A 72089-nucleotide genomic window follows, 5' to 3' on the forward strand; every position below is an offset into this window, starting at 1 on the left:
AATCAAAATTGTGCTCTCCGTCCGTCCGTCTTCGTCTAATCTGTCTGCCATTTTTGTCTACTCTGTCCGCCTTAAAAAATCAAATCGCCAATTTCGTCTACTCTGTCCGCCATTTTCGTCCAATATTCTTGAAAGGTATTGTGTTCTTCTTCGATTCTCTCTTTTCATTCTTCTATTTTTCTAATATTTCATGGATCATCTGTCATTTAGTATTGGGATTACTCAAATAATCACTTCAAACTCTAAACAAATCTATATTTTTGAAGATCCGAAATCGGTTGAAAACAAGTCTAAGAGCTTGCATAATTGGTTTGCATTGTGTTGTTACAATTATGTATCAAGCACAATTTATGTCTCATGTATCATGTTAAAGTTTGTCGTTTATATAAAGTATCAAATAGACAGACTTATAACTATAGTTACACGTATGTATCAAGTACAACTTTGCATTTTTTGTATCATGTTAGTATCAAGTAGACAGACTTATAACTGTAGTTACACTTATGTATCAAGTACAACTTTGCATTTTTTGTATCATGTTAGGCTATAAAGTGTCTGTTAAGTATCATTTTGACTGACATATGATATGTTGTTAGAATTATGTATTAAGTTTATTTTTGCATTTTATGTATCATATTAACAACTTTGCATTTTTTGTATCATGTTAGTATCAAGTAGACAGACTTATAATTGTAGTTACCTTTATGTATCAAGTACAACTTTGCATTTTTTGTATCATGTTAGGCTATAAAGTGTCTGTTAAGTATCATTTTGACTGACTTATGATATGTTGTTAGAACAGATTGGGCAGCATTGGCTGCATATAAAGACAAGAAAACTGGAGAACTTTTGGGTCCACAACATTCGTTTAATGTGGAGTTTGCTCAAGACAACATGCAACAAAAATGTGATAGCGTGTGAGTATTGTTTATTATTTTATTTTATTTTTTGTATCTATTCATCCTTATAATTATTCTTATTGTTTTTGTAGTGATTGCGGACTATTCGTAGTTGTATATGCAGAATTCTGAGTGACAAAATCAACATGTCATGTAATAGTTTTAAGAGTAGCTATCTTCGCAAAAGATATGCGATTCTTTTATTGAAGTATGGTCTCGACAAGATGAATGTTGGATATGTTAGCAACAGTGATGACCCTTCAAGAATGAAGAATGTATTAAACCCATCATCTGAAGATGAAATTGTTAATGTAGGCTAGTTAGTTTTCAATGTTTGATTTTTTTTTATTTTTTGGAGTTAAACAAGATGTTTGAAGTATTTATTAACATAACAACACATATTGTTAAATTATGAAAGTGTTTTGATTTTTAAAATTATTTATTCTATTACTTTAATTTTATTTTTATTACCGTTATGAATTCAGGAATTATGTATACTGTTATTGGGACATGAATGTCATTATTGTATCAAAACTATAATAATAATTACATTAATGTAATTATTGTCATAAAAAACACTTATTATATATACGTAAATATATTGCATGATACAAAAAAAGAAAATTATATACGTAATTATATTTTGGATATGATACATGAAATATCAAAATATATAATATCACAAACAGTGATACTAGTTATTACACTAGATACACGCCAGTTTTTTTTTAAAAAAAATTAATATCTTTTGTACAAATAAGATATATTCAGTACTATGATTTATATATATTAAGAACAATTATTTGTCCTTCAAAATATGAAATTTTTTTAAGTATCTACACACATGATACTATATTACTAAATTAAATTAAATTAGAACTGACAATAATTTGGGTGAAATATCCGCAATTAATATTGATTAAAGTAAGTTTGAACAAAGATTATAAAATAAAGTATTTGATATATAAATATAATATAAAATTTAAATAGTGTTTAACAAAAAAAAAGAATTAGTCTGCCAAAAAAAAAGGGAAGATCACTAATGAAAAATTATAATTTAATTTAGAGTTTTATATTGGATAAAACTGATTTTGAAACATATTAAAAGTAGGAATTAATTCAAATTTCAGTTTTTAATCCCCAAATCACTCAACAAACGGATAAAATAGCATAATATAAAATGCATCCGACTGTTTTATTATGTATCAGAAACTTCTTTAAAATAAGGAATTTTTTGTAAATTAAAAAAAAATAGGGATAGAAGGTAATTTATGTTTTACACTATGTGATTTACATAATTTTTACTTATATTTATATATGAATTCTCCAAAAATGTGAAACAAGTCAAAACCAAAAACGTTAATTGGATATATGACTTGGTCCAATAATGTCACTTCGCTTAATATTCTTTTGTAAAATTATAAAATTATTTTTATTTTTGGGTTGGGAGGGGAAGGGAACAACTAGTCAGAATAGTCCGTAATTTTTCAATATTAAAACTTGAAATCAAATTGTCAATTAAAGTAATTTGTGCTTATTAGAGTATCACTAATCTAGTTTAATCAAATTAAAAGCACTATAAGGGGAATCTTCAACCACAGTATTATCATTGCATGTGTTGGTTGACGTTGGGACAAAGAAATTATAAAAATGTATCATTCATAGCTTAGAATGTCTACTAATTAGCATCCAAAATTAAAATTCAGGTCTGACCTAAAGCCTAACTATTTTCTCAATAAATTCAAGAATAAAATTGAACCATTTTTAGTGAAATTAGTTTGTCAAATATAATAGTGAACACATTTTTTTAAACCAAAAACTTAATAACAAATAAAAGAAAATGAATCATTTTAAATAATTCAAAAATATATATTAACCCCCCCCCTCCCCCTCCCCCCCCCCCTTTTTTTTTACTAATAAGTATTACTATTGAAAATTGAAGCATATATATTACTTAGAAGAAAGAAATATTTTTATTTTTATATTTTAGCCATTATTAATAAATTGCATGATTCAGCAGCACATGACCATTAGGTCTTGGTAAGGCAAACTTTTGTCTTGACCTACAGATTGATAATTTGACAAATGAAATTTTGTCTAACAGTGCACATACACTGAAAAGTTTTGATGTAATTTTATAGCTTATGTAGAGACATATATTTGTTTTAGAAAATTATAATTTCAAATTTTTCGTTAGGTATTTCACGTAATTCTATTGAGTTAGATATATGTCGAACATGAATATATCTCCTAAAAGTCACGGTAAGATATTTGGCAAACAGACCCAATCTTGATTGGGTGACAAAAGCATAGAAAAAAGTTGAATTTTAGTTGACTGATGTGATGTGTCAAATAAATAATTAATCGTATTAAAATTTCTAAATTTTAAATAGAAATATTAGACTAAGATTTTGATAATACATGGATTATTATAGTTCATGTATTAAAAATTAAATTAACTAATAATATACATTAATTTGGCCTTGTATTAAAAGTAAATTATTCATGCAATAAAAATGTGTCAAGAGTGTTTAAAAATATATTAGGCTTGTTTAATAAGAAATTGACACAATATGTTATAAATGTATTATTCATCAACAAAACTTGTATTATATGTATTTCTGAACCAACCCATTCTCTGCAATATGTATTATAAGTGTCAAGAGAAACAGAAAATATTTTCGATAAATATTTTCTTTCCCGTAATTAATCTGCTAATTTTTCAACTCCACCTTGCCAAATCTCACCCATCGTCGTGTGTGTGTTTTGTTGTTTATCAAATTGGTTACGCCTTACCAACATGGGTTGTGGTGCAATGATAGGAATTTAGAGGTTTCGGGTTCGAGCAATGAATATGGAGAAAATCTTGTTGGGAGGCCACCCCCAAATAGGCCATCCAAATTTAGTCAGACCCCCAATGTAGATTTCGAATACCGGATGAGAAACACGAAAAAATTGGTTAGAATGGACAAATATTGAGTAGAGAAACTTTTTGTTTTGACAACATATTTATGTATGACAAGCATAGATTTCTACTATCTCTAGATATTGAAGTAGAAAGGCATTTAGGCTTTTAATAGACTACCTAAAAACTATTATAATTGGTGGATTATATTCGTTGTTTGTGGACATGGTCCTAACTGTCTAAATCAAAATGGGTTGGTCCAGTAAGTATATATGTACACGAACTCAACATACATTAATTGTGAAAAGGAGACTAAATGAGGAAAAAATCAACTATATACATTCCTTCTTCTATCACATTCACTCCATTCCTCAATCCAATGCGAAAATTTTTGTGTTATAAAATATGATTTTTTTACTCATTTTTTTAATCAAAAGATGTACGGTGGATCTCATTAAAATAGTGAGAAACTTCTTAATTATTCCATGTGAAAACATTACTATTTTTAATGTATCCGAGCTACATATTATGTATCAAAAATACATATTATGTATCCGGCTTATATTATAGAGTATCCGAGCTACATATTAAAGTATCCAAATTGTGTTACTTCTCGTTTCGTTATCGATTTTATTTGTTACTATATCTGAATGTTTTATCATTTTTCCATGTTACAAAATGAATGGGGGGCATATGGAAGATCAAGAATCTGGGCCAGGCCCAGGCTGTTGGATTCTTCAAAATGGGCTGTTGACAGCTTAAACGGGCCATGAAATCCAGTTCTTCATCTACTAAGTAGGGCCCAAAATGATGTGTACCAAACAACGCATCTGAATTTAGGCCCACATGCAGGTATGAGAATATGTACCGCAAAAATTTCTATCACATATCTTATTATTTGATCGTCTCCATTTAATTTGTATTCGTTTTTTAAGAACTTACTTAATATTATGTAACTTCAAATAATTTAACTTTGTATTCATTATATTTTGACTGGTATATGTATTAAGTATAATTACTTGATACAAAATATTTGTTCGATTTTTTATTTAAGATTTTGAGATTACTATATAATACATGGGAGACATGAATGCAACAAAATAAATGAGAAACGATGGTAGATATACATATTAATTTTAAGTTATGTGTTGTGGTCCTTATATTCTCAGCCAAGAGATCCACATATATAATAATGCCCACCGATTTAATTTAATAATTAAAGTGAAAGAGACCCATAATGAACTCTTATCCCACACAAATAATATCACTTGTTTGTTCACTTTGGGGGCATTGATGGCTCAATGTTTCATCTTGACAGACCAAATTTGAAAATACATGTATATATATATATATATATATATATATATGCATGCCCAACTCCCCATATTTGTTTTGTCATTTTGTACAACTATTTGACGAAACCTATGAGGTACATATAAGAGTTCAAAGTCAAAACGGTATTTTTCCCCTAAAATAGACATAAACAATATATATAAAAAAATTACACCTAAAGGACAAAATGCTTTCGGGGAGCGATGTCTTTTGAACAAGGATTAAAAATCGCTACTGAAATAGCGACTTTATTAAAAATAAATAAAATTGAAATTGCTGCATGAGCAGCAACTTTTTTTCAATTCTTTTTAAAAAAAACTGAAATCGCTGCTTGCGCGACGATTTTCCTCAATATGTTTTCTTTTTAATTGTGCCTGTAGTGTTGGCAATTTACAGTTCTCATGGATCGACAAGGTGACAAAATACAATGAAATTCATTACAAAGGAGGGGAAAACCATGTTGTTAAGGGTCCAGCCCATTGATGGGTGGCCCATATATTTTGGGCTTTGTTGACTTCTTCTAGAAGTCTTGGGCAGCTGATGTTGGGGCTGAGTTTTTTGTTTTGGAAGAGAAAAAAGAAATAGAGAGAGGGTTTGAGAGAGAAAAGGGTTGCTGGTTTTTTTGGACAGCGAGACAAAATTTCAGATTGCAAGAGATCCGACCGTTGGATCGTTCTGAAATTTTCATAGCTGGTTCACAACACATAGCACTACATCTTGACCGTTCAGATCGTCAATCGGAGTTCTTGATCGTCTGTTATCGCAGCTGGCGTAACCTGCATTTTTTTGGTGATATTTCTCAATTTCTCTTCTCTTTTGTGTTGGCTCTTATGTATGTTGTTGTTGGTGGGCTGTGACATCCTTGTAGACTGATTTGGGTGTTTTTACCCTCAATTTGCATAATAAGAGAAGAAGAAGGGTGGACTCCTTCAAGTCCCGTGGTTTTTATCCTTCATACCGAAGGGGTTTTCCACGTATAAATCTTGTGTGTCACTTGCGTATTTATAATTCATATTTGCTTGTGATTCAATTGATGTGTTGCTGATTTGAGCTTGGTTAATATAGTGGTGAATTTCTTTTGGTAAATTGGTGAAGTATATTTGGTTGATTGTCTTGAAGTCGATCCTTGTAGGTGTTGTATCCTACTTGTGTTGTTTTGTGACTCCCCTCACAATTTATTTGAACTTTTCTTTTATAAATCAATAAGCAAAAATTAAAAAAAGAATTGAGGAAAATAGCTGACAGCGATTATAATTTCTCAAAACAAAATAAAATGTTTGAAGAGATTTCAGTTTTTCAAAAAGAAAAGTTTGAGGTAAAACACTATATGGACAGGGATTTCAGTATATTTTTTTTAAAAAAAAAATTCTTTTGGCAAAATTGCAGTTCCAACAACGATTTTAATCGACACGTTAACAGTTGTTAGTTTTGTTCGAAAGATATCGCTCTCTGAAAAGCAATTTTACTTTTTGGTTTAATTTTTTTAATGATATACGGTTTATATTTGTTTGAGGGGAAAAGTTACCGTTTTGACTTCGGATTCGTACGTATAACATATAGTTAAATCACATAATCCCATTTAAATTATTTTATACATGTATAATAGATGTTAAATCATCTTATTCAGATCCACACTTCATATATTATTGTTCTTACTTATACAGAACGAAAAATGGTAAAGAAAAACACTCTTGAATTATTCGAAATAGTTTATATTTACTCTTAAATTGTATCTGGCTCAAAACTATCCTTTCTGTCAATTTATTGGGTCACAAGTGCTTTTCTTATTAACAGAAGTTGTTAAATGTCACATTGCACGCCAATAGAGCTTCACTGCCATATAGACTAAAAGAAAAAAGGGTTTCACGCCAATATATGATAGTGGAACCCTATTGGTGTACAATGTGGCATCCACATGATATTCAACAACTTTCATTAATAAGATGAGAATTTTTAATTCAATAATTTGATGAAAAGAGTAATTTTGAACATTGAAATATAACTTAAAGGGTAAATATAATCTATTGATTAAAAAAGCTAGAATATATTTTCAATTGCTAATTAAGTTTTGTAAAAATGACATAAACAAGCTCCCTTTATAAAAATAGCAAAAATAAGTTACATTGACATTTCACATTAATTGTGTTTCTCTCTGCTCTTTCAATACACACATTTCATCTTTTACCCTTTATGCCTACTCCAAACTCTAGCTCACATGATATACAATCACCTTTTTTAAAAAAAAAATATTTTACAAGTCTGGAACATGATCCAAAACTAGTTAATTTCCACTTTCTTTGACAAGTACTGTCACTTCAAACTTTTCTTAAGAATAATGACATTTAGAAATCGTGTGGCCACAAGAAAATACTCGAAAAAAAAGCTATATTGTATATGGAAGAACACAAGATAAATATTTGTATCATCACTATTGATGTTGCTCTTATCTCATTGAGCTCTATTCACCACCACTACTTTGAGTTCATATTTGACTCACTTGAGATCATGCAACGATTGTTCAATTATCAAAGGCATATCTGTTGGGAGCCATAATTACCAGAAAATGAAAGCTTATCTGATTATTCTATCCGTCTCATTTTACAATTAGGCGATTAAAATATGAGAATTAAAACACTTAATTTTTTAGATTTTTAATAACTACATTATGAGTCAACGCAAAATTGAAGGCATCTATTTAGAAAAGCTGATCAAAATCAGCCAACAATGTTTAAAATGAACAAATTATGAGTGTTTCAATGATTCAATAGGAAAATGACACAGTTGAAATACCTATAGAAAAAAACCTAACAAGTTTAGAGATCTATTTATGAGTTCGACCTTATAAAAGATACTACTACCTCAGATAATTTTGCCAATATCATTTCTACCATACAAAAAACAGGCCCTAAGTTGATGGGCTTTCTAGCCTATATCTTTTAGAGGTTCCAATGTATAGCTTCAGTTTGGGCTCAGCTTCGACAAACCCAATTTTCATCTATTCGACTGATCGCGTAAAATTAAGGGATAATTGTATAGAATAACAAATTAATAATGTAAAATAAATACAGTAGCTATCGTTTGATTTATTTATGTTCCTTAGCAAACAGTTTGATTTATTTGTGTTCCTTAGCAAACTATTTGCCAGTGTCGCTTGCCTCTCTCGCTTTATACAATATAATTGTATAAATTGTGTTTCTGTTTGTATAAAGCGAGAGAAAATTGTATATATACATGCAAATAAACATATCTCCGTCCTATAAACTTATAATTATACAATACAAATATTTCCCTGCCCAAGTCTCTTTTGTCGTTCTCTCTTTTTCGTTTTATACAATTCGATTATAATTTCTCTCTTTCTCGTTTCATACAATTCGATTCAACTATATATTTCCTGCCCAAGTCTATTTTGCCTTTTTCTCTTTCTCGTTTTATACATATTCAAATTGTATATAATTTCTCTCTTTCTCGTTTTATACAATTCGATTCAATTGTGTACAAATCTAAAGATGAAACAACGAATTATACAACTGCTTCTTTGTAAATATATATATAGCGAAATGGGCACAACTTTCAGTTGTATATGTATAGCGAATTATACATTTATATATTTGCTATGGAACGCAATTATGCAAACTTTGCTATAGCATACAAATTTAAATTTTATGTTTGCTATATGTGAAAGTTGCCTTAAAATTAACGAGATCCATTATTTATATCATAGTGATGGAATAAGTTATTTCATATACATGATAAAATAAATTATACCAAAATAACTATTCCAGAATAATAATTCTGAAATAACTTGTTCCCAACCACACTACTTTGCTAACTTTGGATTTCAAAATATCTTTTAGCTTATCAAAATTTGTGAAATTTTTAATAGAGTACCCACCTTCAAAAGTTATTATTTGTTTTATTTAATGTTATAAAAACAAATCCACTTGGGGTGTTAAGAAAGTTAGTGGTGTATCCCTTGGACGGTGTCAAAGGCATATCTCATGATAACAAGTGTAGATATTGATGATTTGATATATTGCTTAGAAAAGAGAAGAATATATATTCAGTTATTGTGATTCCTCAGATTCAGGGGAAAAAAAATCTTTTCAGAATAATTCTCAAGATGGCAACAACATGATGGTCTTATTTTTCACATAAAATTACAACTTCACAAACATATTTTAATGTAGAAAACATAATTAATAAAAGTAGAGGTATATAGATAGTTGTATGAAAGGTAGAGGTAAGTACGTTCAAAAATCAAGATAACGTGATTTTAGTTAGAAAAGCGTGAAAGATATAAATTAGAATAGAAAATTAATACGTGAGATAGCCTGTTATTTTGTTATTTGAGATTATATTAGTAATCTTAGTATTATCCTCGTAGATTTTTATCCTTCAATTTATATTGTAATATATTATTTTTTATAGCTCGATTATTGTATTATTATAGTTTTCATTCTACTAAAATCTATTATTTTTTTTACTTAATTTTAATATAAAGTAAAAAGATATTATTAATTCTATGCGTACAAAGTGACAAAAAAAATAATATTACACTAGTAATATAAAATTCCCTGGAATTAGGGTCAAATTTCGCAATCAATGACGTACCTAGAAATACTAGAAGCTAGAATAAGTGCACGGTTACATGACTGACACAAAAATAGAGAGAAATTAATAACGAAAACGATATTCCCTATCGATTCACTTTATGTGGCTACAAATTGCAACTGTAGGCTACATTCTTTTAATAATATCCATATATTATTTTATATTAAGATCTCAATCGCTTCCTAATAAAAATAATTTTGATATCAAAGTAAAATTCGAATCCAAATTCTCACATGGTAGCTTTCTTTTCTCCTTCCCAATTCTCTCCCCCACACTACCCTACTGCCCATTACTCACCCCAACTGTCAACTTGTCATTATATTGGTAATAGTACTAATGACAGAGTCAGAAAATTTATTATTACATATAATTTTTATTATATGCATATAATTTTAAATATATATGAAAATGTAATTTTTCGATTACTTATAGCCCCACCCCTAAATAGTAGTACTATTCCTATTTATCGCTTTAATTTTAAAGATAAAAAACTATTAAATAATATAATTTTATTTTAACAGCAATATTAACATATATACACGAAAACTTTATCATTAAGATTGTCGAAGAAGAAAAGTTATTTCAAAAAAATAGGAATTTACTTTTAGTAAAATCTGAAAATTCAAATTGAGTAATGCTTATCTTAATTGTGATTTGTAAGTTTTGGGGATAAACATAGATAATCATACTCATTACTATTTGTTAACTGTGTATTAGTGCTTATCTTAATTGAGCAGAATTTGACGGTCCTGATTTTGGTCCCACAGATTCCAAAAAGGCATCTTAACCGTTAATTCTATTTTAAGTCTTGATCACAGGACCACATGGGCAGCTGAGCTTGTACAATTCTTGTCCCCCAAATATATTAATCACTTGCCTCAATACTGCAACTCTTCCACCCGACAACTTAGCTCGTCTTGTCCCTTTTTTTTTTTCCAATATCTTATACAAATTAAATTATTTTATAAATATATTTTTTGTATTATCTTATTTCATATTTAATAAAATATTAATATTATAATTAATATCTTTATCTCTATCTTGCGTACCAACGGGTGGACCCTCTATATACAGCTCTCTTATTTCACTTTCTCCTTATATATTACAGCAAGCTACCATTTAGCATCTTCAAACCAATCTTGGAGAAGAAAAATCATCAGTTTTGGAGAAGGAAACTTGAATTGCAATCCAATTTTGTGAAAAAGAAAAATGGAGTGTGTTTTGGCTCATGAGAAAGATTTGAATCTCAAGGCAACAGAGCTTAGATTGGGTTTACCAGGGAGGACAGATGAAGAATCTGACAAAGAAATTGTATTTCATTTCAAGAATAACAAGAGGGCTTTGCCTGAGGATGAAGATTGTGAATCAAACTCCATTTCAGATCCCAAAACTCCACCTGTTGCCAAGTAAGTGTGTTGATGTTTTTCCCTTTTAAAAATCATGGAAGAATTTTCTATTAGGTTATGGATAGTAAAGGATTAAACCTTTGAAAATGATAAAATGGTTTTGCAGGACACAAATAGTAGGGTGGCCACCAGTAAGAGCTAACAGGAAAAATAGCTTTCCATCAAAGAAAGCAGAAGCTGAATGTGGGATGTATGTGAAAGTTAGTATGGATGGAGCCCCTTATCTTAGAAAAATTGATCTGAAATTGTACAAGGGTTATCCAGAACTGTTGAAGGCATTAGAGAAAATGTTCAAGCTGAGTATCGGTGAATATTCAGAAAGGGAAGGGTATAAAGGGTCTGAATTTGCTCCTGCTTATGAAGATAAAGATGGTGACTTGATGCTTGTTGGAGATGTTCCTTTTGAGTAAGTTACTGAATCTTGAATCTTTATTATTTAGGAATCACCATTTTTTTTTTTTGGATTTTTCTAATTTGGGGTTCTATTTCAGAATGTTCTTATCATCATGTAAGAGGCTAAGGATAATGAAAGGATCAGAAGCAAGAGGATTAGGATGTGGAGTTTGAGAAGAAGAATAATAACAAGATTATGAATTCTTCTCTGTTTTAAACAGGAAAAAAAAAGGGGTCTTTTTGAGCTTGGGTTGTCGAATTGCAAAGAAGCTGGAAATTTGTTTTACACTGATTGGGAAGTGCAAAACAGAAGAAAGAGCAGTTTTTGTTTTGAAGGGGTTGAAAAAAATGAAACTCTTATTCCTATATGTTGTGCAGGCTTTTAGAAACCATGGTGGTTTTTATAGATCCTGCAGTGTGTTAAATAGCATATGAAGTATGAAGAATGTATTTGCTCTGAAAGCAATTGTATAGACACAGTATTCTCAAATGTAATGAGTTTTTTTCCTTTGTACTACTTTTAATCTACGGGTTTTAACACATCTCTTTATTGTTCTCAAATGGGATAATTATCTAAAGTTCTATGCACTTCATTTGTTTCTTCTAACATTACCATAAATCAACACATTCATCAACAACTTATTTAGTATGGAAAAAAATAAACTCAAACAAGGCTAGCAATAATATCATCATCAGATTCAGATCCATACATGTACAATTTGACAATAGGGGTATTTGCTACCTTTGGAAGCATAGTTTACAGTAGTTGATGTTGCTAGAACAATCAAAGGTCTATTTTTATGGTATAGTCTCAAATCAAAGCATCAAGATATTCACTTCATTATTACTATTTCATTGGTTTCAATTTTTTTTTGTTTTACTTTCCTATTTAGTTCTTTGTTCAATTTGTTTGTCTTATTTACTTTTCTAGTTCATTTGATATTTTCCTCCATTCTTTAATTTTAACTTTTCACATAAAAGGACATTTTGATACATTCACATATCTTTAGTTCAAAATTTAGAAATCTAATACACTTTCTTAAACTTCATGTAAAGTAACTATCAGAAAAATAAATTAAAATCGAGATTAATAACTATCGGAAAGAAAGCACAAGTGGGGAAAGCTTGCCTCTGTTTCCAGATGTATTATGATGGATTGTTTTGTAAAATATTTTAAAAGCTATTTAGGCAAATTAATTGAGGTGGAGAAATCATTTGAAGCTAAGTATTTAATAAGACCATAAGAGGGAAATTCTGCAGTATTTGGTCAAAAGTGTTTAATAAGTACTAATAGATACATTGGCTAGGGATTTAGTATAATTACAATTCCATGAGAAGTAATTAAGATGAGAGAGATAAATAAACATGGTCAAAGGTCTGAATTAGTCAAGTACAGGTGCAACGAATGCATTAATTAAGCAAACACTAATTTAAAGTCCACCATTAATGAACATGCCATTCTTGCAAATAGCCTTATTCACACATGGATAAGTAAAATAATGAAAGATTCCCATTCCAATGTATGTATAATTAATTAGCCTTGAGTTTTGGTAATCTAACTTTATCATTGCTGCTTAGTCCTTTGATTAATTTTTTTTTGTCATTTGATAATTATGTTTGTGGGTTGGGGTTTTAGAGATTAAAGTATCCTTAATCATCATACTAGCTGCTAGTTGGTGGACACAAGACATGATTTATCGAATTATTAAAGGTTTTTCTTTTTTTTGAGAAGATTATTTGTGCTTTACTAGTGTAATTATTTAATTTTGTAACAACTTTAAGGCTTAAAAAATAAGTTAGCTTGGAGCCTTGTGCTACCTATATTAAGCAAAAAGAAAGTTAGCTGAAAAGGGGAGATGAGCTGATCATTATTATTGCTGATTATAATATTGATTTTTATATCTCTGATCTTATCATTCCCTAATTATCTAAATGCCCTAATACTTCTGGTTTTAATTGTAAAGTCATTATTCACACTTGACCAAAATAATTCGTAAGGGTAACTAGATCTAATTATTTTTTACGTTTTACTAATTCACATCAATCTTCTTTATAAAACATATATCCTAAAGATATGAAATGACTTACTAAGTTGCACTATATGTTTAATCACTTCTATGTTTAGCATCCTAAAACCAGATATACATGACTAAACTCTTCAAGATTCTAGCAACTGTTCTTCTCTCATTGCTCGATGTCGAAACACTGACATGAAAACCATTAGTTTTGAGTTTTTTCATTCCATTGGAATGAAGAGCTACGTGTGTGTGGGAAGCCTTTTTTTCAGGTGAAAGTCACATTATTATTTTGGAAAAGTTTTGTGGAACTTCTGGTATAAGGAGTTTCTAGCAAACGAAAGAGCTCAACAATGGCACCAATGACCAACCAAACAGGCTAATGTCGTTTAGTTTTTACAATGAACGAATAAGTAATGTCTTACACCTTCTACTAAGCATTACACATTCTTAACTTCCAAGAGCAAGTATCATATCACACCCCATGAAATCTAGCAAGGCCGGAGCTCCCTAAGAACATAATGAATTTTGGTTTTCTTTGTTTCTTTAGCTTTAAGTATATCATGTAAAGTAATTTTATATCGTTTTCTTTATTTTTTAAATACAAAATATGTTTGTCGTTCCCATACAGATCTCTTTCAACAATTTAGTTTTTGTACAGAAACCATATTCTAAAAAAGAGAAAAGTTAACAAAATTCCCCTCCCCCTTGGCTTGGTGACCGATTCTTATTCTTATTTTTTCTCCAGATATCTTCCTCAACTTTCACTCAGTTAGGTTTAAGTTCACCAAAAAGATATAGGCAACTTATAACAGCGACAAAGGAAACTAGTATACAATATTCCTCAGATTTCAGAAGCAAGAAATTTTCAAGGTTGACTATGGGTGTAAGAATTAAACTTTTGACATACATATACGCCTGTTTCAATAATATTTTATTAAGTGCCAGGTTATAAATCCTAAACATTTTCATCATTTAAGTTAAGGACGTTAATGCTGAAATTCTACATTTGGGAGAAGTACCTCGGTATGTTGTGGCAGAGATCACTCAAAACAGTTCCTCATCCATTTCAGTATCACTTGAAAGAGATAGATAAGAGGGGTACCGTGTCGAAATTGGATGCAGATCTGTATCTTTGGTATATCCTGAAAGCTTCATATCTTCATTTAGTAGACTCAATATGAAGCATATCCTGTCTACTTCCACATGTGACACATCTCCCATTACAAACTCGTGCACTGCAGAATCCAACTCAATCCAGCTAGACCCCCGGTTTTTTTTCACATGATGCTCTCTGATCAGTGCCCTTACTCTAGCTACATCATGCCATCTTCCTGCAGCAGCATAAATATTGGACAGGAGAATGTAATTTCCAGAATTATCAGGCTCAATCTTGAATAACTCAGACGCTGCAACTTCAGCCATCTGGACATTGCGGTGAACATTGCAAGCTGCAAGCATTGCACCCCAAACGGCTGAGGTGGGAGCCACATGCATACTCAATATCATCTCATGAGCCTCTTCAAAGAACCCACCACGACCAAGGATATCTACCATGCATGCATAATGTTTTTCTGAGGGCTGAATTCTGAATTCTTCAGTCATTTGTTTAAAGTACCTCCTCCCTTCATCAATAAGTCCTCCATGGTTGCAAGCAGTCAAAACTGCGAGGAAAGTTACTTCATCAGGCTCTATATTCTCTCTTTGCATATCCTCAAATAAATGTAACGCTTTTTCAACTAAGCCATGATTAGCAAACGCAGCAATCATTGTACTATAACAATAAAAATCTTTTTTATCTGCCATTTCAAATACTTGCGAGGCTTTCTCAATATTTCCACATTTTGCATAGAGGTCTACCAAACTGTTAACAACACGTGTATCAGAAAAATATCTGGATCCTACATCACCACTCATAACTGACTCAACTGCATCTACTATCCCTAATTGAGAGCAAGCTGAGATTATACTCAAAATAAAAGTCTCATCCACTTCAAGATTTTGCTTTTTGAAGTTTCTGAACAGTTCCAAAGCAGCAGAAGGCTTCCCGTTCTTAGCATAACCACTAATCATGGTTGACCATGTAACAAGATTTTTCTCAGGCATTTCATCAAATAAACACCTTGCTTCATGGAATTTCCCAGACTTAACATAACCATCTATCATCATAGTCCATGACACCACATTCCTATAGGGCATTTGTTCAAAGTAGTCCCTTGCTCTTTCTAACTCGGTCACCTTACAGTACCCTGATATCATCAAATTCCATGTTCCAGTGTCACGAACAGGCATTGCCTGAAACAGCGAATTTGCTGTCTGCATATCACCAACATCTGTATAACCTGAAATCATCACATTCCAAGCAGCCATATCCTTAGTAGGCATAGTGTCGAAAAGATTCCTAGCTTCCTCCATATCTCCCTTCCTAGCATAGCCACATATCACACTAGTCCAAGAAACAACATTTTTCTCATCCATGCTATCAAACAACTCTCTTGCAATTTCGAGTTTATCATTAGTCACATACCCCGATAGCATTGAATTCCAAGAAACAACATCCTTTTCCTCCATGCCATCAAATACTCGTCTGGCACAATCAACTTCCCCACATCTCATGAAACAGTCAATCACTGAATTTTGCACAAGTAAATCAAAACCAAACCCACATTTCCATATAATCCCTAACATCCCCTCACTATGTCTCGACCATTTCAGCCGTCCTAATGCCTTAAGTATAGATGATATAGTGAAATTCAAAGGCGTAACATCGCCAATATGCATATCGAGGAAGAGAGAAAAAGCTTGAGTATGCTGAGAATTTTCAACATACCCATGAATCATTGAAGTCCAAAGAAAAGGGTTTCGTTCAGGAATTTCATCAAACACCTTGCGAGCATAGTTTGTGGCGCCGAAACGAGTGTAAAGACGAATGATTTTGTTCAGAACAAGGTCAGATGAGGCAATGGATCCACATACTAATAAATGTGCATGGACTGATTTTAAGCTGTGTAGAGTTTTGCAAGTTTGGAGAAGACGGGAAACAGCTTGATTCATTGCATTTCATGGCGCCAATGGCCAAGGAATTCAAATTAGGGGCTAAATGGTCATGTGAATTCCAGCTTCTTCTCAAATGGGCTGGGCTGATTAATGTCACAAGTTATTTGGGTTTTAGGGCTTTCCTAGATTGACAAGCCAAATTCTTACCCAATTGGCGATGGATAACTAATGCAAGCATGCAATTGCTAATGCAAACATTACTAATAAATTTTCTTTTACACAGTTTGTTGTTTCCTTTTTATATCTATTATTTCTTTTTTTCTACACTATTTTCATCTTGAGATAAGGGTCTATCGAAAGTGGAAACAGACACTCTATCCTCCGTATACATCACTTTATGATAAAGAGACAATATTGACCGCTCCGTTGGCTTTCTCAATTCATTTTTGAGTAAAAATTCAAGCAGGTGGAAGACATTGGAAAGGGTTTTACATACTTGTGAGTAGTTTGAACATTTGGATATGTTCTGATTGACAAATTGCCGGAAAAATGAACAGTAGGAAGCTTCCAATAACACATGTTTGTATCTAGTTCCGATCCTCTTAAGAGCATATCTCTATGATCCTACACTAGAGTGATGGTGGAAAATGAGTTGATTTGATCAGATTTGAACTAAATGAAAATGAATTGGATTGTGATCCATTCATACGAATATGAGGTTGTCACAGTTAGTTTTGAGCTGAAACTCAGGTATAAGTTATCAACAATTCTAAAATTGCAGCACTATAGAACCAGAAAACCTGTGATCCAGAGTACTCTAAAAATGGTGTCCACTTGACACTGATTCATATATTACAACATGAAATTGGGCAAACTACAACCAAATTGGCTGGAGAAAATAACAGACCAAGGAACAAATTCGCTGCCTAGTTTTCGCAATATTTAAATGTACACAAATTGATTCCTCCCCCGATCTTGATCACCAAAAAATTGGTCTTGCCCAACTTCATTGCAACACTTAATAGCTTAGCTAACTTAGTATACTGTATGATACACCTTGCTAGACATTTTTTAAGTCATTCCAACGTTCTTGCAGGATACCAGCTCTATGTATATAACTGTATGAGTCCTAATAACCATTTAAGAATCATGATTGAACACTTGCCACAAGTACCATCTTCTGGTCCTCACTCAAATCGTCATACATACTTAAATTTCCAGGACCTTGAAGCTTGAACCCCTTCCAAATCACGACCAAGTCCTTAAATCGACAGCAAACTGGAAAAGGCTATAATCCATTACAGGTTGCCACCAGTCATCTTTTTGGTTTAGAAGAGGGACTTTCTTCTTGGGGCACACGAGCTGGGCTGTTGTCATGATCATTATGAGGACCCGATAGGGAAACTTCAGGATTGGGGTTTGAGTTCAGCAAAAGTGAATGGCCCTGAACTTCAGTTGGCTTCCTTTGGCTTGAATTTTCATCCTCACTACTTGAATCCACCGGAGACATGAATGATATGCCAAACCTTTGCTCATAGGTTAGACCAGGACAGAGTCCCTGTAATAAAAACAAATCTTCCTCAGCATACAAGTGACAAATGAATCTTCCAGTACATTGGAAATCTCACTACTTTTTTTATTTGGGTGGGTGGGGGTGGGGGGCAAAAGAAGCAGGAACATCACTAGCCATGGTATCCATATAAAATAGATTTTGTATCTTTCGTTTAGAATTTACACATTTAGATCAATAGAATTACTCACCCTTCTTTTACAAATTTTAGAACTCCAGCAAGAAAGGAACCATAAGACCTTGAGCTTAAGATGACAAGGAAAACAGTTACTACAGATGGTATGTTATTGATGCGTTTGTTGGGAATCAACATTCCACACGCGAGAATTAATAGGGCAGATAATAATTAGTATCTGAATTATTTTGTTAGTCGAATTAAACTTCCCTGAGTGGATTAGGACTTGATATTTCTGTTTTATAGGACTTGATATTTCTAATTTGTTAGGACTCTTGCTGCTGTAAACCTCTATTTTAGAGAGTTGACGTTATTAATCAAACAAGTTGGATTTTATCAAGTCATAGAGATTAACAACTTTCTCAAACAAGAATCCAGGTCCACAGTCCCCTGAATGAATTGCTAAATTCAGCAATCACAGGCAGGTCAAGGAGCAAGAACAAGGACTTAGACCTGAGTGTTGCGCCTGCTCATATGCAGGTCAAGGAGCAGAACAAGGGCTTAGACCTGAGTGTTGGGGCTGAATTTCCGGTTAATCGTCAGTGATTCAATCCAAAACTACGGAACTTAACATGGTAATTTGGGTAGGTGAGAAATACATCCAAGCTCCCTACCACTAAACAACATTGGGAATTTAGTTCAACCTGGAATTTACTGTGAGCTTGTTTCATTTAGTGCATAGTATAGGGGTATGCCAATGTATTTATTCTGCATATCTGAAAATAGTGCTAATTATAAAAAGGAATATGAGCTACCTATAACTAGAGAGATTGGCAGTCAACAGGAATTTGCTAGTTTCATCTTAAGCCTCCAAAGAATCTAAGCATCTACACAAATGGTACTTTCTGTTTACACCAAAAGTACAAATCAGACAAAAGAGAAGCTTTGCCACGTCACACTAAACTCTCGAGCCCTTCAAAATATATGAAGTCAAGTATGTAAAGTTGACTTGCTCAATTATGAAGTATGTCAAGCAGAATTAGAAGTTTTGCCAAAAAGGAAGGACTTTAAATGTATCAAATCTTTCCATAAAGATGAAAAGGAATTAAGAAGGCAGTCAATAAATAAAGTCAAGGAAGAAGATTCCAGTGCAAATTATGAAGCAAGATCAAAGGACTGAAGATCGTTAAAGCAAACATGTACAATGATTCAAAGATTACCAAATCGATGCAAAATGAGAAGTTTAAAGCTAATCTTTTTTCTAAATATGAAGAGATGTATCCTTTCTCGGACATATGAAAAAGGAAAGTGTGCCACATAATATGGATAGAGGGAGTATTAGAATGAATTTGATGCAATATTAAGAAACTCCAGTTTGCAAAATTTTCAACTTGATGACAAAGCTGTACAAAATTTGGTATCCTATCAAGGAAATGACCGTGCCTGGCAACTTGGATCTCACAAAAAGACCTAAGACTTGCTTCCCACTTTTCACCTGGCTGTCATGCTTAATTAGCTAAGCTAAATCAAACAAGGGGAATCTCATGTGTAGCAAATTCTCAACCATTGAACCAATATTTTAATGGAATTAGTTGATGAAAACCTTTACCATTAAATTTCTGACCTTCAAACCAGAGACAGGTGAAGAACTTTGATAACTGGAGCGCGATAAGAAACTGGAATCTGCATGTCGTGTTTGAGAGCCACTGGAATTAGTTTGTGCACTCACGGCTGAATGAGTTTTGAGTCTCAAATTGCTGTTCCTACAATATGCTCCGAAGTATGAACAATGCTCACGTACTAAGGATATTTGAGGAGTTACAGGCAATAAATGGCCTTCTGTGCTGAAGACATACCTTTAAAGAAAGAATAACAAAAACCACCAAATATTATGAGTAAAAGCATCTCTGTTGGGAAAGGATGACGGTGAATAAAAAATAGAGGAGAATGGGAAGCACAAAAACTTTAAAGAAATGCTAGATAATGAATACGAAGGATGGTATAGGAGTTTTACTTGTACGGTCCATTCTCAACCAGGTTATCTGGACCAGCAGCTAAATCAAAAAGAAGCCACAAATATTTAACCTGAAAAAAAGAGTGAAAAATTAATTAGATCGATAGATGGACAGATAGATAGAAACATAGATTTATTATAGATGATTGTCAATAATAATCATGCATTTGTTCAGGTCAATGAAGACAACACTTCAACCAGAGAGCAGTCTCAAATACAATACACATTACTTTTGTGTCTTTTTTCATAGATAAAATAAAAGTAATAAGACATAAACACCAGAAGGTTACTTCTCTTGTACTAAGATCAGATGATAAGATCAGCCTCACTAACATCAATAGCACACGTCTTTACTCATCAAACAGTGAGTACTTTAATGATAGGAAAGGAATAACAGATGTTTTAATGATAGCAGGGAAAACATATTTCATGTTAAATCTAAATGTTTGAAAAGTCTATATTTATGGTGTAGGAAGAATATTGTACAGGATATAAACTCTATGTTAAATCTTTTACATTCCTTCAACATGTAGAAGGAAATCTTCAAGTTTGTAATCTTTCTTTTACATTCTTGATACTTTTGAATGAAATCTATTACCTTTTACATCAAAACAGTGAGTAGTTAACAGAAGATAAGCATACATGCACACAACAGAGAAAGAAAAAACAAATCAGTCTAAACATGATAACAATTTAGCTAGTCTATGTAAGATAAGAAAACTATATACAGAAATAATAGTGGATTATTTGTTAGGACGTGGAACATGTTTACAATCAAAAGGAAAACTTAAGCACCTCAATCTAGTATTTGAAGTCAAATGAAACTGCTTTAGATGACTAACAACAAACATTACTAGTACAGTATTAGGTCGAATAAGAGTACTGGATATGGTATCATATTAATTGTGCGCCAACCTGATTTTGCTGTCCCTCGATGACTTTTCATTTAGGATCAATGTAGAAATAACAAGAGAAATGATAATTGCCTTAATTATGTCACTAAGTTAGACGCCTGTAAGATGGCCAACCTAACCCTACTTTAAGCATCAATGCCACCTAAGTACTTCACGAGGTTTCACAACAATATTTTGCAGGTTTTGGTGTCAAAATTGCAGGGTGTAAAGATAAGGTTTATAGGGTTAGGAGGCAGTAGAAGGCCTGGAGAATCTGAGAAGCTCGAGGGGCTACTAGTTTTCGTCAAATTGGCTGAATCCTGCTGCAAAAGGACCATAGATGATTGACACACAAATTCAAAGTAAAACGTTTGTGCACTAATAGAAGGACTAAAATTGAAATTAAGAAAAAATTCAAGAACGAATGAAAATTTTATTTTCTTTTACTTTTTAACTCCACCTATGTGACCTTGCTCACATTTGTAGGTCCCAAACCCAGATAAAGGAGGAGGGTTGGAGTAGGCTGCAAGCCAACATAAAACTTATCATTTCATGATAAATCCTCAGATAAATGAGGAAACATGGTCGGTGAGGTTTCATATAGCCAACTCTAACTTGTAGAAACTGAGGAACAGTAGTTGTTTTTTCTGTACTTAAACTTTTTCCAGTGTTTTATGTCTTCATATACCCAGGAGTAGAGAGTACCCAAAGGATAGTATATTTTCATGTAGGTCTCATAATCGTATCATATCATCTGGACGAAACTCAGAAATAAACTGATATACCACAGATAGAACATGGCCAAATAAAACCGATCCTTGTTCCTTACAGTTTCTGCCAAGAAGAAGCTCTCCATGTGATCTTCTTGTTTGTGAAATTCAACATCAGATATATGACAATATCCACAAGTGCATCGCGCACCATATTGCAAGCTAGCAAGAATTTCCCTTCCGGCATCAAGATACCTACATCAAATTATTTAAAAAGAAAATTAAGGCTCTAAATCTTAGTCTGTGTGTGTTGATTAAATTGCTGCCCATGAAGTGACAGCATCCCATGAAGAAAGAAAGAGAGTTTTAAATCCTTGACCGAAGTTTCAGGCCGTATTTAATGACCATGCAGCTTACTCAGACAGTGCATAGTCATTAATCGTTCTCTCATCCTTTCTGGAATCTCCTTTTTATTTTTGGAGAACTGGAAGCAAATTAATTTTGACAAGCATGTGACAGTATTTATGGTCATAACATTTAATTATACACAGTTGGATTGAGATGATTTAAATGAAGAAAGATGGTCGGTTCATATAGCCAACCCTAAATTGTGTATGGCGGAGACGTAGTTGGTAACAAGTTAAGTTTACCTTGCTTAGGAAATGATAAATTGAGCACAGCTAAGACATGCTTCACATGAATAACTCAACTGTTAGGAAACATTCAACTATACTAATGGAACAAGGAATGTTCATAGTTCTTTATTAACTTCAAACGCATTGTTGCAGACAGTTTGCCGCTACTTGCACTTGATATCTACAATGTAAAACCTGAGAAATTAAGCCCACTTCTTGACATACCCACTGACTTAGTGAGGTTACTTAAGCTTGCTTCATGACATATCATCTGGGAGCAAAGAATAAGAATGAGGGTATCTTGAATGGTTAGAGAGGTTTGAGAAGAAGCTAGCGCTTAAAAAGAGATGATACATAACTCTGGGAGGGGGACTCACACTCACGAATGCTGTCCAAGAACGTCTGCTGACATATGAGAGAAGGCTTGATAAGTGAAGGAGAAACTTTTGGTGAGAGGGGGGCAATGATAAAACAACTTCCCTACAGTGTAGCAAAGTGATACAGCAAGCAGGATGGACTGGGTAATAAGAAACTTGGTCTAATAACAACAGCCTGCTGCTTAAATGGATGATATAACTTGGAATCAGTAGATTTAACAAGTAATCAACGTTTGATATTAGTGTAGAAGGTTCTGGTGTTCAAAGCCTGTGATAAAAACATGAGGGGGAGTTGAAAAATATCGAAAGCTAAGGGAGCAATTTACCACGCATTAGCTTCTTTATTGGCAATGTGAAAAAGTTGAAAAACATGATACTTTCGATGGACAACATTCCTTGAATTATGAGTTTTTGATTTATGTAGTTTTGCATGGAGAAGACAGAACAGAATTGCACTTCGCTGGTCTCAACATGAATGGAATTGTCATTCAGAAGTCATTTTGAAGGCTGGGATATAAAAGAGATGTTTCAGCTGCCAATAAAGCTGGAAGGAGACAGAATCTATCTGGAACCAGACAAGCTGATATGGAAGGACAATAATAGTGGAGTGTATTCTGTTAAGTCAGGCTATAGTAGATTAACTTCATCAGTAAACGGCAAAAGATAATGGTCACACGAAGATCATTTGGAAGACCAGGGTCCCTCGAAAGTGCCAGTTTTTGTTGTATTGCAACACCTGAAGCCTGCTCAACTCATTCTAATCTCCAGAAAAGTGGCATAGCCATCCGTAGTGAATTTTTCATGTGTAACATTGCCAGATAGCCTAGCAGCAGTAGAGTATGGTTTGATACTGTTTTGGGGTATGCTGGGTTATCCCAAGAACCATCAAGGAGGCCATGATAAGCTGAACAGAAAGGCAGGTGAAAGGAAGATAAAAGGGTTTGAATGACTACATCAGCCTGGCCTTTCAGTCCTTAGGAAGGAAGGTGAAAGGAAGATAAAAGGATTTGAATGACAATATTGATGCCTACACTTTTGGTCCTTCGGACAGACAGGAAATCAGAGATCAGCTATGCTTCAAGGATAAAGCAGAACCATAGATTGAAATATAGATGTTTGAGCTCTTTTGGCTTTTTCGTGTAGCATGTTGGATATATACGTGAGACGGGGGTCTATCAGAAATAACCTATCTACCTTCACAAGATAGGCGGAAGGCTGCATACACACCATCCTTCCCAAACCTCACTTGTGGGATTACACTGGATATGATGTTGTTGTTATGCTGGATGTATATGACATAGACACTTAACTTGACTTCCCCGACTCCTTTCCTTTTGTGGGACCTTGAGTTTGTACTGTGCCTCTATTTGTATCTTGGGTGCCTCGGATATGTAAAAACAAATTCTAATTGTAAAGTTACTTCATACACATCCAGACTCAAGATGCAGGCAATAACAAATTGTCACAACTACTTTGGCAAAATCAAAGATAACAGACACCAGCCTGCATATTTGGTCCTTTCAACAGAAAGATGAAATTAGAGATCAGAGATGCTTTGAAGACAAAGCAGAACCATAAATTGAAATACAGATGTTTGAACTCTTTTGGCTTCATGCTGGATGTATACGGCACAGACACTTTACTTGATTGACCCAACTCCCCTTCCTTCTGTGGGAGCTTGACTTTTTGCTATGTATCTATTTGGACATCTTTGGTGCCTCAGGTAAGTAGTAAAATCTTAATTTGTGAGGTTACTTCCATACACATTCAGATTGAACATATAGGCTATAACAAATTGTCACAAATACATTGGTGAAATCAAAGATCAAAGATCTGTAACTCTACAAGGGCTGCCTATAGGAGATTAGGAATACTTATTTATACGGAATATTTGTCTGGGTTTTTCTGGAATAAGAAGAAACAAATAATAGGTGATGAGCATGCTTCTGTGGACTAACATATGTTAATCTCATGCAAGAAAGGTAACTCGGATATCCAATTGCACATGCCAAGAATTTTAGCCTTCACATGATATAATCTATTAAAAAGGAAGTGCAAATCAGCCAATGAGTTATTATGAGTTCAATTAGCTAAAGAAAAAGGTAGGCATAAGAAAAATAATTCAAGAGATAACAAGCAGACCTAGGATCTCTGGTAGCTTTGTACAGCCAATAGGTGCTCTCAATCAATTCAGGACGCAGAGGATAGCTTTTCTGGCCTTGCTACAATGTAAGCAAACAACAATATGAAATTTAAGTAAGATAGTAACAATACAGAAAATAAACCACTCCAAAAAAGACCTCGCAACAAAAATCAGGTGCTCAGTCGGCACAAGGAGAGACAACAGAAGGAACAAGCTCAATGAAAAGAGAGATCAAGGAAATGGAAAAAAGACTGTTAGCCTAACTGCTTATATTTCACAGCAATGCGAAATGATCTATCCCTAAAACGACCCAACCATTTCCAACCTTAAACATGGCTAACTTTATCTGAAAATTACTTGCTAAAATAATGATAAAGTGTCCTACAGAATGGTCCAACAGAAAAAACATTGTATGAGACAAAGGCAACAAAGACATCTCGATAAAGTTGGGCAAATAAAACTTTTTGATGCATGAAACAAAGGCATCTCGATAAAGTTTTTCTTTTCTTCTATTTTTGAGAATGATCAAAGGTATCTTGATAAAGTTGGGCAAATAATACCTTTTAACGTTATATGTTTCCCCGCAATGCGGGCTGGCTAAGTTGGGCAACCGAACCATACAAAGGAAGGTTTTCTTTTAAGTGCATATAAGGTCAAACCATTATAATTTCATGCTAAAAGGCACCGCCTAAATCTGTCAGTTTACATACAGTAGGGCATCAATCAAAGAACTAGCACATAAACGAACTTCAGGTATCAAAAGAATTTAGACAACAGCAAAATAGTACTTGAACACTGAGCGTAGCTAGATTGAAACCCTCTGGGGTAAAACCATATCTTTTCCAGACGCTGAAGAAGGCAGCATGTGTTCTAATGGCAGGCTCGATATCCCCTGCCAGAACCTTTCAACAAATACATACACAATAGTTAGTTCTGTCTAGAATTAATATTGAAGTAAAAAAGTTGGTTTTCTAACTGAAAGAAATCGTTTGCTTGGGTGTGAAATAACTATATAAGCAAATCACCTGAAGACCTGGCCAGAATGCCTGTAAGCTGTTAAATAAAGGCCAGACAAGGGCAGCAGAATTCATATTTACCTCTACATACCTACATATTGAAAAAAAATTACTTTACTTCTTGAGAAGAACAGAAAATTAAACCTTGGTGCAGGGTGAGACAAGACTCTAAATTGTAGAATACCAACTTGTAAGAGGGTACAAGGAATATATTGTCTTGAATTCGTTATTGACTAAACAAGGAGGCTTCCCTATGCCTTAGTCTATGTTTCAGTAAAGTGGGTTGTAATTTTCTATTTCTGTCTAAAATAATGGAAGTAATTGTTCTTTTACAATTAAGTAGAGACCGTTCTAAACTATCCTATGAAATATGCTACAAGACATATTCATACTCAAATTAAACGAATCTAGACAAGTTGTGAATCGATATACTTCCTATAAATAATTATATTAGTTGTCTTGAATTTCAGCAGCAATGCAATATAGACACAGGGTTTCTTTCTGTAGTGAATTCAAGCCTTAAAAGGAAGATTACTTGCCAAGGATCACTAAAGAGATAGTTCATAGCAGCCTTGTAAGCTTCCTGGAAGATGAAAAGATATTCTTCATCACCAAACAGCAAATAAGCCTGAATTAAAAATGTGAATGAGTAGGTTAGGATAAAGAAAACCAGAATATATATACAAATCATATATATAGGACTTCAGACAGTGTGAAAAGAAAAGAAGCAATTAAACTAATTGCCCATTTCAATCCAAGCAGAACTTTCCATTATTAATTATAAACCAACAAAAAAGTTTTTGAAACAAAGGTACTCGGTTAGAATCTAAAGATGATAGTAACAGTATTATCTGATCTCATCAACCATGTCATAGCCAAATTTCCTAGAGGTAGATGTCAGAAAATAACCATCCTATCAACATCATTTTTTTTCCTCTCCACCATCCCCCTCCACCTCCCAGGGAAGTGCAAGGGGGTCCTTCCTTAATACAGCTTCCCATCTGCCCAATAGTAAAATACATGCAACTCTAGTTATCTGCCAACATAATCTGTAATTATTTCATTTTTTTTGAAACTAATAATCTAAAATTGCTCATTGTTTTCCACCTTCAGATTTTTTTTTAATAAGAGAATGAAACTAGTGTTGAACTAGGTCCAAAGAATGAGCACTATCATTGAGTTCAACGTAAACGGTAAATACAGGTAAGATATGGACTAGTAACTAAGAGCCCGCTTGGGGTGCGCCACAGGTAAAACCCCCGCTTTTATGCAATAACTCGCAAACCACATAGGAAAGGTAACCCGCACTAGGAAAGCCTGGTGCGACGAGCTGGACCCAGAAGGCAAACCTCTTGCTTCGCTGGCAAGGGGTTTCGAATTTGAGACCTCCAACATGGAAGTCCCAAGCTCAAACCACTGGGCCATCCCGTAGGGTATTTCTTTTCTTACTTTTCCAAGACACAATTTCCCCCAAGTAGAACACAATATGCAGAAGTGGATAGCTGACCCTGCACAATCTGCATCTGAATATCCAATAATTTTCTCATGTCCTCGTAAAGAAGCCCTTTTCCAAGGAGAATTCAAGAACTGACTTAGGAGACTTGCTGAGAAGGTAATATCAATTCGAGTCACTGTGAGATAATTCAACTTTCCTAAGAGCCTTCTATATCTTCCTGGATTGCTAAGAGGTTCCTCTGACCTGCTAGGAGCTTAACATTTGAATCCATTGGAGAATCAATAGGCCTACAATCTATCACCCCTGTCTCTTCAAGAATATTAAGTGCATACTTCCTCTTGAAATGACAATATCTGATTTGGATTAAGCAGACTCAATGCCCAAGAAATACCTCAATCGACCAAGATCCTTAGTCTGAAAGTGCTGGAAAAGGTGATGTTTCAATTTGGTAATTTCCTCATCATCATTGCCTGTGATAACTATGCATCAACATACACAAACCTTGAGCAGAGTGACAATAGAACACAATGATCAACTTCACTTCGTACCATGCCAAACTCCTGAATTACCAAAGCTAAACTTTTCAAACCATGCTCAAGGAGACTGCTTCAGCCCATAAAATGCTCGCCGTAGTGTGCACACCATGTTTACTAGACTCCACTTGAGCAACAAAACTGGGTGGTTGCTCCATATATACCTCATCTTCGAGATCTCTATGAAGAAAGACATTTTTAATATCCAACTGGTAGAGAGGCCAATGACAAACCGCAGCCATGGATAAAAAGAGATGGGACTGAAGCAATCTTGGCCACAGGAGAGAAAGTATCACCATAGTCAAGACCAAAAATCTGTGTATAACCCTTGGCCACTAGTTAAGCTTTTAGGCAATTAATCTGTCCATCAGGCCCAACCTTCACTGTATATACCCACCGACAACCAACTGTAGATTTATCTGGAGGTGGAGGAACAAGCTCCCAAGTACCACTAGAGTGTAAGGCAGACATCTCTAGGCAGATTTCTCTTTGATCCTAGCTTGTTGCCAGCTTGGATGGGAAAGAGCTTCACATGTAGTCCTAGGAATAGACACAGATGATACAAAGGCAGAATGGACCAGTGACAAACAATGATAGCTCAAACAAGTAGAGATAGGATGAGGTTTCGAATAGAGCGATTACCTCCTCCAGTCGCAATGCAAGGACTGTGTAGACAAGTCCTCAACATGCAAGGATTCTGGCGGAGGGCGTGAATTATCTGGGCGCAGACGACGATGGGCTAATAGTGGTGGAGGTGAACAGGAGGTAGATGGAGTCATAGGAAATAATATGGAAGAATAAACTATGGCGGGATCCCCAAAAGATGGAAGTGATATGACCTCAGAAATGTCTAATTGTTAAGCAAAAGAGAATGTAAAGTAGGTCTGACCTTCAAAAACCCTAACATCAGTTGACATAAAGTATTGCTGAAGGTCAAGTGAGAAGCATCGATATCCCTTTTGTACCCTTGAATAACCGAGAAAGACACATTTAAGAGCATGAGGAGCGAATTTGTCTTTACCTGGAGTGAGTATATGTACAAAGCATGTACTCTCAAAGACGCATGGTGGAAGAGAGAATAAGGTTGACTTGGGAAACAAAACAGAGTGAGGTTCCTCATTAGGAATAGCAGAAGAAGGCATACGGTTAATCAGATAGCAAGAGGTGAGCACTGCGTCCCCCCAAAATCGCAATGGAACATTTGCTTGTATGAGAAGAGTGCATGCAGTCTCAACAATATGCCTATTTTTCATTCTGCAATCCCATTTTCTTGTGTAGTGTAAGGACGAGATATCTCATGAAGAATTTCATGGGAAGACATAAATTGTTTAAATTGAGATGATAAATATTCACGTGCATTATCACTACGAACAATGTGAATAGAAACACCAAATTGGTTTTTTGTTTCAGCATAAAAAGTTTGAAATATGGAAAATAATTCAGAATGATCTTTCATTAAGAACATCGAAGTGCACCTTCAGTAATCATCAATGAAAGTAACAAAATACTTAAAACCCAATGTAGAATTGTCTCTTCTAGGACCCCAAATGTCAGAATGAACTAAATGACAAAGAGATTTTGCACGATTATCAGGACTACGTGGAAAAGTAGCTTGTGTGTGCATGGAATAACTAAATCCTGCCTAACTAAACTATGCATAACTAATCCCAACATTACTAATACTTGCATAACTAAACCTTCCATTACAATACCAACACAACTCTAACCAACAATCGAACGACCCCCTATTCTTTTACTTATTTTGTTTCACATACAAAGTAATTATTCTATACAGTTGAGTATTTACCTTTAGGAGATATTCATAGAAAGAGTCTATACTCGTCCCTATCCCAGCATCCTGCAAAGAAATGAAGATTTGATATTGCTAGACTACAAAGGGAAAAGCAAAAGAAACGCAGGAATCAATCTGAATAAACAAAGTTGCAGTGCTAAAAAGAAAATGGAAGTTCCCCAGTCCTAAGTGGAGATGCAATGACTAAAGAAGCCAAGTGGCAGTGTGTAGTTGAAAACCGTTTCTTTAAGATATTCAGCTCTGAGTCAATCATAACCGTGCAAATGTCTAGGTTCTAATAATCTTACTAACAACAGGACTAGTCATGAGACCTAATGCCAAAACATTAATGAGAAGTTACGAAATCTAAATATTTGAGCAAATAAAGGATGTTTACACTTTCTGTTTGATGATTATTCATAATATTCTTGTCACTTCATCAAAAGAGAGGAAAAAGACGATCCCATGAGAATTATACAGAATAACACTATTTAAGAGAAGTACTATAGTTATGCATAAGAAATAGCTAGTAAGTTACAGGAGTCAAAAATGAAAGTAGATATTCTTAACATAGTTGTAGTTCAAACACCTCAATATTTCAGACACCATATCATTAAATTCAAAAGAGTTCAGATGTTCCTGATTTTCTCCTCTATTATATTTTTGGATTTTGTAGACAAAAAGACTAAACTGAAAGACCATTTTTTTTCTTTCAAGACTATGTGGAAGCAAGGAGCGATTTCGAGCAAGAAAAGGTGTTTGTCCAGCCTAGAAACGGCAATTTCAGCCCATATTTATAAAATTCAGCCCATTAACCCTCATTAATGAATTTGATCACTCATAATTTAGTTGGGTAAATATGACCTCCAGTCTATTTTTAACCCAAAAAAATATGGACAAAAATAAGAACTCACTTTTCTAATACCCACAATCAGAGTGACGGAAAGAAACTTTTACGTCCTATTTTGCAGCATTGCTTTGTTATATACACTCAAGGAGGAAAAAGGGGAACTTGCATCTCAATAAAAAGGAGATATTAAAGGAGTGGAAGGCTATCGGGCCGGCCCAACTATAGATGCAGAGATGCAAAAGCTTTCTGAAGGAGACCCCAATGCTAAGTTGTCTCAGAAGCCATTATTGCCTTCCCAAACACAAGAAGATTCTCTAGACGAGCGCGAGGGAGACACAGATGACAAAGCCAAATGCATGCGACCTCTATCTCTACTCTCTCTTCCCCCTTTCCTCTCTGATTTCTCTATTGGGTGTTCTCAAGATTCAGGTTTCTAGTCCCCAATTAGTAGCAACACTTTGTCACTACCCTGGTACGTAAAAGTTTGAAAGAGAAACAGATATTTCACTCCCGGCAGTTATTAAAACCTCTCATTGGACCGAGATAGTGATGACTAGAGCTTATAAAACCTTTGGGGTCAATTCAGTGGGGTTTGAGCACGAAATCTTTGACATGAAACTGCAAATGGAACAAAAGAGGAAGCTGCAGTTGAAGCAATCAAAGGGGAAAGAGCAACACAAGAAAAGATCAATGGGAAAGGGTGAAGTTGCGGCTGAGAAGCTGCAGCACAATTAATTATGAGAATGGGCAGGGGCAGGTTCCACAAGGCTTTCTCTGAATGAAAGCAAAAATTATAACCTGAAATATAGAGGGCTTAATGATATAAGCAATAGAAGCACCATCAAGCTACCTATTCAAAAATGGAAGCCTGATATTTTGTGTTTACACGAAACGTAAGCAGAGTGTTGTTCTGTGGCAATAGCAAGGCACATTTGGGGATCAAGATGGGTCGAAAGGATTGAAATGAAAGCAAGTAATACCACGGGTGGCACTATTATTTTGTTGGACAAAAGACAATGGAAATGCTTAAACTCTTACCAGGGGCAGCATACACATTCAGCTATATGGGAGGACTGGCAGGTGGATTTTAGATTCTGCTTCTCTGGGGTGTATGGGCCTCATGCAAGTCTGGAAAGGCTATATCTATGGGATAAGTGTTGGGTCATAGGTCGTGACTGTAATGTATGTAGATTTGAACTTGAGAGGTACAATTGTATCAGGAGATCAAAGTCCATGAAAGACTTCTCCGAATTTATTCAAGATATGGGTCTTATTGATCTCCCCTTACATGGTGCAACTTATACATGGACTAGGGGAGAGGACTTTCTGCAGGCTTCCAAAATTGATAAATTCTTAATTTTCCCTGAATGGAATGAATTCTTTGGAATTGTGAAGCAGGTGGCTTTACCAAGGGCTCTTTTTGACCACAGGTCTTACCCGTATAGAGTGGTGATTGAACTTCTGATCCTTCCTACTTTACCTTGTTAAATGGGCCAAAGTTGAATGGAGGATCTCTGGATAACTAAAACGGTCACTAGCACTTGCGGATCAAGCCATTGTAGAAGAGTTATTCAGTCTCATAGCCCCCATTCAGACTAGTGCAGTCAACATATAGGCAGGGTCAGACTTATCAGACTTATCTGGAGAAATAGCATGGATGAGTTCTATTCAGCTAAAGTAGGCTACCTATAATAAAGCTCCAAGAAGACCATAATTGATCAATGGCATAGAAATTAATCAGGAGAACTAAGTTGTCACCTAAATTTATTTTCTTTCAGTTGGATTACTCTAAAAGATCCTTGCTTGACTTGGGATAACCTCATCGTGTCCTGAAAGTCGCACGTTGCTTTCTACCACATTGATCCAAACGAAGTTTTACCATAACATTCCTCTAAGAATCGTATGGAATTGAGGAGGAAATTCCAAATAGTCAATAGATGCTATATGTGCTTATGAAACTCAGAATCTATTAATGACCTGTTTTTTTCATTGCAAAGTTGCAAATATGGAACATGTTCTTCTCACTTTTTTTACTCACTTGGGCCATGCCAAGCTCACTGGGAGGGGCTTTTGTGTGTTGGAGTCCTTTCAAAGTAGGGAAGTCCATCAAGAAGATCTGATCTTTGGTTCCACCCTGTATTTTGTGGTGCTTATGGATAGAGGAACAAAAGATGTTCTGATGGCACCCCATCTCCTATCCCTACCCTTAAGCATAATGTTTGATTACTCTTTTTGGTTGGGTTGATCTCTCTCCTGTACTTACTGTGGATTCTTGTCAGGAACTTATCAACTCCATAGATCTCCGATGTTAGATGTTTAATAGCTTTTTTTGCCTTGCTGGGAGCTGATGTTTTCTGTCTTTTGTAATCTGTGCATCTGCTTAATGCTTTGTTAATGATATTTTTCTTATTTCATCAACCAAAAAAAAATTATTAGACTTGACAATTGAATTTTGTTCGGTATGGAACATAATTGAACAACTATTCTAAAAAAAATCTTTTGCTTTCTTTTCCCAAAAAAACAAACAAACAGATCATAGAATAAAAATATCATCATTAAAATGCTCTCAGGCACTTGTTCCGAGGCATCCTACTAAAGTTCCTTCTGGCTTTGTGAATCCTATTCCGGTGGACTTTGTCCACCGGAAAGCTCTCTTTTTTCTTCTCTCTCTTCCTAGTTCCTTTTTTATCTCTCCACTCCGTTCCTCACGAACGGAATGGACAACAGAATTTATTTCCAATAAGAGGGGAAGTTTAATGATATTATGAATCGAGATCAAAAGCAGAAATATGGTATGATTGGGTAGAAAGCGGTAAATATCATGAGGAGAATGGTTTTGAGCAAAGGGGCTCTTATCTGGATTGACAGGAGACCCAGCAAAGCATCGGGAACCAGAGGGAAATCTTTCAAAACTTGGAGATGCAAAGATAATTCCACAAGTATTTCCTATCTCAAAAATTTAACAAGAGTGGTGGATTCTTATCATTGATAAACAATTAAGGGCAAAGACAGGCCAATTATTATTCTACCGGAAAATATGCATTTAATGAAAGGATGGGGATGCTTGCAGACATATTAAATTCCTTCATTAAAGAGGTCCAACTACCACAAGGGAGTATAAATACACAGGAGAGGCAGATCTTGCAGCAAACAAAGGGAAATGGAGTTACATGGAAATGCTACGTAAGATTAAATGGACACAGAAAAAAATCAGAAGTATCTGCAGTCTGCAGAGGAAGATGATGATGCTGGCATGATAAAGGCACAAACTCATTTTGCTGGCAAAGACCAACTGGGCAGAAGTCTAGTGGGGTATTTTGCTGGTAAAGAAGATACCCCTACTAGAAACATAGATGATGGGCACAACAAGCTTAGAAAGGAGCACAGGGAGTTATGGTTTACGACATGAATGGATTAACGTTCTTTTTCGTGTTCCAATCCAGAAAAGCAGCTGAGTATGTTCTGATGGGAGTTTGGAGGAGACAAGAAAGCAGACTAAATCTGCAGTGGTGGCTACCGACAGCAGCATCATTTCCTAAGAGCCACCAATTCGAATGGTGCTGGATTCGAGTTCTGGTGTTACCCCTCCATCTGTGGTCCAGATCGATGATGAAGAAAATAGGTGAGAGATGCAAGGGGTTAATTGAAACAGAAGAGGAAACTGACTTGAAAATCATCTCCAATGGGAAAGAATAAGAGTTAAAGGACCGGCGACCTAGATACTGACATCTCTCTTGACTCTCAACTATGCCCAAATCCAGACTAGTCAGACTCAGCAATAAGGACATCCTATCATCATAATGTAATGCTTTTATACCAGCCATCAACCTACTACAGTGTGTTCCTCCTATATCCAAGTGAAACCAGATATACTTTGCAAACTCATACAAGATTTTTGCAACAATCGTTAAGAATTAACATGTGAAGCTATTGTCTTATCTATTAAAAGCAATAAGGATTTCAAGTTGTGTGACATCATGAATCAAGTCAAATCAAACGTCTTATCATAATAACAAAATGCATATCCTAGTTTTAAAAGAATGTGACCTTTTGTGTCCATTCACCCGAAAAAACATCTATATGAGCACCAACTAGATTGATCTTTGACCGGCGAGCCCATAATCCTCGAACTGCATTCTTTGAAACTTGCTCAAAAACTGCATTTTCATTATAACAAGAATAAGAATAAGTTCCCAAAGAAAAACTGCAAGAATTACCTGCGCAATTTACCAAAAACACAATGAAGGGGGAAATATAACGGCTGATCAGAAATTTTTTGAAGGTCTGCTAGTTGAGGGCTTGAGAAATGAGATTTGTGTCCCAACTTTAACAATCCACATTAAATGTTAGAATGGAGAGAGTTGACTATTCTTAGAGACTCAGATGAGCGCACAAACTTTAACGTTAACTGTTAAGATGACTATAAAAGAACTCTAGACATCTAATTGGGCGCCTCCCTGACTAACTTATCAAACACCTCAAATCACCCCACACACACAAAAAAAAGTCTTGCTCCTTAACAGGTTCATTCTTTTCTTTTCCTACTTATTTCAACCAAGTAACTTCCGAAGTAAAAAAGGAAGTACATGATGTTGTTCAGGGAATAAGTAAACAATATACCTAGTCATCTACCAGCACAAAAAACAAAGGAAAGTCTCCAGCTGTTGAAGAACCCTAATAAATATCTAAGATTTGTTGTCGATAATGCAAATAATATCTAAGATTTTTTACTAAACCAAGTTAGAGAGTAACAATTAAAGACCAAAACCCCACTCAATAGTCCTGTGCAAATCAATTTAGGTCAACCTTTGTGTTTGCTCACTGAACTGTCATAAAAAGAACGGTTCTAGCACATAATAGGTGCAAGATGCTCTTTACCGTTCACACGCACTTGAGAGATCCTTAAATAATATAACCCTTAATCGTAGATGTACGGAATCCATACTAAACAAGCATTTTAAGAGAGAGTTGTTCTTTTATTGTTCCGGCTAAGAGCAACCAACAGACAAGTATCAGCATCTTTTTAAACCTTCTCTAAATATGCAGATGATTTTTATAATGTGTTTAAAATTCCTGCTATAGTTCTTGAACAGTCTCATAAATTCTTTTTCCATTCCCTTCATAATAAAAAGGAAAAGAATCCACTACAAGGCATATGCAGATTCATTCTGGAGTTTTTTAAGTCATTTTCCCTTCCTCACAACATTCTCTCTTTTTGTCATCTGCTTTCTTTCCTCTCAACAGTAAGCATATTTAATGCTGCTCTTTGTTTGAGTACACATATCTTATTCATCATTAGAGCAATAACTGAAACCTCACCCTAACTCTTAAACTTTCAAAAGATCCTCTGGATTCCGAAAGATATACTCATTTTTCCTACATTACATGCTTGTTCATATTCTTTCTAACAAGGATCTAAGTGTGTAACCTTACATTCCGTTGAAACAAACTATTATTTGTGATAGGTTTGGTAAATCTGAACAAAATACAGAGGTCCTCCTGACTAAGACAGAGGTTGAATAAAAATTTGATACATCAGATCAAGAGAGTAACACTTACTGGGATCATTAATTAAGCGGCTGAGTATCCCAAATTCTAATGTCAGTGTTCCTCCACCAGCAGTTGATGTTATCTAGGCACCCAAAAATAAAACTTTAGTATAGGGTGATGATGTGTGTGCATATCTCAGGCAAGAAAAGTTGATTAAGACTTAAAAGAAACTAGAATATCAGACATCTATAAAATGTCCATGGCATGCACAACACATCTCATTTGAACATACACGGTCCACCAGACAATAAAACAGAATATTTTCACATATCACTTTTCATGACTAAGTCAAGTAGATTATGTCTTCTCCTGTCATACTGGTTCTCATTTCTCATGCAGGTCATCAACCAGGTCAAATCTATTAAAGTACTCAATAATTATCTTTAATTCAAAAATAGCAGTCTGGTGGCTGTTTTCTCTAGCCCCATTCATATCTGTCAGATGAGATAAGCAAGGATCATCTCAAGAGGGTCCCTGGTGTTCTCTTCTTTACTTCTGTTTTTTCTCTTAATGATTCTTTGGAAGGAATAGGGAAGCACGATGCTGCACAAGATGTTTCCATCTACAAAGATTGTGAACTAAAATTATTCATAGAACAAAATATCAAATCCACCTGGCTGGAAAGAAAAGACACACATGTTCATGTAGAACCAGGACAGTCAAAGATTCCTTTTCTTGATAAGTTAATTTTAAGCAAGATTCAGTGCAGAATGTTTGCTCTATCTCAACCACTGCCACACTAGACATAATAACACTGTAGAAAGAAGTCTTATACAGCACGGGAAAGAGAAAAGGAGAATACAAAGAGGATATGCCTTGCTTTCATTTTCATCGACTCCATGCAACAAATTTACTGATCCAAATGGAATTCCTGCAGCAAAAGTAATTAAGATTATAAGACAGGTAACATCTTGTTGCTAGGATACGGAAGTGTTAGATTCAAATGAACACTTCAAAAACCTTAGGCTTTTATCATTAAATACTTGTGTGGGTCATAAAATATCCAACAAAACTAAGAACCAGAAAACTCTACTCATAGATCTACTTTGGTGAAGCAACTGGAGATTGTCATGCTGGACAAGCCTCATGGCAATCCAAATCCAATAACCATGAGATGGACAAGCCTAGGATCTTTATCAAGCACCTCAAACAATAATATCTAATTAATGGACATTTTTTCGCTGACAAGATTAATAAGTATTCTTTCCATGACCCATTATAATTGAGGAAGAGGCTTCAAGCTGAATCATTTTAGGCAGAACCGGCAGATAGTGGATGTCGAGAGCTACCTATGCTAGTGCTAGCTGGGATAGTGCAGAATTGATTCAACATTCCATTATGATAGACCACTGAGGGAGTTGTCTCTGAACTCCCTTCAGATGGTGATCAATCTTTGGCAATTGCCACTAACACAATATCGCTGCCCTGGAACAGAAGGAAGATTACATGTGGACATCCAGATAAAGCTAACATCAAGTGAAGTCTCTAGAGTTAAAAAAACATACTCAAGCTGGGCAAGCAACAAAATTACACATGGAAGGTTCTGAAGAAAAACAAGCTTTGTTCCAGAGGATTGAAAGCAGATGGGTGAAGAAAAAGTGTAGATATCTGCGGTGAAGAGTCAAGGCTGCTCCACAAAGCATTAGAATTTTGTTTTAATTGTACACTTCATCAAAAATATTTTGTTTTAAATGTAGGGACATTCCTTTGAAGGGGCGGAAAAACAATTTCTGAGAAATAAAGAATAAGGAAAACACTGAGAGAATTCATTTATTTATTGACAAGGAAAATACTTTTATTAATAATAGGAAAACCCTGGATGCAAGCGATATACTAAAGGAGAGAACCTAAATCAAAATATGGTTCTCAACAAAAGAGGTCTAATCTTCTATACAAATAAGAACCTCATAAGTACACCAACAAGAAACTACAGAAAAATACTACTTCACATTTTTACAAAATCTTGTTTTAACCTCAAAGGCTCTATTATTCCTCTCTTTCTAAACGACTCACATGATTGCTAATGGGGCAACGCTCCATGCCCTTGAGCATCTCCTCGGCTTCTATGGGTCCAACTTTGCAAAGCTTCCCTCACTGAACCTGGCATCACCCATTGCATCTCAAACCAATTAAGGGTCACCCTCCATAACCGGCAAACCACCTTACAATACAAAAGAAGATGATCTAGATTTTCACCTTGACTCTTACACATAAAGCACCAACTAACATATGTGATCCTCGTCTTTCAAAGATTCTCCATTGTTAAGTCACACCCATAGCTGCCAAGCGTACAAAATAACTAACCCTCTCTAGGGACCCAAATGAAATCATGGGGGAAAGAACATTCCTATCTCACTAGTAACCTCTTATAAAAAGAGCTAACTGTGCATAAACCATCTCCACTGTCCCACCACCTCCATACATCCAACGAGTTGTTTGGTGAATTGAGCCCATACAACAACTCAATCAAAATTGTGGAATTCCATCTCCCAATCGTAAGGTTCATTATGAATCTTAAGTCCCAATGGAACATGCCCTCATGAGACCTATCAATTTGGTGGACTGTCATCTCTTTTTGGAACCTTAAACGAAATGTCCACAAAAATCATGATACTCCTCCACAAACAACACCCAAACGGAGTTACAATGTTCCTAGTCCTTCAGCCAACATACCATATTTTTCCGCAACCACACAACTCTCCAAATCACAAGATGATTCTTCCTAATGTCTTCTGCTGAGTCCCAAAGAAAGTTACGTTGTAGTCTTTCCAAACTATCAGTCACTTAGCCCAGAGCCTGTAGAAGAGACATGAAGTATGTTGGAATGCTAGAAGAATGCTTTTGATCAGAACTTCTTTACCCCCTTTAGACAAGTACCTCTTTTGCCACCCCGCTAACAGCTTCTCTACTCTCTTAATTCACCGAATTCCACACGGACTACCATTTACCACAACATAGAATCTGGTCGTAGAAATGCAGAACTTGATCCATCTCCTCCATTTCTCTCCAGAACCCATCTTCAACATCATGAAATCCAGGAACTCCCAATTCACATGATCGTACGCTTTCTCAAAGTCCAAGTTACATAAAAGTACCCGGAACCCCTCTCTTCTTTCTTGTCACCAAAGCAACATCCAGTATCTGGCGTTCTTCCATAAAAGTGTCCTGAGAAGAGGACAGTCTCATCCAAGATCTTCTTTAGTCTATTAGAAGACACCTGAGATAAAATCTAATAAATGCTTCCTCCCAGACTAATAGATCTAAAATCTTTTATGCTCATCACACCTTCCTTCTTTGGTGTAATGGTAATAAATAGTTGAGTTAGCTTGAGTATTCTTTTAGGAAATTTATCTTGGTTATAATGTTAAACTTGGATATTTGAAAAGTAATATATACCTATTTCAAAATAGTTAGAAAATCAAGGTTACATAATTACAAAAAAAAAAAAAATCTCCGTAATTGATTACAGCATATCTACAGTAACTACACACTATTCTGGACACTCCTACTCAAGCTAGTGCGTACAAATTGTATGTATCAAAGTAGTGACATATAGAACTAGTTTGAGGCCAGTAATAAATTTAGTGGATACATTTAAGATGATTATTTGACTCAACAACTTTATGTAAATGTGTCCTAAGAATATGTTTTCTCTAAACAAAATGACAACCTATATCTATGTACGTCCCTCTCATGAAACATCGGATTTGAAGCAATATGAAATACAGATTGATTATCATACACAAGCTTCATATGATCGATCCTTTCCGACTTTAATTCTTTCCCTAGTTGTTTGATCCATATAAGATTATAATTCGATGCTATCATTACTAGATATTCTGCTTTTGCACTGGATCTTACAACTATAGTTTGTTTTTGCTCGTCCGAAATCTAAAGTGCCTCAACTAGAAATGCAACATTTCGAAGTATGAACACCTATCAGTGGCTACCCTGCCGAACAACCGCAATACAAAATGGTTCATAAGCCTAACCAAAACCCAAGAGCTATATCATGAGGGCAGAATTGTCTGAGACAATATAGAGACAACGATCCATTCAACTAATGTTGAATACTTGACCCCATTTCTAGAATTGGATATCGAGGCAGGAAAACATAAAAGGAGGTCCAACATTGAGAAACACAACAAGTATGGGTCTGATTCTGACATCATGTAAGAAATAATGAACATAAGACAATATTGACAGAAAGCTTAGCTATTCTGTCAAGCTATACACACATTTAATATAAGACCGAAATCAAAGTTACACAGTTACAAGAAAAATAATGCTCTAGTTAATGTACAACTTATTCACAATAATTACACTACATTCTTAACATGATTGATTCTACCCAACTGATATCGACTATCGCCAAAATCCAATTCCATACCTGTAGGAGTATCAAATGCAGGCAGCATTCTCCGTGCCAAGTCTTCAGCCAAGTGAAGCAACTCATCATCATAAGAGGGAATCTTCATGCCCTGCAGTTCTAGAAAGAACCTGGTTAAAATATTTTGGAGAAAGTAGCCAAGAGAATTCCACTTGGCTAAAGTTTAACAACCATAGAAACTTTTTAAAATACTCAAGAAAAACATAGTTATGAATATGATACCGTGTTGTGGTCACTTGCAATGAGATGAGCAGAAATTAAACCTCCAAGGATACGAATTGTAGTCTCAAAGATAGATACTGTTTTGTTCTGCATTTACACGGTAGAATTCACGAACTCGTAGTGGTACAAGATATTCATCCTCAGGAAATTGTGACAAATGAAAATGGAAAAATAGTTTCACAGGGATGCCAGACAAAAGCTTAAGGTCAAGCATAAACCTTCAATATCAGTAAAGTATATTGAATGGACAAAATTTCTTTTTGCTCTTATCTTAAGAATTTAAATGCATGTTAGAAGTATTACAACAACAACAACATCCCCAGAGTAGTCCTAAGTGGGGTCTGGGAGGGAAGGATATATGCAAACCTTAACTCTACCATTGCAAGGTAGAAAAGTTGTTTCCGATAGACACTCGGCTCAAAAAGAAGTGTAATAAGGCAGATTTGAAAGAAACATATAGCAAAATGGCAAAATAAATAGAGCAAAGAGCAGATGAAGCAACAACTAGTAGTGAAAGTTAAATAATAAGATAAAAGTTACCATCAAAAAAAAAAAAGTTAAATAATAAGATAATACGTGTACCAACTAATATGACTAAATAAGGAGAAGATGAGAAGAGGAGACCGACTCCCAACCTCTTCCACATATAAGTATGAAAACACTTGGCTACCTACCCTCCGTCTACCCTTATCCTCGACCTCCAAACCTTCCTATCTAGGGTCATATTCTAGTAAGACGAAGGTGTATCATGTCCTGTCTAAGCATCTTCCCTAGTTCTTTCTCCTCCTACCTCTACCTCTTCTATAACCTGCAATAACCAATCACTCACAACTCCTTACTAGTAATGATCTTAACCTCGTTTTCCTTATCTTGTCCTCCACGAAAACCACTCCCACCTTGACCTGTATAACCTCGTACCTGATCTTTATCTCTCCTACGCCCATACATGCATCCTAGCATCCTCATCTCCATCACCTTCATTTTTTGGATACGTACATTCTTGATTGTTCAGCACTCTACCCATATAGCAATTTAGGTCTTACCACCACTAAGCGTTGGTAACACATTCTTATAGCATAATACTCTTGACACAAGCTTCCACTTCACCCACCCCGCATCAACACGATGTGTGATATCATTGTCAATCTCCTTGATTCCTTAAATTATAGACTCAAGATGCTTCAAACCTCCTCTCTCGGGTACGACTTTTGTATCGATCTTCACTTCCATCTATGCTTTATGCATTACGTCATTGAACTTGTACTCCAAGTACTCTGGTTTAGTCCTTCTTAACCAGGAAACTTTAGATTATAGGGTTTGTCTTCAAACTTCCAACCTATCGTTAACTCAATCATGCGTCTTGTCAATCAATATTATGTCATCTATGAATAATATACATCACGGCACCTCTCTTTGTATATGTAGTGTCATTTCATCTATCACTAACACAACTAGGAATAGGCTAAGGGTCGATCCCTGGTGCAACCCCATCAAAATCAAGAAGTGTTTTGAGTCACCTCCCACTATCTTACCCTAGCCTTGGCTCCATGTTGATAGTGCATGTCCTAAATTACCCTAATGTAGGCCACAAGTACATTTCTAGACTCCAAACACCTCCATAGACCTCCCTAGGTTTAGGAATTTTACTGTATGCCTTTTTGGGGTCAATGAACACCATGTGTAAGTCTTTCTTCCTAACCCTGTACTACTCCAACAATCTCCTTACAAGGTAAAAACTTTTTAGGAAGGAATAAAGCATAGGTAAGTTGCTCAACTCGAGTGTGGGTGTAAGATATGGGTGTGTATCTAGGTTGGATCCTCAATGATCTAGATTTTAAGACTTGGGGATACGGATCCATATATGGATATGGTTGCGGGTATTCGGCTAAAAATAATTCAAATATATAAAATTTAAAAATGGAGTTATATGACCTAAATTATGAGATGTTATGTGAAAAACTTGAGGAGAAAATATTGATCAAGAGGAGAATCTTGGAAGGTAATTAAAGGACAGTGAGTAAAAATACAAATTTATATATACAAGATATTCCATTTTCTTCAATATTACTTAGTTTTTGTTTTGATTATAGAAAGCGGGTATGGATCCCACACCCTGTCGTGTCAACAAGGGTGCGGCACCGAAAACGAAGAGCCTGAGCAACTTAGGAGCAGCATATAAGAACAGCGTTTTTTTTTTTGCTCTTATCTTAAAAACTTGGATTCTAGTCAAAAGTATTGGAACTCCGAGCTAAACCCTCTTCATGTAGATACAAAGCAGATTACGACAAGGTGAATATAGGGTTGTTTGCTCACCTAATTCAACAGTAAAAACTAGAATGTACCAATAGACTAGAAATTATTTTTCTGGGTAAACCGTAAGAAGTATACTAGTCATCAAACATATTTCAGCAATCCAAACAATACCTAATAAATGCTACACTATTTCAAGTAAAGTTTAGTTCTATCTCTTGTATAAAGAATTAATATTAATTTCCATTTCCATTTCCATTTAATAGTTACCATTTCTATATATTAGAAAACCCCAACATTAAATCTGAATAGTTGTAAACATGTTTATACTCATAATTTGCACCTTAGTTTCATGTCGAATTGCCACTTCAATTTTGTTTTGAAATATATCAAAATTCACAAAACTCATCCTTTTAACTCTTACAGCTCAACAACTCAAATAGATTTCAGATTTTGGTGTACTAGTTTTCGTCTTTATCAAACATAACCTAATCTCGGCATAGAAGTGGACAGTATATTTGAACTATTATCACATTCTAACCATTTTTTTAATAGATGTCTTCCCTAAAACACAGAAAATAAGCACAGATATCAAACATTGAGGCTAGTTTTAAATGGATAAATTCCAGAGTGAGCCATGAGGCATGCAAAAGAGGCTAATTCTATGTCAACGAGCTGTAAACAGCAAGCAGCAAACTCTAAGCATACAAGATAAAGCTAGCTAATCATAAAAATGACTATCCTTTTACAAGAAATATGAATTGTTTAGTATTCCTCATTTATTAGTAACTTAAATTAACACAAGTCAGTTATTTGCTGAGCTGATAAAAGCAAGCATAGGGAGATCACAACTTTAGTTCAACCTCGTCAAACTTCTTGATTATTCTTAAGTTCGGTTTTGTCATACAAGTTGAACACAAGGCCCCAAGCATCAACACTTATATATTCAACGTTCGAAGCATTATGGCTACAGTACGTGATTACCCATCAATAGACAGGAATGATTATGTTCAGATTCGAGACCACCTTTCCATGGCACTCAAAAGGAGTTAATGGAAAAAAAGAACTTTCACGTAGTCAGATGACTGCTTCTAAATCCAACTTTAACAAGTTAATGATCTGAAATTCATAAGGCAATGTCTATTAAAGAGCAAAATTGTTCATTCCTAAGTTCATTATGTTTTTATACAAATTCCATACTCACAATATCAAACCGAAGATTTTTACCAATCCATTCAACAGAAGCAGTGAAGCGCTCTCTGTCACCAAGCAAAGCCAAGGTGTCCAATGAGTCAATCTGTAAAAAAACGCATGATTGGAACACTTACTGTATGTTTATCAAGAAAAACTAGTAGTCTAACAAAAAAGCTGTCTTGTTACCAATGTTAGGGCATAGCCACCAAGTGTGTCTTCTCCTCCACAAGATAAAGGCCTTAACTCATCGCGTGGAAAAGCATGGTTCATGTATCCGTTAAATGCATGGTAGAACATCTCACGCACCTAAAAAGTAACGGAACATCACAAACTTCTAATCACATCATTAATTTTGAAATCGAAAGGGAACACTAAGCATAAAAAAGAACAAGATATTATCTACCCAACTTTCTGTCACATTTTTTTCCTTTAACCACCCTAGTTCCGAACTAGGATATAAAGGCGAGATTAATAGTAAAAGCAGATATAATGTTGGAAGGAAAAAGAAATACTTCTTCCCCTTCTAAAAGAAGGGAACCAATTGTTTGGATTTTTCCAAACGAGAAATAGACTAGTATGTCCAATGATGCACCCTTCAACATCAATCACCATGCCACTGTATATACCTACTTATTCCTTTCACATTTCTCTATCATATCTTCAGCCGCTTCAAAACGGAAGCTTTCTCATCATAAAGAAAACATTTTAATCTCAAATTGACACCGATATCCTCCGTTAATTCAACTTTAAAATTCCTATCGGAGAGCTGTCAGTGGATTCTCAAAAAACAACTAATTTAATGCAGCGATCAATTGTATCGATCAAAGAACACTTCACACAACTACATTTGCAAGTAAAAGAAGCAATCAATAATTGAAGTTGATGATCAACATTTCAAAACGTCCAACAATTTTGTCGATCTGCTTGTGAACAATTGATAAGGAAAAGAGACATAAGGTTACCTCATCCCTGAGTTCTTTGGATTCTTCATGAGTGACGCCGTCTCCGAGGGATTTTCCGATAAACAAGTCGCAAGGAATCAGCAAAATCAACAGCAATAGCTTCGGAGCTTCCATAGTCTCACACTCTTCCTCCTCCTTCTTCTCTCAGCGCGAATATATATATATATCCTATGTGAATACACACTTACCACCATTTCATGTAAATGATAAAAACGGCCCTCAAACTTGACGAAATTACATTAGTTAAGATTAATAATACATAACGCTAATTGATGGGAAAAAAATTTTAATACATTTTACCAAATGACTTTATTACTAAATTTTCTAAAAAGTCATCCATATCTATATATGGAAAATTGTCTAAGAATATTATTTTAATTTCTTTTTTAGATTGTAATAACAACTTAATTATATTTGTTTTTCTCAAAATATAACTAATAAAAATTTATTTTCTCTAGGATGACCTGTCATGTTATTTTCTATGTTTTTAAAAAAAAAAAACTTCTTATACCCAATAAAATTTATAACTTTTCAATATTATTAAAAGAAAATTAATGTTGTTAAAAATGTCATATCATACTTTAAATTTAGTCTATTTTTAATAAATTTATTTTTGTTTGTTTATGATGTTAAAAAAAATTATTTATCTATTTTATTACATCAGGAGAAAGATAAAAAGAAATTATATTTTTACTTTTAGTATAACTGTTCATTCTATATTATTTTTTATTTTTAATTGTTTATTTTTAGCAATATCAAAAAAAAATTATTTTGTTATTATTACTTCAAACATTAATTATTTATTCTAAATCATTCACTTAATACATAATGCTCATTAAAAACAAGTAAAAAGAAAAGAAAGTAACGTTAGAGAATAGTTTTCACGTATTCATTAAAAATCAAGTAACAATTCCATTTGTCCATTTTAATTTTTATATTATAAATAAATATTTATTTTTATTTATTTAGTTTAGAAAATTAAAAGATAATTTATCACTTAATTTCTAATTCACTCTTACTATATGTTAAAGCCATTTGTCAACATAATTTTATAATATCAAATTTATTATATTTAAAGAGTGATATAATAAAATTATCATTTTATTTAATATCTTTAAAGAAATATATTTAATTTATATGGAGCAAATATATAAAATCGGACGGAAAGAGTAAAACTAGGTTTACCCTATATAGAGATTCTAGAACTAAAGCAAATATAATAAGCGCAGTTAGAAAATGTTATTGATAAACCAAAAAACTAAATAATGAAGCATGGCATCCCATTAAAACTTTGATCATTCTTTAAGGATTTGAGAAATAGTTTTGAATAAATAATTAATGTTAAACGTAATAATAGGAAATTAAATTATTTTTCTCTTGTTATGCTAAAGTAAACAACTAGAAGTAGAAAAATAATCTAGAATGAATAATTAATCCTAAAAGTAAAATAAAATTTATTTTTATTTTTCTCTTGATATGATAAAATAGATAAATATAAATGCAGTTTTTTCAAATATAATATATAAATGAAAGGAAATTTATTAAAAGTAACAGAGTTAAAAAAAATGTGGCATAGCATTTTAACAAAATTAGAAATTCCTTTTTTCAACAATATGGAAAAATAATAATTCTTTCATGGGGTATAAAACGGATGATTAAAAAGTGTTAGAGAATTGTTATTAAAAAAACGAATAATGTGACATGTCATTTCATTAGAAGAGAGAAGTGTTTTTTTTTTGTGTCACGTATATTTTGAGGAAAATAAAAAAAAAGTGTAAAAATATGAAGTTGTTTTAGAAAAAGAAAATCAGAAGTTCAGAGAACAATGAGAGATTTGCTTGTTTTAGTTACAATTCATTTAGATACACATAATTAAATGTATCTACTTTGCATGTATCTGGGCACACCATATACATATAAATTAGGATCAATATATAATAAAAGAAGAACTTACAAAAATGACTATAGTTTAAATATAGACATACAATGTAGTCTTTTTTTTAAAAATAAATAAATATCATACATATAATTATTCCAATTTAGGCCTCAATTGCTTGCACTTAATGGAGGTCTGAATCTTAATCATTCAAATTCAATCTATTAAGTACGTTTGATTTTTAGGTCTGAATCTGAATCATTCAGATTCAGCGCATTAAATTCATTTGTTTTATTTTTTAAAATGCCTCTTAATAGGTCTGAATGAATTAGATTTGCAGGAGACTCTTAACAACATTCAGACTTATTTAATAAGTTATCAAATAATAAATCATCACTTTTCTGCTTTAAGCGTGCCTTTTTATCTTATAACTAAAAACTTTCTTTCTCTCTTTTTGTAATCAAACATCATTTTTTCCCTTTTGAACTGATAAGTTTTCATAAATCCTTTTAAGTTTTTTTTATATTAATAATTTTTTTGTATTGACTGTGTCAAAAACTGTTGGTGTATTGGTGTTTATCAAGGTTTTTGAATGAAAAAAATCAAGACTATTAATTTAATGTTAATTTCACATGCACATTCAGATATTGAAAACAAATAGTATTAATTATTTAGTGTTTAGATTTAGAGACCACATCTTAATATTCATATGTGTATTCGGATCAAAACACCCTAAATCTTAATGCAAATCTCAATATTCAGATGTGTATTCAGATTCTAACCTCTTAATCTTAATGGAAACAAATGAAGCCTTAATATCTCTAATACTATAGTCATTTTTGTAAGTTCCTCATTTTTTTAAGCCTATTTCTTACTCCATCCGTCTCATTTTATATGTCTTCGGATTTCAAGAGTCAAACAACTCTATCTTTGACCGTAAATTTTTCATAGATCTTTTAAATATTTGAAATTATCCATTATTGTGACTCATAGTACTTTTTACGTAGTTTACAAATATAAAAATTTCATTTTTAAAAAAATTGAAGATTTCATGCGCAAATTTCCTGTCAAACTTAAACTTTTTGACTCTCAAAACATAAAATGTGTCATATAAATTGGGACAGAGGGATGTATTTAATACCTTTCAAAAGCTACTCTCTGTGTTTATTTTTATTTGTTATGTTGCGCTTTTCGAAAGTCAATTTAACTAATTTTCAAAGTTAAATTGGATCTATTAACTTGATATTTAAACAAAAAATTTAGATATTCTAAAACTATATGAAAAGTATTATAAATTGTAAATTTTTTGCATATCAATATGATAAAAAAAATACATCTTAAAAATGTTAGTCAAAATTCTTATAGTTTGATTCTAAAAATAGAAATCATGACAAGTAATAATAGATGAAGAGATGTATATATTTTTATTTTCCAATCAGCGTTTCTGAACTTATGCCTTAGCTAAATAATTCGAAAGTTTAGTTGGGAGGAATTGAAGTATAATTGTCTATTTGAGAAGATTGTATAACAATTGAAGTTTTTAAAAAACAATTTTCACAAATTATGAGACTATATTAGTAAAGAAAAAAAATACAACACAAGAAATTTAAGTTGCATATCCTAACGAATTTTAACATCAAATCAACTTAATTTTAAATAACTAATATCAAATTATGATTTGAATCATGTCCAAATGATCCTAAGAGTTTTTCTTTGCAATTAGTTTAGAAGTCTATGGATGTTGAGAAAGTGTCTGGCTATTTTTTTGGTGCTTTATTTGGCGTCGATTTTTGTATTGAAGTACGACTATTTTAAATTCATTTTAAGTAGGGTTTCATTCTAGGACAATCGAGTAAGTATTTTCCATCAAGAATTCTTTTATATCCAAAATTTGAACTTGAAATTTCTAATTAAGAAAGATACAGTTATATCCACAATATGATGGTAAGAGACTAGCTAGTTAAAGAGTTCAGTTTTTTTTTAATTGCAAGAGGAAATTTTAGCAACTAGCTCCTTGCTAGACCCCTATGAATTTTGGCCTCTCTAGAGTAAATATGTTAAAAGATCACTCAAGTATGTAAAATTATTTTTAAAAAGTCACTCAATTTTGTTTTGTATCAATAAAATTACTCAACTTATGGATTTTCTTTTATAAAATCACTCAACTTGAACTATTCTTCTAGGAAATCATTATAACTAAAATAACAAAAGATATATTTATACAACCCACCCTTCAAGTTTAGTTTTGTAATACTTATTTTCATTATAGTTTATAATATTATGTTTAACTCTCTTATTTTATTTTCTTTAACAATTATTTTCTTAACCTAATAATTATTATTAACATAAAAATTTATGATCTAATTAAATTTTCATTTATCACACATTTATTAAATTGGTCAACATACAAGTAGTTTCTTAAGAAAAAAAAGTTTAAGAAATACTTAAACGGAATGTGTAGGTTATGAAAAGAATGTACAAACCAACTTAATGAAGCCAAAATCAGCAATAAATATATCCATTTAATCATTACGGATGCACGTCTGTAAATTATAGGGGTGGACATTCGGTATTCCGGTTCGGTTTCGTTTTTTTTTGTTTTTTCAGTTTTCGGTTTTTGCAAATTGTGTATTGAATACTGAACCGAAATATTTCGATTCGGTTCGATTTTTGTTAATTCGATTCGTTTTTTATTAATTCGGTTCGATTTTTTATTTCAGTTTTTTAATGGGCTTGCTACACCCATATTTAATTGTATTTGTTCAGCCATCTATATATATATATAAAAAATCACAATAAATTCCCAATAACTAGTAATAAAAAAATCAGAAAAAAAGTCGAATTTTTTTTTAAAAAAAACTGAAAACAAACGGACAAATCTTCTGTCCAATGTCCTAACCCTGCGCGGCTGCTGGCGGACGGCGCCGCGCCGCTGCTGTTGGCTGCTTGACGGCGCGGCGCGGTGGCTGCTGCTTCTTCTTCTGGCGGATGGCCGGGCGCCGGCACTGCTGCTGCTTCTTGCCTTCTTCTGGTGACGCCTGGACGACCGGCGCTGCTGCTTCTTCTGGCGGCAGCCGGCGCTGCTGGAGGAGAAGAGGAAGAGGAGGAGGAGAAAAGGAAGAGGAAGAGGAGAGGAAGAGGAAAGGAGAAAAAGAAAATCAGTCAACTAGAAAGAGAGAGGAATAGGAGGACCATAGGGTTTCTACTTTCTATTTCTTACTTTCTTTTTTTTAAAAAAATTATTTAATATTAATAATTATTAATTAATATAATATAAATTATAATATAATATTTCGGTTTAAACCAAAATATCGAAAACCAAAATAATACATATCGAAAACCGAATCGAAATACCGAAACATATAAAAAAATAAATCGAATACCGAATCGAAAACTGAAATTCTGAAAAATTTTGGTTCGGTTCGGTGTTTCGATTTTCCAGTGTTTATGCCCACCCCTAGTAAATTATAATCATATACAAATAATCGTCAAGGTATATATTAATGGAAGAAAGAAAATATATCAATCATAAAAAATTAAATAAATGTATGATAAATGGAAATTTAATCATATCTTAATTTTTATGTTAATAGTAGTAATTAGGTTAAAAAAAATATCTGTTAAAGAAAATAAAATATAAGAGAGTTAAGCATAATGTTATAAACTACAATGAAAATAAGTATTACAAAATTAAACTTCAAGGGTGATTTATGTAATTATTTCTTTTACTTTTTGGTTATAATGATTTTCTAAAAAAATAGTTCAAGTTGAGCGATTTTATATATAAAAAAAATTCATAAGTTGAATGACTTTATTAATACAAAACAAAGTTGAGTGACTTTTTAAAATAATTTCACATGCTTAAGTAATTTTTTCACATATTTACTCGCCTCTCTACTTTGAACAACTAAAGTTGACAATAAATTCGTGCCAATACAAAAGTTGACAATTCTATTTACGTACGAATGAATTATTATAAGGACCACATATAGTTTTCTCAAATGCCTTTTAAAATTAATGAAAAGCTATCAAGTAGTTAATACGGGAGTAATCCCACCACTATTTAGGGGTTGTTGGGTAGGAGCCAGCCTTCTGTTCCTACGACGGAAAATATTACTATATATGATTAAAATTATATATATATATATATATATTAGATATTGAACTTCCTTTGATTAGTTTGTGTGTATAATTTTTTAAATTTTGAATCTCCTTATTAAAAATTTTAATTTCGCCATTGGACTAAGACAGATATATTTTTCATTATATAAATATGAGAAAAAAAAATTATAATTTGTAGTATTTTTTATACATTTTTTAAATAAAATTTTTTTTGAAATATATTTAAACTTTGACCGAAATTGTTGTAACAATCTCAAACTTTGGAAAGGATGACATGTTACCCTTGCACTATTTAATAGTGTTATATACGTGTTCACGTGAATATCATAAAATATTGCATCATTATAAATAGTAACTTGTCCACGTGGATACACATATACCTTTAAAATACAATACTCCCTCCATTTCACAAAGAATGACCTGTAATGACTTGACACATAGTTTAAGAATATAAAAAAGACTTTTGAATCTTGTAGTCCTAAATTAAAGTTAGGTCAAATGTACAAAATTGTTCTTTGATCTTGTGGCCTTAAGCATGTCACGTGAAAAATTAAAATAAAAACGTTAACAAAAAAAAAAGAGGTCATTCTTTTTTAAATAAATCAAAAAGGAAAGGAGGTCAATTTTTTAAAACGGATGGAGTATTAAATAGTACAAGGGCTAATCGATCCCGCTCAAAGTTTGAGGTTGTTACAATAATTTCGTTCAAAGTTCAAAAATGTTTCGACGCTTTTTCCCTTTCTTAACTATCTAAATTTCATTTTAAAATATCATATCAATCTAATCTGATATAACTTTAAAAATTAATTTAATTAATTATTAAAAACTAAAATGTGACAATTATTTGAAATGGAGGAAGTACTACGTACCAATCTTTCGTACTAAAACTATCATATAACGCTATCCGATTTGATGATAGTACTATCCCTCTTTCATAAACTTTCATTTGTCAATCAAACACCGAAAATAAGTAAAAATTAGAAAATATATTTTCTAATCAGGAGTGAACTTAAATCATCAGAAATCAAATAAACAAATTAAATTGAGATTTATTGTATTGGATCAATTGAAAGTTTGATATTTGGTGTTTACTTTTGAACTATCAAACTAATAAAATTGAACTATCGAACTATTAAAATTGAACTTTGAAAATAACAAATTGAATTTCAAATGTCCATCCCTAAAGATCATATATCTAGTTTTATTTATGGCAACAATTGTCATTTTAGATATTTACTCCAAGTATATCATAGCAAAGTACTGATCTAACCAAATTCATCAAAAACCCAAAACTTAACTTTGACTATATAACATTAACGAGTAATATAAGGCTTGGTGCGGAGATTCATCTATATGTAATTACTCCAAAAGCTAAAGTATGAATGCTCGATAAATTATGAATATATCGTGTCAAAATATCTTTTTCTTTAATATGTGTATCAAAATTTAATGATGAAATATGGTGATTTTATTTTAAATATTATCTCAGGTATTGTTATTTTTTTCGTCTTAAACAATAATCATAATTTTTTTTTAAAAAAATTATTAGTGATTTATTTGCAGAAATATTTCAAATTTTACTTTATCTATATTCTTAGTAATAAAATTATAAAATTAAACACACATAAAATATATATCTCATAAATCTATGAAACTTACACCTTTTATTTCGAAACTTAAACTCGCTTCATACTAGTGAATCATTTAGGCTTTACAATTATAGGCAGCGTGTGGCTTGTGGACTTTGCACGGTAAAGTTTCTGTTTTTTAATTATTACTTAGTTTATTACAATTTCTTAATTTTAAGGAAAAATTAGTAAACTAGTAAAAATAAATAACATATTTAGTAAAAATATCCATACTTTATAAATATTAGCAATAATGTCAAAAATGTCATTATTTTAAAAAATTTATGTGTCCCAATTTTCTTCCTATTTTATCTCTCTTTTTCAATTAATTCTATATATGCAAAAAAATCATTCTCTCTCATATTTATCTTTTCAAATTGTTAATTCTCTCTCCCATTTAATTTTTTTTCTCATGTTTATCTTTTCTGATTTTCCTCCAACATTAAAGTTCCAAATATTTTTTTGCCATAGTTGTTTTTTTAATCCAAAATTGAATCAACTAGAATCCCTTTGATTAAGGTATCTCTAATCATTATCCTATTTTCAGATTTCTTTTCTAATTTTATTTTTGTTTAAATCTTAAAAAAATATTATTTGTATTTTTCAATTTTCGTTATGATTTACTCTCCAATGGCTGAATCCAAGAGGCTTACTAGAGGTATTCATCTTAATCAACCAATATCTGGTGACTTTTTATCCTTTAATTTATTTATTATTTAACAAATAGTGTATAATGTATGATCCGCTGCTAAAATGAGGGAAGAAAGAGGGTAAGAACATTTGCAAGACTCATTGGTGTGCAAAACCTCCCTCAAATTCAGAACGCAAATGTAGAATCTTTGTCTACTCGTGAGGATCTTGAAAAAGACGACGAAGATCGGATAGTTGTCGAACAATTTTCTATTAGTTTGTTTTGTATTTATATTTCTTTTTTAGAATTTGGTATGCTTTCTTTAATTTGTATTCAAATCACTATGTATACTATCAATATTTATATTTATTAAAAATTTCATGTTGCATGGTTTATGAATCTTGTATTTGTCCCTAATTTGTATTCATCCAAATGTATGTCAACTAGTTATGTATTTTATTTATAAGAAGAACAACTTTCTATTAGTTTATTTGTATTCGAATACAAATACAAATAATAGACATATTGGAATGAATACGACTTAGAAAAGGAAATAAGATTTTGAAAAGAAAAATAAATACATAGTGAAAATATATACGAATACAAATGTATTTCTTAAATAGCTACATTTTATTTGACATACATATTGGAATGAATACAAACTAACAAAGGTATGTCAACTGAATTTGATATTTTTTTTCTAATTTGTATTTATTCTAAAGGTATGTCAACTAGTTATGTGTTTTATTTAAGAATGAGTACACCAAATATTCAATTATTTCTTTTCAATTTTATATTTCATTCACTTTTTCATCATACTAATTTTTTTGTATTTTATATATTATTATACAAAATTCTAAATAAAAACTAGAATAAATAAAAATACAAATAAAATACATATTGAAATGAATATATACAGGATTTTTGAAGAAAAAAATAACTATATAGGGAAAAAATATATGAAAATACAAATATATTTCTTAAATGACTATATAGATAAATTCGGCATACCTATTGAAATAAATACAAACTAATAAAAAACTATAATAAATATAAATAGAATATATTGTGGAATGAATATAATTTTAAAAAGGTAAAATTCTGGAGAAAAAAAAACAAAATTTAAATTTAATTTGAAAATGTAACTGATGAAAAAATTAAGGATGCTTGCGTTTTTTTGAAATATTCCCCCCTTAATTTTCTCCTTTTTGTTATTAAAAAATTATATTCTTTAAATAAAAATAAATAATAAAAATATACATAACAAACTAAAATGACATTTTTACTAAATATTGAAATTGTTGCTAATGAGTCCTCTTAAATGCTAAAATATTGATTTTAAAAAATTTCCCTAATTTTAATTATCTTCTACTTTTTTATTTATATTTCTGGAAGAAAATGAATTTAAAATTACACATATTAAATAAGTGCACTTTGCAGATACTGACGTGTTACGTTGTTTCAGAAGTTACAATGGGGAAAAATAATTCAAATTTTAATAAATAATTTTGGACTCAAAATTTCAAAATCATAATATTTAATACTAAAAATCTTAAAAGGCTAAATCTATAATTCAAATACAGATTCATCTCTAATTGCACTACTTATACAAAAACCTAAAACTCCCAAAATCTTTTCTGATACTTTTAAGAGTTTGATTTGAGTAATTGACTATTAAAAGTAGATATCAAATATCAAAAAAGTTCAGCTCGTTATGTTAAATTTTTTTTTAATATATTATATTATTTTTCAGTTTCGCTTTTATGTTCTCCTTAATTAATTTCATTAGACATCTACACCTTAGATATCTAGTTCGCTTATTACAACCACCTTTTTTCTATTATTCTCCATCTATATATATATTTTTCTTTTTGTGGTAGGAAATGGAAACTTAATACATAAAAGTTAATATATGGACTTCAGCGTTGTATTTATAATTATCGAAGTATCAATTAATGCATGACAAACGAAATAGTAGGAAACTTTCAATTTTTCTGTATTTTCTTTTCTCATCGAATCAATTAAAATATCCATAAACTTAGTCACCTATATTTTTTGGCAGGAAATTAATGATCTGTTAGTAGTGTGCACAAGTCTACTTTTTCACATTTTAAATCTACTTGGGAAACTCATCATACTCAATTCCTTCTTGTTTTACCAATTAATCCTCATCTCATCTATTCTCCAAAAGCAATGGCACAAAATGCTCCTAATTATGCACAACTCCATCAAATCAAATATGTAAAACTTGGATACCATTACTTAATTTCAAATGCAATTTATCTCCTCATTGTGCCAATTCTTGTTGCCATGCTACTTCATCTTTCAGCTCTTACTATTGAAGACCTCATGAACCATTTTACCATGTTGAAATCTTGTTCACCTCTTGTTGTTTTCTTAGCCACGGTGTACTTCATGAGTCGTCCAAGAAACGTTTACTTGGTTGATTTTTCGTGTTACAAGCCCCATGAACGTTTTATGATGTCTAAACAACTCGCGATAGAAAACATGTCGAATATATTTGATGATGAGAGTTTAATCTTTCAAAAGAAAATTTTGGAGAGGTCAGGTTTGGGTGATAAGACGTACATTCCAATTGATACGATTCCGTTTAAATATACGTTTAGTAGTTACGTAAATGAAGCAGAGGAGGGAATATTTGGTGCCATAGATGATCTGTTAGCGAAAACAAGAGTGAAGATTCGAGATATTGGGATTATTATTGTGAATTCTTCTTTGTTTAATCCATCGCCTTCGCTTTCTTCCATGATTGTGAACCATTACAAACTTGGAGTTCATGTGATTACTTATAACCTTGGTGGCATGGGCTGCAGTGCTGGACTCATTTCTGTCGATTTAGCTAACCGGCTTTTACAGGTTCGTAATTTCTACATATAGTGGTGTGTATGTAATTCTCAGTTACTGATATATAAATTGATATTATTACAGGGGCAAGCTAATAATACGTATGCACTTATAGTAAGCGCGGAAATAGTGTCAACGGGTTTCTATATAGGGAAGCAGAGATCAAGGCTTTTACCAAATTGTCTATTCCGTATGGGTTCATCTGCTGTTCTTCTTTCAAACCGTTCATCAGATCGTAGATGCTCTAAATATCAACTGATGCGTGTTGTCCGCACCCATAAAGGTGCGGATGACAGAGCTTATAGATGCGCATATATAGATGAGGATGAAAATGGAAAGACAAGCGTGTCGTTGTCAAAAGACTTGATGGCAGTTGCTGGTGAGGCTTTAAAAACTAATATCACAACTCTTGGCCCTTTAGTCCTCCCAATGTCTGAGCAGCTACTCTTTTTCGCCTCATTAATCGCGAGAAAGGTCTTTAAGAGGAAAAGGAAACCATATATCCCTGATTTCAAGATGGCGTTCGAGCATTTCTGTATACATGCAGGGGGGAGAGCTGTGCTGGATGAGCTTCAGAAGAATCTTGACCTCCCGGAATTTCTTATGGAGCCTTCAAGAATGACTCTTTATAGATTCGGAAACACTTCAAGTAGCTCAATTTGGTACAATTTAGCCTATTCCGAGGCGAAAGGGAGAATAAAGAAGGGTGATAGAGTGTGGCAAATTGGTTTTGGATCAGGGTTCAAATGTAACAGTGTTGTGTGGCGTGCGTTGAGGACTGTCGATGCAGACAAAGAAAAGAACCCTTGGACAGATGAGATTCAGGATTTCCCTGTTCATCGATCCCATCTTGATGCTTAAACAATATATGATGGTCAATAGCTGAAACTACAGAACAGAATCAATACTGCTATATCTATTTTGCACCTAAAATTTTGTAGTTTTAGTCATGTGGAGCATCAATAAGACTTGACAAAGACAATGATGATGATGAAGTGGAGGCTTGCATCTAGAGTAGTAGACAGTGGAGTGTTAACTTGCTTTACTAGGGTTTAAGCATGCTAGCTGGTGTGTTTGCCCCTTGTTTATTGTATTTCGATTTAAAATATTTGCTAATATTTGTATTGCTTCCCTTGTTAGTTGCTATGTCTTTTTTCTTTCTTTTTTTTTTCACACTGTTTTGTTGTTGTTTAATTTCATAAAAAAATGTAGAAAAGACAAATTCTCTTCAATTGATGGCATCTTTGTTACCATTTATGTGGGAATGATACCAATTTTTAGTCTGTTGTGGCAACAGAGATGAATTTCTATCTTGTTACCATTGCGACCCTGAGAATTGTTCCCCTTCTTGTCTATTTTCTCTATTGCCTTTATCGATATTTACATAGAGCGTTAATTATAAATATTTATATTTATTATTACCATGAAATATAATATAGAAACAATCATATCGTTGTCACTAAATAATGGACACTAAATCCTTTATTAAGCAGAAAGTATTTCCCATTTGGAACAACTAATAAGTAAAAATTCACGATGTAGAAAGATGTATACTATGAACTGGAAAGTCCTCAATCTCATCAGTCTAAGAATATTAAAAAAGGGAAAATTTTTGTTTAGATTCACTTAAATTATATGCTACGAGTTGAAAATTAGCCAATGAAGAAATTTTCGTTTATTTTTAAGGTCTTTCATGTTCATAAGATGAGTTTTATTTTTAGTTATTTTATTTCATTTATTTTGATTCATATTAATCCATTACTAACACTTTTACCGTTTTACTAAATATTTTTATAGGTACACAAAAGTGCTTCCCCAAGAAGATACTCGAAAGACATTCAAATAATATTCTTTGATTTATGATTATGTATATTATTGACGTTAGACAGATATTAGGTTGTTTCTCATATTGATGCTTTACTCTCTTTTTTTTTGTGTATATTCATGTTTATCATACTTGTGTTGTTGTGTGATTATTTATACAGTAAATTTTAGATTTAGCAAACATAAAAATCATATATTTGCTATGACTAATAATAATATGTATATTTCGGAATACATATACGAATATGGCTATTAATATGTATATATCGGTATAAATAAAAAAATTACTATTAATATGTATATTTTGATATATTATGAGTATGATTATTAATATGTATATTTCGGTATACATTACGAATCAATAGTATAATTTGTGTTTGTATAAAGCACAAGAGAGAAAGACCAAAGAAAATTGGGCAGGGAAATATCTGTAGTTGAATAATTATAAGTGTATAGGAAGAATTATTTGTAATTGTATATACAATTTTTTTCGCTTTATACAAACACAAGTAATTTATACATTTGTGTGTTGTATAAAAAGTGAGAGTGGCGAGCGAGATCTGGAAAAGTGGCGAGCGAGATTCTTTGAGAGAGAGACGAACGAAAAGAATATGTATTTATACAGTTTTCTCCCACTTTATACAAACACAAACACATTTTATACATTTATGTTTGTATAAAGTGAGAGAGGCTAGGGAGAGACTGCCGAGAGAGATCAGAAAAGTGGCAAGTGAGAAATTTAGGGAGAGAAACGAATGACAACTGTTTGCTACGATTTACAATTAAATCGAATTATGATTATACCATTTAATTTGAATTAATAATTTATTATTTTATACAATTTTCCTTATATCTCATGCTCAAATTTAAAAAATGAGTTAAGTGAAGACACGCAATATAATTAAGATTCTAAAGGGTGCTAATACCTTTCCTTTGGGATCACTGGAACGCTTACCTAAAATTTATTGATTCCGTAAATTATTTTTGTTAATAAACTAATTAGATGGCCACTCTACATTTTCTAAAATTCTTTTAAAATTTAGTTTAATTAGTTGATTTTTTTAATGAATCCCACGGCGTTGCACCTTATTTATATATTAAAAAAAATAGGGATGTCAACATATATATGCAAGATCATAATAACCCTTCATAAATTTTTATTTAGATAACAATAAAAAAATTTAATAAAATAGAAAATATTTTTATTTCTTAGTCTTCATTGAATTGAAGTAAGATAAATGTATTTTAATTAAAAAAATCATCATTAGTAAAAGATGTGTTAAAAAGAAAATAAACACATATATTTATTTGAAAAAGAGTGTTTTTGACCCATTAAGTAACAACAACAGTATTTGTGGATCAAACTATCAACTAAAAATATTTTTGTTCATTTTAGGTAGTTTAAAAATATTTTTTTAATTGAAGATCAAAATAGAGTTTTTCTAAGATTTTAATTATTTGATAAAATATGCAATTGCAAAATATTAATAATCATTATAGACAATTAAATCTATCTATATTTGTAAATTAGTGTTGGTTCAGATCATATAAATGTTTTTATTTATGATTTTATTCAATTAAAATTATGTATACTTTTAACATTATAAATTTTTTTATGATATTAGGGCTTGAGAGTGAAGATCTAACCTCCCCCCCCATATATATATATAGAGAGAGAGAGGGGGGGGGGGGGGGATGATTTCATTTTTTAGATTATTTCGATTGTTATCATTGTTTGTCTTTAGATAATACGTATAATATTTTTTTGATATTATTAATAATTTATTTGAATTTATCTGCATAATTATTATCTTCTTAATAATTAAATCACAATATTAAAATCCATGACATATTATACGCTTCAACAGACTCATGAATTTACGCCTTATATTTCACATTATTTTGTATCCCTCGCGTTCTAAAACACGAATAGGCATATTAGTGAAGCCTTTAGGTTTTATAATTACTTATTATTTTGAAGACAATGCATTTATAATTACACATATTAAATAAGTGCAGTTTGCAGACACAAAGTGTTGATGTTACAATGGTGAAAAATTATTCAAATTTTAATACATAATTTTGAACTCATTATCTTAAAATGATGTAAGGTGCAAAACAGATTCTCGTTGAAAACATTAATAGCTCCGTACTTTTTATCTTTTTTCACTAAGTCCATCAAAACACACATGGGAATAACCATTAAATATTTTCTGGAAAAAAAAAGTGATTTTTTAGTAGTATGGACAAGTCTACTTTAATTTCAATTGTTTGGTTTGAATTCAAGTTATGATGGTATTAGTTATGATGTGATTAGTTGTGATGGAATAAGTTATGCTAAGAATATTTTTGGCCAAACTCATCGGTAACCTCTAAAGTTGGTGTTGTGCGGAATTTGAGATAATACGAGAAAATATAAACGCGAAAAACAAGACAACAGATTTACGTGGTTCACCAATAAATTGGCTACGTCCACGGGGAAGAGAGGGAGCAGTTTTATTAAGGAGAGGCAAAAACAAAATTACATAATAGGGTTTGCCATAACGTCTATATATAGTGCTAAGCTACGCCCTAACAGGCTTGGACCCAAAATACATAATTGACAGATAATTAAGGGCCCAATTCAAGGCATTCAACAAATCTCCACCTTGACTTGAATTCTCCAAACAGATTCTTCAGACGCACTATGATAGTGCCAGGCCTCCCCCTTTTCCTCAGAATTGCCCCGCAAGGCAATTAACAGCTTCTGATGTTGAGCAAGTCCAAACGGTGTTGAAACTTGCTCTGTGGAATCGGCTTTGTGAACATATTAGCAGGATTATCAGCAGTTCTTACTTTCTTCACCTTGATTCTCTTCTCACTTCTCAGAAAATGATACCTCACGTCAATATGCTTGGTTCTCTCATGATGGACTTGATCCTTGGCTAGACAAATTTCGCTCAAACTGTCACAATACACCGTAGCCTGATCATGATGCAGACCAAGATCACTAACCAGCCCTTTCAGCCAAATTCCTTTTTTTGCAGCCTCTGTCAAGGCCATGTACTCCGCTTCCGTAGTAGACAAAGTCACTGTAGGTTGCAAAGTTGCCTTCCAACTGACGACAGATCCTCCAAGGGTAAACACATAGCCAGTCATCGATCTTCTTGTGTCAACATCTCCAGCATAGTCAGAATCAGAATAGCCAGTAACCAAGCACCGAGTATCACCTCCATAAATGAGACCAACGTCAGATGTACCTCTAAGGTACCGGAAAATTCTCTTCACAGCCTGCCAATGTTCTTTCCCTGGTTGTCCCATGAATCTGCTCACTACACTGACTGCATGTGCTAAATCTGGCCTTGTACAGACCATAGCATACATCAAACTTCCTATGGCACTAGCATAAGGGACTCGTGACATATACTCCTTCTCTTCTTCTGACTGTGGAGCGAACATGGCAGTGAGATGGATATTGGCAGCACTAGGGGTATCAATAGGCTTAGATGAAGACATGCCAAACCTCGCCAAGACCTTCTGAATGTAGCTTCTCTGTGACAAGAAAAGTTTCATTCTCTCTCTGTCTCTAATGATCTCCATCCCTAGAATCTTCCGAGCGGCTCCCAAATCCTTCATCTCAAACTCAGCACTAAGTAAACCCTTCAGCTTCTGAATGTCATACTTCTTCTTTGCAGCTATCAACATATCATCTACATAAAGCACCAGATAGATGAATGAATCATCCTTAAGCCTATTGTAGTAGACACAACAATCATATGAGCTCCGAGTATAGCCCAACTTCACCATATAGCTGTCAAACCTTTTGTACCACTGCCTTGAGGACTGCTTAAGTCCATAAATGGACTTCTTCAACTTGCAGACGTGATTTTCCTTCCCTGGAACTTGAAAACCATCCGGCTGAGTCATGTATATCTCTTCCTCCAACTCTCCATGTAGAAACGCTGTCTTCACATCAAGTTGTTCAAGCTCCAGATTCTGATGTGTAACTATCGCTAGTAACACTCGGATGGAAGTATGTCTAACCACTGGTGAGAAGATCTCATTGTAGTCCACTCCCTCTCTTTGGTTGAAACCTCTGGCAACAACCCTAGCTTTATACTTGACTCCTTCTGCTGGTGATATCCCTTCCTTCTTCTTGAAAATCCATTTGCAAGTAATAATCTTTCTCCTCGAAGGATGTATGACCAGATCCCATGTCTGATTCTTGTGTAGGGACTCCATCTCATCTCCCATAGCAGCAAACCATTTTTCAGAATCAGGACTTAAAATGGCTTCTTTGTAAGTAGACGGCTCAGATGTATCTACCTCTTCAGCAACCTGCAGTGCATAACCCACCATGTCCTCAAAACCATACCTCGTAGGTGGCCGAACTCCAACCCTCCTTGGCCAATTTTGAGCTATACTCTGATGGATATCTGATGGCATAGATTTTGGAATATCAGTTTCTGTCTGTGACTCTTGATCCTTCTTTTCAGGTTCTTTCAAATCGCTCTCGCTCTGAATGACTTGAAACTCCACCTGTTTATCAAGACTCCCAGTTTCTGACATAGTTGTAGGCTTTACAATGGTTCTAAGCAGAGAACTTTCATCAAAGACAACGTTCCTGCTCATAATAACCCTCTTTTTTGTTGGAGAGCAGATTCTGAAACCTTTCACTCCATCTCCGTAGCCCACAAATACTCCCTTTTTAGCTCTTGGTTCCAACTTACCTTCATTGACATGATAGTAAACCGTACAACCAAAAGCTTTCAGATTTGAATAATCAGCAGCTTTTCCTGACCACATCTCCATAGGTGTCTTGCACTGTATGCCTGTATGTGGTCCGCGGTTAATCAAGTAGCAAGCTGTACTAACCTCTTCTGCCTAGAATCTTCTATCTAGCCCAGCATTAGAAAGCATGCACCTTGCTCTCTCCAGAAGTGTTTGATTCATCCGCTCAGCTACACCGTTCTGCTGTGGTGTATTTCTGACTGTACGATGTCGAGCAATCCCTTCATCCTTACAGAATTGATCAAATTCAGACCAGCAGAATTCCAGCCCATTATCAGTTCGCAATCTCTTGATCTTCTTCCCTGTTTGATTTTCCATCAAAATTTTCCACTCCTTGAACTTCTGGAAAGCTTCACTTTTATGCTTCATCATGTACACCCAAGTCATCCTTGAGTAGTCATCAATAATGGACACAAAAAATCTGCAGCCTCCCAAAGACTCAACACGGCATGGACCCTAGCAATCAGAATGGATATAATCAAGTGTGCCTTTTGTTCTGTGAATGGCCTTTGAAAACTTGTTGCGATGTAGTTTTCCAAAGACACAATGTTCACAAAACTCTAGGTTCTTAACCTTATGACCAGCAAGAAGATCCTCCTTTGACAGAATTTGTATCCCTCTTTCACCCATATGACCAAGTCTCATGTGCCATAACTTAGTCATATCCTCCTGGTGAACTTCTGACGATGCAACATGGGCTGAACCTGTAACCGTGGAACCTTGTAGAAAATACAAAGTACCACGCATGACACCTTTCAGAATTAGATTTGAACCCTTCCAGACCCGTAAGACTCCATCTTTTCCCGACCAGCTGAATCCCTTGCTGTCCAAAAGACTGAGAGATATCAGATTTTTCGTCATCAATGGAACGTGCCTGACCTCGTTCAATGTGCAGAAGCTACCGTCATGTGTCCTTATCTTGATCGAGCCTGTCCCAACCACCTTGCAGACAGAACTGTTGGCCATCGAGATGCTGCCTCCGTCTACCTGCTCATAAGTCGTGAACCACTCTCTCCTAGGACAGATGTGATAGGATGCCCCAGAATTGAGAACCCACACATCTGAATGATGAGTGTGCTCATCCGCAACTAGGGAAATGTCTTCTTCAGAATTGGTGTCTTCTTCAGCAACAGCAGCAGAAACTGATTGTTTTTCCGATTGCTTCTTCTTCTTCGGACAATCAAATTTCCAATGTCCCTTATCCTTGCAGTAATTACAAACATCATCCGGCTTTGCACCCTTCGACATCGGCTTATTTTTCTTTCCGCCGTTTTTCCTTCCCTTTCCGCTTTTGGTGAACAGACCGAAAGGCTGTATGTCCGTACTTGTGTCGTTAGCCTTGTGCCGTAATTCCCTGCTATGAAGAACCGATTTGACTTCTTCCAGCGACACAGTATCTTTCCCAACAATGAATGATTGAACAAAATTCTCAAACGACATTAGGAGAGATACTAACAGAATCAGGGCAGCATCTTCATCCTCGATCTTCACATCGATATTACGCAATTCTAATAACAAAGTATTCAATTGATCTAAATGTTCCCTGAGTTGTGTACCTTCAGCCATTCGTAACTGAATAGACGTTGTTTCAGAAGCAGCTTGTTGGTTAGAGATTTTGTCATGTACAAACTCTCCAGCTTCAACCACAGAGCAGCAGCAGTCTCTTCATCCGAGACCTCCGTGATGACATCATCCGCGAGACACAACATGATCGTCGAGTGCACCTTTTCCTCCAGAATCGCCATCTCAGGAGTAACGATGGCGTTCTTGTCTTTCGACAACGGCGCCCAGAAACCTTGCTGTTTCAACAAAGCCCGCATCTTGATCTGCCATAAACTGAAACTGTTCCTCTCTGTGAATTTGTCGATTTTCACGTTCAAAGCAGACATCTCGAATTCTCCAAGAACACCGATTAACCGAGAGGCTCTGATACCAATTTGTTGTGTAGAATTTGAGATAATACGAGAAAATATAAACGCGAAAAACAAGACAACAGATTTACGTGGTTCACCAATAAATTGGCTACGTCCACGGGGAAGAGAAGGAGCAGTTTTATTAAGGAGAGGCAAAAACAGAATTACAGAATAAGGTTTGCCATAGCGTCTATATATAGTGCTAAGCTACGCCCTAACAGGCTTGGGCCCAAAATACATAATTGACAGATAATTAAGGGCCCAATTCAAGGCAGTCAACAGTTGGCACCAAGTTTCACATAGACAATTCAACTGGACGATGTTTATTTTAGACACTTTAAGTAGGGTCCTATTATTTCATTTTGATATTTTTTACTGCGTTGACATATTATGTGTGCTACACATCTTATATATTTGGCTGGTTGTCAAAAAAGTGTCAATATGATACAACATCTACTTAAAGTGTTTAAAATGAATAAGGTCTATTTGAGGTGTTCAAGTGAAAATTGATGCCAAATTTAGGTGGTTACTGATGGGTTTGGCCAATATTTTTTATTGAGTGTTGATTTGTTGTATTCAAAATAATAAATCTTAAGAATAATATATTAGTTTACAAAAGTACCTTTCATAAATGTGAAAAATAATGTATAAAAAGTGTTTAAAGGGAAATTTTTGTCATTTAGTCATTTATCTCGAGATAAGTTATTCCGGGAGTGCGGGTAGCCGACAAGTAGGTTAGCAAACTGGTGAATCAATAGGCTTTGCTCCAGGATATCTTATCCCACTACTAATTATTAATTTCCGAATAAGTTATCCTAGACTTGCCAACCAAACAATAAATTAAATGACACTATATTTTAAAGGGAATATTGTATATAATGATAAATTAATAAATCAAATTAAATGCTATAACCACACTTTGATTTAATTATGTCTTGTAACAAACTGTTTACCAGTTACTTCTCTCCCTCAAACTCTCGCTCGCCACTCTCGCTCCATCTTTCGCTCGCTCCTTCTCACTTATATACAAACACAAGTGTATAAAATGAATTTCTGTATGTATAAAGCGAGAAAAAATTGTATATATACATATCCACTCTCCCAGATCTCGCTCGTCACTCTCGCCTCTATCGCTTATACAAACAGAAATGAAAGTATAAATTACGTTTATGTTTGTATAAAGCGAGAGAAAATTATATATACACTTACAAATATATATATCTTCGTCCTATACACTTATAATTATACAATACAAATATTCCCCTACCCAATTTTCTTTTGTCTTTCTTTCTTTTTTGTTTTATACATACACAAGTTATATAGTTGATTTGTATACAACTGCTTTCTTTTGTATATGTATAGCGAATTATACATATTTATATTTGCTATGGAGCACAATTATGCAAACTTTGCTATAACATATAAATATGAATTTTGTGTTTACTTAAAGTTATTTAATCCCATGACTATCACCAAACGGAATAATATATATTGATCTACTTGGGAACTCAATTATTTCTTGTTTTACCCATTAATCCTCATCTATTCTCCAAAAGCAATGACAGAAAATGCCCCTAATTATGCACAACCCCATCAAATCAAATATGTAAAACTTGTATACCATTACTTAATATCAAATACAATTTATCTCCTCATTGTGCTAATTCTTGTTACCATGCTACTTCATCTTTCAACCCTTACTATTGATGATCTCATGAACCATCTTGACATGTTGAATTGTTGTTCAATTATTGTTTTTTTGTAAACCATGTTATACTTGATGAGTCGTCCAAGAAATGTTTACTTAGTCAATTTTTGCGTGTTACAAGTCACATGAACGTTTTATGATGTCTAAACAATATTTGATAGAAAAAATGTCGGATATGTTTGATGAAGAGAGTTTAATGTTTCAAAAGAGAATTCTGGAGAGGTCAGGTTTAGGTGATAAGACATACATTCACAACAATGACGATGACTCGAGCATGCCATTAGAATTTTCCCTTACTAGTAATCAATATGAAGCAAAAAATGTTATAATTGGTGCCATCGATGATCTGTTGACGAAAACAATTGGAGTGAAGATTGAAGATATTGGGATTATTATTGTGAATTATTGTACGTTTAATCCACCGCCTTCTCTTTGTACCATGATTGTGAACCATTACAAGCTTGGAGTCAATGTGATTACTTATAACCTTACTGGCATGGGCTGCAGTGCTGGACTCATTTCTGTACACCTCGCTAACCAGCTTTTACAGGTTGTTAAATTTCAATTTGACGAAAATATTTTTTTTTCATTTCAATCAAAATTACTCAAACAGCATTGCCTTTACATAACAGGGGGAAGGCAACATGTATGCACTTGTAGTAAGCACAGAAATAATCTCAACGACGTTCTACTTAGGGAAGCAAAGATCAAAGCTTTTACCAAATTGTCTTCATCTGCTGTTCTTCTTTCAAACCGTTCATCAGATCGTAGATGCTCTAAATATCAACTGATGCGTGTTGTCCGCACTCATAAAGGTGCGGATGACAGAGCTTATAGATGTGCATATATAGATGAGGATGAAAATGGAAAGAAAAGCGTGTCGTTGTCAAAAGACTTGATGGCAGTTGCTGGCGAGGCTTTAAAAACTAATATCACAACTCTTGGCCCTTTAGTCCTCCCAATGTCCGAGCAGCTACTCTTTTTCGCCTCATTAATCGCGAGAAAGGTCTTTAAGAGGAAAATGAAACCATATATCCCTGATTTCAAGATGGCGTTTGAGCATTATTATATACAGGCAGGGGGTAGAGCTGTGCTGGATGAGCTTCAGAAGAATCTTGACCTCCCGGAATTTCTTATGGAGCCTTCAAGAATGACTCTTTATAGATTTGGAAACACTTCAAGTAGCTCAATTTGGCCTATTCCGAGGCGAAAGGCAGAATAAAGAAGGGTGATAGAGTATGGCAAATTGGTTTTTGATCAGGCTTCAAATGTAACAGTGTTGTATGGGGTGCGCTGCGGACTGTCGATGCAGCCAAAGAAAAGAACCCTTGGACAGATGAGATTCAGGATTTCCATGTTGATGCTTAAATAGTATATAATTGAGGGAAGTGGAGACATCGAAGATGATTAGTTTCAGCTATCGCTCCAAAGTGATAGCGCCATCGAAAGATAGAGTGTCAAACAGTCAAACTTAGATACCTAAATTCATTCATCCAAAGGCTTTTCCATTCCCGGGCTTAATAAAAGTAGCTTTAAAAAAGTAATTTTGAAAGTGATGAAACTTATTTTTAAAATAAGCAGTCATGCGTTTGGATGAAAGTGCTAAAGTTAAAAAAAAGTTGTTGATGTGTTTGGCAAATAAGTGCTGATAAACAGTTTTTTAAATCAAAATGTCTGAAATACCCTTAAAAGTTGTTAACATAATAAAAGTTAATTAATTTATATTTTACAGCCATAAATAATTATATTCTGCTATCATTCACATATTTTTTTGGGAAAAGGGTCTGATATACCCCTCAACTTTGTCATTTAGAGCTGATATACCCCTCGTTATAAAAGTGGCTCATATATACCCCTACTTGTAAACAAATGGCTCACATATACCCTTTTTTCCTCTAACGGAAATGAAAAAAAAATAAGTTTAATCTAAATTTTTATTATTTTTTTCTAAAAAATATAATCCCATATGAGTAAATTTAATCCTTGTCAAACATTTTTTTTGACTTTTTTTTGTTTTAATGACTAATTTATAATTATTATTTTGATAATCAAATTTATTTATGTTTCACTAATAGTCTTGTAAAACTTATTATAGATGACCAATTTTTTTCTTCGAATACGAAATTAAATTACAATACACACAAAAAAAATAGTTTAAATTTTTTTCTTTAAACTAAGGAATGAAAGAAAAAACAAAATAAGAATAAGAAATTCAAATAATTATAATAAAAGAAGTCAAAAAATAATTTATGTATGAAAAAATTAAAATATACCTTGAATTTTGATAAAAGAATCATATATACCCCTAAATAATTTTTTTTAAAAAATTAGAAGTAACAAATATAAATTTAAAACTAATTTTTTAATTTCCGTTAAATGAAGGGTATATGTGAGCCATTTTGTAACGACAGGGGTATATGTGAGCCGTTTGTATAACGGTAAGGGCATATATGAGCCACTTTTATGACGAGGGGTATATCAGTTCTAAATGACAAAGTTGAGGGGTATATCAGATCCTTTTCCCTATTCTTTTCTCATCATAAATTATTTATAAGAGGAATATAAACTTATTATAGATTTTTAAGATATATAATTTGAATAGATCAAAGAACGATTTAAGATTTTACTTTAGTTTTATCCATAGGTAATAATAATTGTCTATCATTCATATATTTCTTTATTATCACAAATTATTTATAAGATAAATATAAATTTTTATTTAAGTTATATGTGCAACTTATTTTACATTTTAACAATATATAATTTGAATAGATCACTTGAAAGATTTAAGATTAATTTTTTTCATTAGTAATAGTAATTGTCTATCATCCACACGTGAAAAGCAAAAAATGAAAGAAAGAGATGTTAGGGTTATCTGAGTAATTTGGAGATTGTATAAAAATATTAAAGGCAAAAAGGTAAAAATGTGGTCAACTTAAAACAACTTATAAGCTAAAAAAACCTTTTAACTTTTGGCTTAGAATAAGTTTTTTTTTTAAACTTAAAATAAGTTATTTTGAGTATTGCCAAATAGTTAAATAAGTCAAAAACCAGCTTTTAAGTCAATTTGACCAGCTTTTAAGCTGAGCCAAACAGGCTCGAAGTGGTGGCTTCCATCCGGAGTAGTATACAATGGTGTTTGTCTGTTGTTTATTGTGTTCTGATAATCGTACTATTTACTATTCTTGTTCCTTTATTGGAAGATTAGTTCTGCTTCCCTGGTTAGTTGCTATGTTTTTTTTCCAGCACAATGATCTCTCAGATTTAGTCGTAATTGTTGAGAAGAAGATTAATCCTCACACCTGATTACCAACTTCCGATTATAATCAGACAATGAAACATATGGTCGTGTCGTATATAATAAACTTTTCCCTTTTATCATTAACATAACCTATCACAACTGGTAATGAACCAATCCACTACGACGAAAGACACATTCAGTATTGACAGTAGATTTTTCTAGTTAGCATTGAGTTGATACCATTGTATTCAGAATCACTAAAAGCCTTTAGCAGCATTTATATAGAGTGTTGGTTATAAGTATCCATATTTATTTTTACCGCTAAGCTATTATATTATTTCCCATTTGGGACAACTAACAAGTTAACACTCAAACAGAAAGAGGCATGACTAGAGGGATATTAACCGGAAAGTCATGGATTTCATCAGTCCAGGGATTTTTCTCCATAGCAGGATTAATAGTCTTCAGGGCCTGCCAAACAACACTGTGGCACTTGAATCCTGACCCAAAACCTATTTGCCATGCTCGATCGCCCTTCTTTATCCTACCTTTGGCCTCAGAGTAGGCTAATTCATACCATAACGAGCTACTCGAAGTGTTTCCAAACCTGAAAAGCGTCATTCTTGATGGCTCCATATGCCATTCCGTAAGCTGAAGATTCTTCTCCATCTCATCCAACACTGCTCTTCCTCCAGCATGAATGAAGAAATGTTCAAACGCCAACTTGAAGTCTGGGATATAAGGCTTCATATTCTTCAATTTAAAAATTTTTCTAGCAATTAAATACCCAAAATATAAAAGTTGTTCAGACATAGGAAGGACTAATGGCCCGAGAGCCGTTATATTTGATTTAAGAGTCTCTCCAGCTACGGCCATTACGCTTTTTGAGAGCGATACACCAATATTTCCATCTTCATCCTGTTCTTGATATATACTTCTGAAAGCTCTTTCATCAGCTCCTTTATGTGTACGCACAACGTGCATAAGTTTATATTTGGAACGACGAGAATCTGAGAAGCAGTTAGAGAGGAGAATGGCAGCAGCACCCATACGAAAAAGACAGTTTGTTACAAGCTTTGATTTATCCTTTCCAAGATAATAACCACAATGGATGCTCTCCGTGCTAACTACCATCGCGTAAGCACTGATCACTTGTGTCTGTTTTACAATTTTTAACAAGTAGTATATGAATATACATTTAAAATCGAAACGTATGGATGGAGTAATAAATGTCTAACTAACCTGCAAAATCCGGTTTGCAAGGTCTATAGAAATGAGTCCAGCACTGCAACCCATTCCACTGATATTATAAGTGAGAACATTCGATCGAAGCTTGTAATGATTGACTATCATAGAGGACAGAGAGGGTGTTGGATTATATAAGCCAATGTTCACTATAACTATCCCAATTTCATGAGCCTTCACTTTTGTTTTCGCCAATAAATCATCTATGGCTCCAAACATAACTTTTTCTGTTTCCTTCCTAGACTCTTCGAACGTCATTAACTTTTCAGGTAGCCTTCTGATACCCTCTGGAACATAAGTTTTGTCACTATAACCACTTTTCTCCAATACTTTTTTCTGTAAATCTACAGCCTCGTCGTCAAAAGTTAATGACATTATGTCTAAGAGTTGTTGTTTGCTCATCATATCCGCCTCGTCTGGTTTGTAACATGCAAAATCGACTAAGTAAACGTTCCTTGGATGACCTCTGATCAAGTATAGCGCGGTGAAGATAATAATAATAATTGGCCAAGATTTCAGCATAAGAATAATGTGATTGTTCAAGTCTTCCAAGGTAGTTATAGTTGAAAGGTTATAACATCCCAATACAGAAATGGCTGGAATGATAAAGAGGTAAGGTGTGTGAGAAATTAGAAAATGGTATCCAAGTTTTAAGTCTTTAACAGTGAAGAAATTGGATCCTATATTTTGTGCCATTGCTATTGAAAGGATGTAGAGGAAATGAAGTTTTACTGTCTCTATTTATAAATGGGATACCGCAAGTATCCCTAGACTATGATCGGAATTTCAGAGACACGTCTTAACTGAACTAAGGTTCTATTACTCCTGAACTCATTTTTTGTATAAACCTTTTGACTTATGTGTTACGATCCGTGACTCCACACAATTGAGGCACGTGTGAAATATTTGGATGTCACGTAATTCAAAAAGGTATACAAAATTACAAAAATAAATGGATTCAGAGGTAATAAGAACTCAGTTTAGTTTACGATGTGTCAATGAAATTTCGATCATAGTCTAGGATACTTGTACCTTT

General features: G+C 33.5%; 5 protein-coding genes, 1 long non-coding RNA gene and 1 pseudogene across 7 annotated transcripts; 4 read left to right on the top strand and 3 right to left on the bottom strand.

Moving 5' to 3' along the window:
* Positions 1 to 4232: 4232 nt before the first annotated feature.
* LOC138349153 (uncharacterized) lies at positions 4233 to 6222 on the top strand. Its single transcript, XR_011221757.1, has 2 exons — positions 4233 to 4656; positions 5517 to 6222. It is a non-coding gene; the product is annotated as an uncharacterized lncRNA (long non-coding RNA).
* Positions 6223 to 10956: 4734 nt separating this feature from the next.
* Positions 10957 to 11720, top strand: IAA4 (auxin-responsive protein IAA4). Its single transcript, NM_001279327.1, has 3 exons — positions 10957 to 11153; positions 11260 to 11559; positions 11645 to 11720. Exons 1-3 carry the CDS (start codon positions 10957 to 10959, stop codon positions 11718 to 11720), a joined length of 573 nt encoding a protein of 190 aa, NP_001266256.1.
* Positions 11721 to 14474: 2754 nt separating this feature from the next.
* On the bottom strand, positions 14475 to 17191 carry LOC101255799 (pentatricopeptide repeat-containing protein At4g02750-like). Its single transcript, XM_004240985.5, has one exon. It carries the CDS (start codon positions 16613 to 16615, stop codon positions 14609 to 14611), a length of 2007 nt encoding a protein of 668 aa, XP_004241033.1. The 5' UTR covers positions 16616 to 17191; the 3' UTR covers positions 14475 to 14608.
* A 120-nt stretch (positions 17192 to 17311) lies between these two features.
* On the bottom strand, positions 17312 to 45448 carry LOC101256095 (alpha-mannosidase I MNS4). Of its 2 annotated transcripts, none has more exons than XM_004240986.5 (17): positions 45231 to 45448; positions 44455 to 44574; positions 44279 to 44371; positions 40825 to 40911; positions 40603 to 40693; positions 37028 to 37083; positions 36222 to 36294; positions 34710 to 34819; positions 29828 to 29878; positions 26571 to 26659; positions 26041 to 26122; positions 25804 to 25917; positions 25015 to 25094; positions 21980 to 22115; positions 20258 to 20328; positions 19868 to 20099; positions 17312 to 18116 (listed from the first exon to the last, which is right to left on the bottom strand). In XM_004240986.5, exons 1-17 carry the CDS (start codon positions 45342 to 45344, stop codon positions 17874 to 17876), a joined length of 1842 nt encoding a protein of 613 aa, XP_004241034.1. In that variant the 5' UTR covers positions 45345 to 45448; the 3' UTR covers positions 17312 to 17873. The 2 variants fall into 2 exon arrangements, with proteins under 2 accessions (XP_004241034.1, XP_010322255.1); XM_010323953.4 differs by having other exon boundaries at positions 19853 to 20099; positions 45231 to 45444.
* A 9907-nt stretch (positions 45449 to 55355) lies between these two features.
* Positions 55356 to 57605, top strand: LOC101256387 (3-ketoacyl-CoA synthase 20-like). Its single transcript, XM_004240987.5, has 2 exons — positions 55356 to 56364; positions 56437 to 57605. Exons 1-2 carry the CDS (start codon positions 55681 to 55683, stop codon positions 57211 to 57213), a joined length of 1461 nt encoding a protein of 486 aa, XP_004241035.1. The 5' UTR covers positions 55356 to 55680; the 3' UTR covers positions 57214 to 57605.
* A 9021-nt stretch (positions 57606 to 66626) lies between these two features.
* LOC101250513 (3-ketoacyl-CoA synthase 20-like) lies at positions 66627 to 67935 on the top strand (annotated as a pseudogene).
* A 1968-nt stretch (positions 67936 to 69903) lies between these two features.
* On the bottom strand, positions 69904 to 71770 carry LOC101250807 (3-ketoacyl-CoA synthase 11-like). The gene is made up of 2 exons (XM_010323998.4): positions 71051 to 71770; positions 69904 to 70966 (listed from the first exon to the last, which is right to left on the bottom strand). Exons 1-2 carry the CDS (start codon positions 71747 to 71749, stop codon positions 70178 to 70180), a joined length of 1488 nt encoding a protein of 495 aa, XP_010322300.1. The 5' UTR covers positions 71750 to 71770; the 3' UTR covers positions 69904 to 70177.
* Positions 71771 to 72089: the final 319 nt, after the last annotated feature.

This window comes from Solanum lycopersicum, chromosome 6, assembly GCF_036512215.1.
Source record: "Solanum lycopersicum chromosome 6, SLM_r2.1".
Lineage (NCBI taxonomy): Eukaryota > Viridiplantae > Streptophyta > Magnoliopsida > Solanales > Solanaceae > Solanum > Solanum lycopersicum.

Bases quoted from the DNA above. Each gene is read 5' to 3' on its own strand.
- IAA4 (NM_001279327.1), top strand. From the start codon at position 10,957: ATGGAGTGTGTTTTGGCTCATGAGAAAGATTTGAATCTCAAGGCAACA. The intron at 11,154-11,259 runs GTAAGTGTGTTG...ATGGTTTTGCAG, and splicing joins AAAACTCCACCTGTTGCCAA to GACACAAATAGTAGGGTGGC. The intron at 11,560-11,644 runs GTAAGTTACTGA...GTTCTATTTCAG, and splicing joins GTTGGAGATGTTCCTTTTGA to AATGTTCTTATCATCATGTA.
- LOC101255799 (XM_004240985.5), bottom strand. From the start codon at position 16,615: ATGAATCAAGCTGTTTCCCGTCTTCTCCAAACTTGCAAAACTCTACAC.
- LOC101256095 (XM_010323953.4), bottom strand. From the start codon at position 45,344: ATGGAAGCTCCGAAGCTATTGCTGTTGATTTTGCTGATTCCTTGCGAC. The intron at 25,095-25,803 runs GTACTATTTTGC...CTTACATTGTAG, and splicing joins TAGCTACGCTCAGTGTTCAA to CAAGGCCAGAAAAGCTATCC. The intron at 22,116-25,014 runs GTCTGCTTGTTA...AATTTGATGTAG, and splicing joins AAAGCTACCAGAGATCCTAG to GTATCTTGATGCCGGAAGGG.
- LOC101256387 (XM_004240987.5), top strand. From the start codon at position 55,681: ATGGCACAAAATGCTCCTAATTATGCACAACTCCATCAAATCAAATAT. The intron at 56,365-56,436 runs GTTCGTAATTTC...ATATTATTACAG, and splicing joins TAGCTAACCGGCTTTTACAG to GGGCAAGCTAATAATACGTA.
- LOC101250807 (XM_010323998.4), bottom strand. From the start codon at position 71,749: ATGGCACAAAATATAGGATCCAATTTCTTCACTGTTAAAGACTTAAAA. The intron at 70,967-71,050 runs GTTAGTTAGACA...ATTGTAAAACAG, and splicing joins TTGCAAACCGGATTTTGCAG to ACACAAGTGATCAGTGCTTA.